The sequence below is a fragment of the Chenopodium album genome, chromosome 3 (assembly GCF_948465745.1).
Source record: "Chenopodium album chromosome 3, dcCheAlbu1.1, whole genome shotgun sequence".
In the NCBI taxonomy this organism is placed as follows: Eukaryota; Viridiplantae; Streptophyta; class Magnoliopsida; order Caryophyllales; family Amaranthaceae; genus Chenopodium; species Chenopodium album.
The window spans coordinates 5,689,949-5,762,037 of NC_137836.1; the positions used below are offsets into that span (position 1 = coordinate 5,689,949).

At 35.7% G+C, this 72,089-nt stretch overlaps 3 protein-coding genes and 4 pseudogenes across 6 annotated transcripts in view; 3 read left to right on the forward strand and 4 right to left on the reverse strand.

The window, feature by feature from the left end:
• Positions 1-16,217: 16,217 nt before the first annotated feature.
• On the forward strand, positions 16,218-18,299 carry LOC145624767 (pentatricopeptide repeat-containing protein At5g04780, mitochondrial pseudogene; annotated as a pseudogene).
• Positions 18,300-18,982: 683 nt separating this feature from the next.
• Positions 18,983-27,355, reverse strand: LOC145623772 (cell division protein FtsZ homolog 2-1, chloroplastic-like). 2 transcript variants are annotated; one of them, XM_081676639.1, is made up of 8 exons: positions 27,167-27,355; positions 26,025-26,787; positions 24,937-25,236; positions 23,489-23,579; positions 22,030-22,154; positions 21,462-21,558; positions 19,536-19,597; positions 18,983-19,407 (listed from the first exon to the last, which is right to left on the reverse strand). In XM_081676639.1, the coding sequence occupies exons 2-8, from the start codon at positions 26,685-26,687 to the stop codon at positions 19,279-19,281; spliced, it is 1,467 nt and encodes a 488-aa protein (XP_081532765.1). In that variant the 5' UTR covers positions 26,688-26,787; positions 27,167-27,355; the 3' UTR covers positions 18,983-19,278. The 2 variants fall into 2 exon arrangements, with proteins under 2 accessions (XP_081532765.1, XP_081532764.1); XM_081676638.1 differs by having other exon boundaries at positions 19,536-19,601; positions 21,466-21,558; positions 27,167-27,353.
• A 12,639-nt stretch (positions 27,356-39,994) lies between these two features.
• On the reverse strand, positions 39,995-43,998 carry LOC145611038 (large ribosomal subunit protein uL6m pseudogene; annotated as a pseudogene). The gene is made up of 3 exons (XR_014106318.1): positions 43,893-43,998; positions 42,900-42,952; positions 39,995-40,469 (listed from the first exon to the last, which is right to left on the reverse strand). The product of XR_014106318.1 is annotated as a large ribosomal subunit protein uL6m pseudogene (transcript).
• Positions 43,999-46,381: 2,383 nt separating this feature from the next.
• On the forward strand, positions 46,382-49,319 carry LOC145611044 (F-box/LRR-repeat protein At1g67190 pseudogene; annotated as a pseudogene). Its single transcript, XR_014106319.1, has 2 exons — positions 46,382-46,491; positions 47,741-49,319. The product of XR_014106319.1 is annotated as an F-box/LRR-repeat protein At1g67190 pseudogene (transcript).
• Positions 49,320-49,773: 454 nt separating this feature from the next.
• On the reverse strand, positions 49,774-56,070 carry LOC145611051 (protein ABSCISIC ACID-INSENSITIVE 5-like). The gene is made up of 5 exons (XM_081666287.1): positions 55,958-56,070; positions 50,975-52,238; positions 50,721-50,792; positions 50,575-50,604; positions 49,774-50,115 (listed from the first exon to the last, which is right to left on the reverse strand). Exons 2-5 carry the CDS (start codon positions 52,121-52,123, stop codon positions 50,017-50,019), a joined length of 1,350 nt encoding a protein of 449 aa, XP_081522413.1. The 5' UTR covers positions 52,124-52,238; positions 55,958-56,070; the 3' UTR covers positions 49,774-50,016.
• A 10,540-nt stretch (positions 56,071-66,610) lies between these two features.
• LOC145611061 (germin-like protein subfamily 3 member 2 pseudogene) lies at positions 66,611-67,418 on the forward strand (annotated as a pseudogene).
• Positions 67,419-71,251: 3,833 nt separating this feature from the next.
• The window catches only part of LOC145623773 (uncharacterized), an 8,904-nt gene continuing 8,066 nt past the window's right edge, over positions 71,252-72,089 (reverse strand). The window contains exon 9 of the mRNA XM_081676640.1: positions 71,252-71,930. Within this exon, the coding sequence (XP_081532766.1) occupies positions 71,634-71,930 (297 nt within the window). The 3' untranslated portion in view covers positions 71,252-71,633. The remainder of the gene's footprint in view (positions 71,931-72,089) is intronic.

Sequence of the window (72,089 nt, forward strand, 5' to 3'; positions counted from 1 at the left end):
CAGAGCTCGAAGCCTCTCAGAAAGGTGATTTCGACTTCATACAGCAATTTCGGGTTCCTTGGTACGCCAGTTAGCCCCTATAAGCAATTTGACATGATTAAGTAGTCAGTTTGATTACAATCACAATAAGGGGTCGACCTGATGAAAGATCGTCTCACTTAGCTTAAAGCGCCTAATCACGGAGACACCGACATACTGGTTTTAGCGAAAGCAAAGTTCAGGCGAGCTTTAGAAATCGACAAACGTTGGTCTTCGGAAATTTTTCTTCAGAACATTATCGCAACAAACATTCAAGCACCGAAGCTCTATTGTTCAGAGACGCGTGAACATTTCCATTAGAAGCTCTTTTGTTCAGAGACGCGTGGACATTTCATTCAAGCTCTTTTGTTCAGAGACGCGTGGACAATCCTTTTCAAGCTCTTTTGCTCCAGAGACGCGTGGGCATATCAATCAAGCTCTTTTGTTCAGAGACGCGTGGACAATCCTTTTCAAGCTCTTTTGCTCAGAGACGCGTGGGCATCCTATTATCAAGCTCTTCGTTCAGAGGCGCGTGAACATATCAAGAAGAAGCTCTTTGTTCAGAGACGAGTGAACATCAAAACAGCAAGGTGGCGTTCCCTGGATTATGGAGAGTTGTCACAAACAGCTGAAGATTGTTTCAAGAGAAGCAATCTTCGATAGTATTCCCTTGGACGCGGAATATTATCAATGCGGATGAGGATTGTTTTGAGAGAAATAATCTTCGATAATGTTCCCTAGGATGTGGAATATTATCATTGCGGAGGAGGATAGTTTCAGGCGAAACAATCTTCTAATTTGGAAGCAGTTACGGGCGTAGCGATTTTCAAGCGGGATGGAATTCTCTAGCTTGTAGGAGGTCATCAGAAAAACAGTAGAGCAGCAACAATCGGTTACTTTCAGAGACGTGTGCTCGACGGTGCAAGATACGCATTTCTTAACTCTTTTATCTGTTTAACTAACGCTAGTTTTGCAGGTATCGGCGTTACAAGAGTGATTTAGGATCGCAGAACGTTCTGAATCATTCTCCGTCCCTATCGATACTTTGACTTTTGTTTTCGAAACTTGCGTTTCTCCAAACTCAGTCAAAGTGGGGGCTTCTGTAGACACCCATTTGTGTCTCCCCAAAACCAAACCCGGTGATGAGTGCCTTTCACGTCGAATCATAATCGAATGAAACGAAAGTGTGGAAAGGTCTAGTGTTGCGGAAAGTTTTATTTCTTTTCTCTTCTCCCTGATTTTGAAAACTTTATTTTAAGAGAACAGCTAATCCAGTTTGTTTGGTCCATGATATGGGTCCAATAATGGTGTAGTTGGATGGGGCTTGCAAAGGCCTTTCCAACGATATATTATAAGCCCAATTCCGATGAATATTGAGGAAGTTATGGCCAATTTACTAAACTGGGCCCGGTTTGAGCTTTATGTACGGCCCAATGATCTAGGGGAGGGCCTAATAGTATTTATCATTCTTAATGCAATTAGGAATGGTTTTAGTCTTCTAGAATCTTCTAGAAGGTTCTTTTCATTCCTAATTCAATTAGCATTGATAAGTTGACTTTGTTGACTTTTCAGAGTTTTAATCAAAATCAAATAGCATTTTCGAAGAAAATATATTATTTTATCTTCCAGTACGGGAAATTTATCAGATTTTCGAAAACGCGTTGAAATCCAGTTTGGCGTCCAACCCCAAGCCTTGGCGCCTGGAACCAGGCTTGGCACCAGACGCTAGCCATTGGCGCCTGGCGCTAGCCACTGGTGCCTGGCGCCAGCTAGCCAGGGTTGGCGCCAATACTGTTTTGTGATCTTCAGACTCTGTTTTGTTAAATTATCTTTTTTGGCTGATTTTCTCTATAAATATCGTATTCAAAACTCCGTTTTCATTCACCAATTCTCCTCATTCTACAATTCATTCATCATCTTTCATCAATTCTCAATAAACATTAATTCTTTTAGCATTCAATTCTTTCTTGTTCTTCATACAAAATTCCGCATTCACAAGATCTAGAAACACCTAGCCATATTCGAAGTTGCCTTCGTCCTAGACGTGAAAGGTTTTAATTTCTGAGGGTTTGGTCCCAAATCTCTATTTTAATTATTTAATTTAATTGTTTTGATTATTATTTTCCTTGAAGTTACTAACGTGTGTATTTTGTAATTAGAAAGAGGTACGAGGCATCCAAGTAAGTACTTTTATTGATTTTATGATGTAGATATCATGTTTATATTGTTATTATGATATTCCTAGTATCATGTCTAGGTTATATTTAATATTAAATATGATTGTTACGATGCCTTTTATTCTCTTCCTAATATTTATGATTGTTAGTATTATGTTAGGGTTAAAGATTTGATTTTTATTGCTTAGTGACATGCTAGGGTTTGTTATTAATCTTGTTAGTATCATGCCTAGGATCTTACTTTTATTATGCTTTAACATGAATATTGTTATAATTATGATTATTAATATTTATGATTGCTATGATTATGATATTCATTATTGTCATGATTTTTTATGATTATTATTTTTATGGTGATTATTTATTATTATGTTGCTTGATTATATTTATTGTTATTGCTTGATCACCTTTATTGCATGTTAAAGGGAATTTTGTACTTGTAATCGCGCTTAATAAGATAATTAATAATCTTGTTAGGGTTAATTGTGATTATAATTCAAGTGATCGACAATAATAGTTTATTTGTGCATTAAATTCAACCAACATAGATTAAACAGGTTTAGGGTTAATCCTATTGATTGCATGTTAATTAGAAAGCGCGCATGAATACAAGCAGAATAAAGTAGAGGCCTATTATTAGGGCAGGTTCAATCTCTTTTAGGTTGGGTTTGTACCTTCATCCTTGAACCCTTATTTGGTTCATGACCTTATGGAGTTGACGATCTCTTGGATCGTTAAGGGGTGTAACCTTCACCTCGTGAATGGTTTACAAGTTCCTTAAAAACTTGTTGGCGACTCTTTTGCTCTATCTTCTTCCCTTTTGGACGGCGCCATACTTTAGTGTATGATCACAGTGGGGTTCAAGCTAGTGGGATTTTAAAGGCTTGAAATTATTCCCTACAGTGCGCCTGCTATTGATTCTACAATTGTTGAGATTGTTGGTGAGAACACTACTCCTCAAACTCAAAGCCAAGGAAAGGAGCAATTGAACACAGGTGGTGGAGTGGGGGTAAAGGCACCAGCTAAGAGAAAGGGTAGGGGTCCGGCAACAAGTTTTAAGAAGCCAACCGGTCCCATGGTGTTGGAGTATGATAAAAGAGGTCGACCTACTGGCCAATGGATTCGGAAATATGCAAACCAAGTTGGCACATGTTCGCGCAAAATCCCCATTACACTTTCTTGGAAGCAAGTACCTCCAGGCTTGATTCAAACATTTTGGGATGATACCAGGGCAAGTGTTTCGTTCAAATGCACATTTACATGTATTACAAATAATTTCACCTAATGTTAGTTTGTAAATGGAAAATAATAATTGCTTGTATTTGTGATTGCAGAAGCTGTTTAGTATTCCTAATGATCCCCAGAAGAGAAGGGTGTTTGATTCTTTACTAGGGGAGAGATTCAGAGGCTTCAAGACCCACTTGACCAGTGGATGGATCTATAATAAAAAGAAACACAAGAAGAAAGCTTCCAAGGGAAATGAAGGTGAAGGTGGAAATGAGGAAGATGTTGAGGAACAAGACCCACCGTGGAAAAAATGGCCAAGCGTGACGGAGGACGAGTGGAAAGACTTTGTTATTCAAAAAACTCGACCCAAAGCAATTGTAAGAACTACTAAATCTAATGAGAATTGTATAACATATTGACTCTTTTTGCAGTAATGATGCTAACATTACTATTTATGTAGGAAATTCGAGAGCAAAACAAGGCAAATTCATTGAAGAAGGAGTACCGCCATCGTACGGGGGCCAAGACATTTGGTGAATGGAGGCAAACGTGGAAGAAGGAGGGTATATACCCCACTTTGACTCAAGGGTCATCCTCAGAACCCTCCAACTCCACGATCACTACGTTGGTTAGTCGTGCTGGCAATTTCATTTGTTCTCTACATTCCTTTGATAAGGACACTGGAAAATGGGTCATCAAGGAACCGGAAAAAAAAAGTGGCGGATAAACTTGTAAGCTATTTGAAACTTTAGCATAACTTTACCATACAAAAACATTTTATGTATTCATGTTAACATTTTTTCTTATGCTACAGCTTGAGTACACTACAGAAGTTGTTGAAGGCAAGCTGGTCCCGACTATAGAGAAAGACCCCTTCACCTTGGCTTTGGGAAAGCCCTACCATCAGGCCGGGTAGTAGGTATGGGAGGGACGTTGCTAGGATGGGAGAAGGTGATGGGTTCAGAATACACAAAAAAGGGAAGATCTCGAGGAAGTGTTAACTCACCGGAAGAATTGGATGCCAAGGTGGCATCCATCAAGGAACAAGTTCGCAATGAGTTAATAGGTGAATTCAATGCTTGGGCGAAGAAAATGAACTTACCCTTGCCGTTCCCCTCGACTACACCGGTCGACTCCAGTAGTCACCCAAAAGGACAAGGAGAAGAGGAGATACATGAGGTAGTTTTCTATCTATTAGTTTTGGCCTAGCTTGTGAGTTACGTGAGATCTAATGTGGCATTATTGATTAATTATTGCAGGTTGTTACTCCCACACATGCGGACTCGAGGGAGGTTGATAATCCAACACCCCATGAATTTCCAGATTTAGAGGTGAATTTAGGATTCGAGGGAGCGTGTTTGGTTTTAACATAGTGAATTTCGTTACATGATCAATTGTGTAGGAAAAGACCCTTTTTGATAATTTCAGTTTTTACAAGTGAATTTCGTTACTGGTGTAGGTAGAGACCGAGTGTACACTTCTAGCCCCGGGGCTATCAAATAGAGGAGAGTTGCAGTTGGTGGCGTATGGTAGTGCACAAGCGACGACTGGTGATACGGTCCATTTCCAATCGCTTAGGCCACAACATTACTCGGTCGGGATCAATTCTTACATTGCTGGGTTTGAAAACATCCCACTACCGGTGCCTATAGTGGATGATGGGATTACTCTTCTTTGGGAAGCAAAGGGTAGCTATGTACAATGGCCACGTGCTTGGGTGAGGTTGATCAACAAGGTAATATTTATTTAGATGTTGTGCAAAATAACAAATCTGCATGCGTACTTATTAGCTTAAACCCCGGCCAAAAATTTTTGAACTCTAATTATCTTTGTTTTGATCAGATTTCGAAAAAAAGTCAACCATCAAAGAGAAGGAAGGTGGTGAAGCCTAAAAGCGTTGATTAACCTACAAAGAAGATGAGTGAACAAGGGTCGAAGAGTGAACAAGTGTCGAAAAAGAATTCTTCGAAAGGTTCAGCCATGCAACCTACTCCACTTGTTGGAGACAATGTCCTTCAATCGCTCACTAAGGATTTAACTTTTCTACACAATCGTTTTAGTCATTTTCCTAGTGACGATCCCATTGAAATTGCACTTCCTAAGGCAATGTTCCATTATGATGAGGATGCAAGTGCATGGTTAAACAAACAAGATGTGAAGGAATTTTTAAGAGGTTCAATGCTTAACATTTCTCTCATTCAAATATTCATGAGGTACGGGCACATGCCACTTAAATTAATTATGTTATTCATATTAGTGTTGTTTATCCTTCATATATATGTCAATTAATTTTTCATTGTACATGCACGTAGAGCACTACGGGAGCACTTAAGTGACACTGATTCCCCTAGTAAAGTTGGGTGGTTATGCCCCGAACAGACATCCGAGACTAGAATCTTACACAACTCCCCCGAGGTGATGTATTATGTTAATCATAATATTCGGGAATCAATGCGTGCGGGAGACAAGTTCATATTCGCCCCATGTTATGAGGAGTACGTTTAACCATGTGTAATTCAATTATTTCTACATTTGAATTATTTGTTGTACCCTAATTATTGATTTGTTTGTGTATTGTGAATTTATGTAGGTTTCATTGGTTCCTCATGGTGATTTGTCCTGCTAATAACACAATCTTTCACCTTGATTCAGCTCGATCAACAAAGAAGTACCTCGTGATGTCTGTACTACAAAAGTAAATATAGCTACCTAATGTTGATTATCTTAACCTAACTCCTTTAGTAGTCAAACTAATAAAATTTGAATTTACTTTCCTATAGTATTATGAAGAAGATACATGGTCGTGCTCCACGGGGTCCTACATGGAAATCACCTATGGTAATGCCACATCATATTGTGATTATCTTAATAAACATTGCTAAAACAATTGTGGGTTTTATGTGACGTTTGATTCATTTGATTTGTTCCTATGCTAGTTCCCACAACAAGATAATGGAGTTGATTGTGGATTATACGTGATGAGATTCATGCTTGACATAGCGACTCATTGTTCCAACACCATACATCTTGATGAGGTACGACCTTAAACTTAGTAAAATGCTCTTTTTCTGTGATTTCAAGGCTTAGCCACCTATAACTAAGTATAATTGACATTTTATGAGAAAGAACTTGGTCATTTGTTTAAAAATGTAGAAAATGGGCAAGTAGAAGTCAAATAGGCCTTATTTTGGCTATTTTGGATGAAAATGCGACCTTAAACTTAGTAAAATGCCCCTTTTCTGTGATTTCAAGGCTTAGCCACCTATAACTAAGTATAATTGACATGTTATGAGAAAGAACTTGGTCATTTGTTTAAAAATGTAGAAAATGGGCAAGTAGAAGTCAAATAGGCCTTATTTTGGCTATTTTGGATGAAAATGCGACCTTAAACTTAGTAAAATGCCCTTTTTCTGTGATTTCAAGGCTTAGCCACCTATAACTAAGTATAATTGACATGTTATGAGAAAGAACTTGGTCATTTGTTTAAAAATGTAGAAAATGGGCAAGTAGAAGTCAAATAGGCCTTATTTTGGCTATTTTGGATGAAAATGCGACCTTAAACTTAGTAAAATGCCCTTTTTCTGTGATTTCAAGGCTTAGCCACCTATAACTAAGTATAATTGACATGTTATTAGAAAGAACTTGGTCATTTGTTTAAAAATGTAGAAAATGGGCAAGTAGAAGTCAAATAGGCCTTATTTTGGCTATTTTGGATGAAAATGCGACCTTAAACTTAGTAAAATGCCCTTTTTCTGTGATTTCAAGGCTTAGCCACCTATAAATAAGTATAATTGACATGTTATGAGAAAGAACTTGTTCATTTGTTTAAAAATGTAGAAAATGGGCAAGTAGAAGTCAAATAGGCCTTATTTTGGCTATTTTGAATGAAAATTCAACTGTTTTTAATTTTCCCAAGTATTTAATTTTTTACATATTAATTTAATTTATTCTAACATAATTTATATATATTCCAAGTTTTGCAAGGTGCAAAAGGGAGATCCGTTAACAAGCAAGGAGCTTAATGAAGTTCGAGACATGTTGGAATCTTTCATCACCTTCAATTTGTAAATGTGGCATCATTTTGAATTTATACTTTGTTAATTATTAACTTTTAAACTACAATATTGACTAGTTATTAGTATTGTTTGTATTTATTTATATATCACACTTTATTTAATTTGTTGTATTGCATTTGGTTTTTAATTATAAAAGTCTAAATATATATTTTTAATTCTTGTTATGATTATTAATAATAATTATATTATGGCAGAATTTATAGCAATAATATGGAAGAATATTATAGCAGGATCAGTTGCAGGAATAATTGCAGGCAAAAAAAAAAAACAAAATTAGATCCTTTTATTGCTACCGGTTTACCGGTTCAAACCGATGGCAATAGTCAGCCTTCAGCAACAAAAAAAAACCGCGCCATTTTTTATTGCCACCGGTTAACCGGTGGCCATAATTATTATTACCACCGGTTAACCGGTGGCCATGAAGACTATTGCCACCGATTTTGAACCGGTGGCCATGCGATGTTTTATTGCCACCCCCCAAATGACCACCGGTTCAAAACCGGTGGCAATGGGGGGTTTTCAACCGGTGGCCATTAGCAATTTTCGCCTAGTGAACCGATCAGTACAATTTCATCCTCATATATAGTTAGTTCAACATATTACAATATACTAACAATTCCACAGAATCATAGGAATCAACACACAAAACAAAAAACAAAACCAGTACATATTACATATTAAAGGCTAGTAACATCATCGAGCACAAATCATCATCAATTTAATTTTCAATCAAAATTCAACGAGAAAACAAACAGCTAAACAATCATTTGAACTATAAAAACAAAATTCAATCAAACATTTATTAGGTTTTATGTGTTCAATCGAACAATAAACATAGACAACAATCGAACATCAAAAAAACCCTAGATCTTCAAATAATCTTCAATACGAAAAAAGATTCAAACAAAAATTCATACAAATAGTTTCAATTAAAGAAAAACAACAATTAGTCAACTCAAAATTGCACAAATCATCATCGAAAACAACACATTATCAATAAAATTGCATGAGAAAATAAAAAACAATCAAAATTGAACGAAATAACAAGAGAACATCGCAAAACCCTAGATCTTCACTACAAAACAAAATTAAAACAAAAATTCATACAAATAGTTTCAATTAAAGAAAAACAACAATTATTCAGCTCAAAATTGCACAAATCATCATCAAGAACAACACATTATCAATAAAATTGAATAAGAAAACAAAAAACAATCAAAATTGAACAAAATAACAATCGAACATCGCAAAACCCTAGATCTTCACTACGAAACAAAATTCAAACAAAAATTCATACAAAAATTCATGCAAATAGTTTCAAAAGAAGAACAACAATTAGCCAGCTGAAAATTGCAGAAATCTAAAGATAAACAAAGATTACCAGAAGGTGGTGGTTCGTCGACTTTTGTAGCCGAAGAACGAAGGTCACGTTATCGTTGAAATATAGCATCTCCTCTAGTTCTCGCCATTGAAGAATTCGAGCTGAAGAGAGAGAAAATGCAAGAAGGGAAGAGAGAGAAAGTGTCAGCTTGTTTGTGAAAATAAAGGAAAGAAATAATCTGGAGCAATTAATTTGTAAGAAGTTAGTTGGGTGAGTAAATAGTCACGTGAGATATTTGGTCCACAATAATGTTATTGTGGACCAAGTTTATTTAAGAAAATTTAGAAAACTGGATTAAGGTGTTACTTCACACCAAAAAAAAAAAAAAAAAAAAAAAAAAAAAAAAAAAAAAAAAAAAAAAAAAAAAATGATTTTAGGTGTTTTTTATAAGAAAATTTTAGGGAAATTCCCTTTGATACACTCCAGGTATTGACTTTTCCCAGTGGTACCACTTTTTTTTTTGGGAAATTCTCTTTGGTAAACCTCTAGTTTTTACTTTTCTTAGTGGTAAATTGCAAAAATTCTTATTATCCTTGGTAAACTTTAATTTGTTATATTTTTTCAATGGTGAACTTAATGAAGCAATTTAGTTAATATTTAACCATGGTTAACATTTTTTTAAAATAAAAAAAATCCTAAAATACCCTCCCTTAACTCATCATCATCATCAAGATCACCAATTCCTCCAACTCTCTGCCACCCCTACCCACGGTCGGCGCCCAACCCACCATCGCCGGTGCGTCGTCCTCCCCCACCTACCTGGCGACGCCCAACCTCCCCCAACCCCAATCGGCGATAGCCTCCCCTGCTCCACCTTCTATCTTTCCCCGCATCTCAAAATGTACCATTTCCCCGACCTCACTAACCACCCAGAAAATCGTCCCTCTTCCCCGACGACCCCTCTCCCTTGTTCGTCGGCCCAGAAATCCTAAACCCCACCCAAAAACACAAAAAGCCCAAACCCATTTAGGGTATTGAATCCAAATTAAACCTAGAAAATGGGTTTGGTTTTCGGGTGGTTTTGGGTGGGGTTAAAGGTTCCTGGGCCGCGCGAAAAGGGGAGGGGAGTCGTTAGAGAAGGAGGTTAGATTTCGGGTTGGTTAGTGTTGCGGTCGGCGGTGGCCGTTAGGTGGTGAAATGGGACGTTTCAAGATGCGGGGAAAGAGAGAAGGTGGGGCGGAGGATGTTGGGCGTCGCCGAATGAGGGTGGGGGAGGTCGGGCGTCGCCGGCCGATTGTGGGGGAGGTCGGGCGACTTTGGCCGAGGCCTGGCCGCCGGCAGGGGGAGGGGCTGCCGGTGGCTAGGTTGGGTGGGGGAAGGGCCGGTTTGATTTTATTATTTTAAAATAAAATATTTTTATAATAATTTAATTATTAAAAAAATAAAAACTAACTATAGTTAAGAATTTTTATTAAAATAACACTTATCAATGGTAACCAATAATTTAGGTTTACCAAAGATAATAAGAATTTTTGCAATTTACCACTGAGAAAAGTAAAAATTAGAGGTTTACCAAAGAGAATTTCCCCTTTTTTTTTTTTACTTCCTGCTGATACACCCAAGGTTTTGACTTACTAACTCATGTACTTAAGTCTGTTAATCAGACGTTAATAACTTGGTAAATTAACATCCTAGGCTTAGTAAAAGATGAAATGACTAATATAACCCTTTTTTAATCCATTCCCTCCAAATTTTCCCCCTTAATTTGTCTGTTATTTCCCTCCAACTTCTCAAACCCTATTCCCTCCCTATAAAACGCCACTTTCCCTCTTCTATTCTCCATTAAAGTTCTCCTCCATTGCTGCAAACTTATATCTTCTCCTTTTTTTTCTATTGTTGTTCTCTTCTCTTCTGACATGGCTGGTTTTGCAGGTAGTAGTTCCTCTTCTGGCAACAGATTTGGGAGGTCCATGCGGGTCAGGCGAATTCAATGCAATTGCAATCCACCAAGACATGCTGATATTAGGGTTTCTGACTCAATTTCAATTCCAGGGAGGACATATTACAAGTGCAGGCATTGTGGTTTGTTCATGTGGGTTTCTGAAGATCAAATTATAAGAAACCTTGATGAATCATCCAATTTGAGATTTTTAAGAGAGGAATTTATTGATTTCACAGACATAGCATATGAGTTTGCAAGCTACGTTTATATGGTTGTTAGGATTGGTCTTGTTATGTATCTGATTTTACTGTTTGTAGCTCTGAAATCCTAAAACTGTGTATTTAGTTGCCATGTACTTCAGAGAGTAAGAGTACTAGGAAGGTTGTAGTTTCTTGGTTTATGAATGGAAATTGATAAATAAAAGGCATAATTAATGTGTTTAATGCTCTTTGATAAGTTACCATTGAATCATCCATTGAGATCAACTAAAATAGACAAATTGACCAAAATGTGGGACCGCTTGAAATAGACAAAATGGCATCAGTTGCCAACATTCATTAATATATCCAAGTTATTTGGGAACATTGCAAAAATCCAACTTTCAATAGTAAATTTGTCTACTAAATTACCAAATAACAACAGCAAAATCATCCAAGATGACAAAAAAACAGAGTTAACTACAAACATTGACTTTCTATCAAATTAGCAAAATGCATATACTACTATACTGCTGAACAGAACACTTAGGAGCTTGGAGAATTTGAGTTTCATTGAGACATAGGCACTGGTTGGCTAGGCAATTGTGAAGCTGTCAGTAATGTTGCTTACTCAGATTAGGGTCCGCCCTTCTTTCCCTTTGCTTGTTTAGATGAAGCTGCAGGTTGAGATGCTGCAGGTTGAGTTGCTGCAGACTGGGATCCAACTCCTTCAGATTTCTTTGCTGCCTTTGCTACATTACTTTGGTCTCTGACCCTAGGATTCTCGATGACAACAGGCTCATTTGACTTCAGTTCTTTCCCAGTTAAGCCTCCCTTACAAGTTGTCTTGTTATGGCCAAAGCAACCACATTTGCTACATTTGACTGTTTTTTACCTTTTCTAGGTTGTTCTTCACCTTCTTCCCTCTTTCTATTCCTAATTGGTCTTCCAATTCCCTTCTTCATCTTAGGAGGCATGATGATTGTACCTGACTCATCTGCAGGCCATTGTTGTGTGTCAGGAATTGGGTTAATGCAGACACTATAAGCTTGCTGTAAGTCTTCACATAATACCAGGAACTGAAAAAGTCATGTGGGTCAAGCTTTGCATCAATGCAGGCCCTAATGGCATGCCTACATGGCACACCTGTCAGTTGCCATGCCCCACAGGAACAAATCTTCTTGTTTAAGCTCGGAGGAAACTGTAATCTTCCCTCATGAATTTCATATTCTCCTGGGCTGGACTTGAAAGCTCTGCATTTTGAGCTATCTTTACCTATCTCTTTCACTAGCTTCACAATTTTAGGAGTAATGTCTACATCTTTCCAAGACCTTGCGTTCTCCACCCTTGTTGCGTTTTCCAAGACCTTGCGTTCTCACCATACAATGCAAACCCTTCTTATTCCTGCATACATTATCTTAATTAGACATATAACCATATAAATTAGAAATGACAATGATAACAAAGCAAGTGGATAGTGAATACCTTCTAGCAAAGTCAAAATAGGCCTACACCTATTCACCCCAAGTGTAGAGTTGAAGCGAGCTCTCAACAAAATTAGATGTATTGGAGTCATTGCAAAAATTAGGGTCAAATGCATGCTTACTCCATTTTTGACTGCTCTCCCAAATCTGCAAACCAGGTCATGGCATCATCACCTCCTGCTTTCAGCAACTTCTCCATAGCTTTCCTGAATGTGAAAGTTGAGCTTGCATTGCAAGCTCTCCAAAATAGAACATACATCATTGGCCCAGGAAAAACTTTCTTGAAATTTCTACTGAGGTGCCTATAGCAAAACCTCCTGTCAGCTTTTGGCCAGATTTGTTCTACTGCAACTTCAACTCCCTGATACAATGATTACACCATAAGCATATGAATATTTACAAATCACAAAAAAAAAAAAAAAAAAAAAAAAAAAAAAAAATCAAACAATTGAAATAATAAGAGGAAGTTACTTGCCTTTTGCCTATCAGAAATAATGGTCTAATGCTCCCTTGATGAATCTTTCACAATATTCAACAAATGTCAGAAAAAGTAGGTCCATGATTGCTTGTCTTCTTGCCCAACTACAACATATGCTATGGGAAAGATCTCATTATTGTCATCTATTCCCACAGCAGAGAGAAATACCCCCCCCCCCCCATGATTCCCTTTGAGATGGGTCTCATCTACACCAATTAACACTTTGTTTGAATAGGAAGAAATGGAAGGAAAAGAAGAGAATAGAAATGGAGGGGGACAAAATCTCTTGTTTGGGTAAAAGATTGGGGGAAGGAAGGGGAAGGAGAGGGAGGGATCTATTTCCCCTCTCTCTATAATAACCATAATCTCTCCAAAATTGGAGAGATTTGGAGGAAAAATGGAGCTCACCTCCCCCTCCCTTTCTTTTCCCTTCCCTTCCTCCATTCTCCCTCCCCTTCTTTTCTTTCCTTCTTTGCTATCCAAACAAAGCGTAAAGGTCTAACACCCCTTAAAAGACCTTTCCATTGTCCAGTGAATGAGATAAAAATGCTTGAAAATTAAAGTTGTTTAGGGATAGACTCAGTTTCATTCCATGCACAAAAAGCTTTGGATTCTGGGTTTGTTTCTATACACATCTTAGCATACATTGGCAGTAGTCTATATGACTCATCATGTCCTCCAAACAACTGCTGAATTACATAACTTTTTAACCTGTACAAGGTTGACTACCTCATGTAGATGCCATATCTCTGAAAAAGAAGTTCATTGAGTGATTTCCCAAGAATGTCTGGGTTAGTTCTAATGTCTTCCATGACTTTTTGTGTTGCCCATTTTACATTGCACATGGGGTTGTATGTCTCTAAGCCCCTGCAAGTGTGTACATTAGGCCAAATTTTCTTAATTGCCCAAGTTCTGTCATCTGACAGTCTACTAGCATGCAATCTCCAATCACAGCATTCAGATTGGCACACTGCACTATATCTTTTGTTGTCAACATACTCTACATTGATGGCAAACCTTTCTTGAACAGCAAAATCCTTCAAAGTATCCTTAAAGTAAGCCTTGTCTATAAAAATCATCCATGGTCTGAGAGATATCTTACCAAAATAAGCATCCTCATACATTTCACCATTCTTGTACAATCTCTGAAAATAATCCTCATCATCTTCATCATCAAAAAAAATCAAAACATTTTGATGGTTTCCAGTTGTCCTTCACTTTTGGAATCCTATTAATCTGCACTTGCTCATCTGCTGGAATAGAACCTTCTGGTGCAACTTCTCCATCAGAGACCTCTTCTTCTTCACCATGATTGTAACCAGGAATGCTCTATGTCTCAGCAGACTCAGAGCTTTGGACAACAAAGTTCATTTTTCTTCTCACACTTGAACCAGATGTGCCCTGCACCTGACCCGCATTCTCCCCAAAATAATTGCCCTGCCTCTGACCCAAATTCACCCCAGAACTACTGCCCTTAGTCAAAGTCACATTCACCCTAGAAGCTGATCCTTGCAGCTGACTCACTGTGTCACCAACACCTAGCATCCTTCTCTCACTCACATTTGAACCTTTCATTAACCCCTTTATTATAGCTGTGGATCTAGGAACCTTTCTTCTAATCTGTGAAGCTTTTGTCAATGGTTCAGCATCAGAAGTGTTAGGTGTATTAGTCACTGCCAAAGGTGAGAATCTAGGACTCGTTCTTAGTACTAAATCCTTGAAAACAGTATTTGGTGACCTAGGAAATGGTGGTTGCATTGGGGTTGTTTTGGTGGCAGCACTCTTCTTAGTCTTTGCAGCCTTAACCTTCCTAGACTTTTCTACCTTCTCCATAGTTTTTTCAAACTCTATTTTACCCTTGGTATACTCAGCAGCAGATTGATTGTTATTTGTTTCATCTTGGGGTGAATCATAACCCTCAGTATACCTAGGTGGAGATGACTCATTATTTAGGGTTATCTCATCAATAGAAGGAATTTGGGAAGGGTCAAATTGGAATGGTTCTGCTTGGGTTGTTTCATTTTGAGTGGGTTGATCTATTTGGAGTGTTTCATTCTGAGGGGGTTGATCATTTGGTGGTGCAGTTTGGGAAGGTTCATCAGTATGGGGTGGTACAGTTTGGGAAGGTGCAGCAATTGGTTGTGCAGATTTGGATTTGTTCCTTAACCTGTTGATCATTCTATTCAAGGCACTTGGTTTCTTGGCAAACCCAACCCAAATGTGATACATCTCACACTCACCTAGGGTATGAATCAACTTAAAAAAAATCAGCATCATCTAGTAAAGGGTGATTCTTTTCATTGCAACCATATCCAAAGGAAGGGTTGATTAAAGGGAACTCAGTGTCTAATGCAGCAGTGTCTTCAAATTCCATAACCAAATCCATCAAATTACATCTATCTAAGTCAACACCAATATCAACATGTTTATCAAAGTAATGAAACCTTAACACCACATCACCCATTCTGCAAAATATTGAAAACAATGTACACACTTACAACATGCAAATAAATTCCAATTCAGATATCCAACAGTCAATGAAACATGATCATGGCATTTCATCCAATTTAATTCCATACTCTAAACAAATAATTGAACAAACATAATCACGCACCTAATATACATGGAAGAACCCTAAAATCGCACAAATATACAACATTTAAATCATGAATTAAACCTAAAATCGCATAGAAAAATAGAACATCAAACAAATGCACCAAATCATGCATAAATGAACAGTAGTAGTGCTAAAGTACCTGGATTATGCAAGATTTCCCTCTAATGGCTTTGTAGACCAACGAAATTAGCGAATTTCCCTTGCAAATCCTAGGATTGCTTCGTGAATTCACCAGAGAGCAGAGGAGAGAGATGAAATTTGAAACTAAATTTTGGTTTAAGTCCAATCGACATAAATGGAAGGGGAAGGGGTTTAATTATGGATGATGGAGGGAAGGATTTAAAAGGGGGCAAATTAGTCTTTTCCTACTTTAGTAACCTAACTCAGCTATTAACCTAAATTTACTAGGTTATTAACGTCTGATTAACAGACTAATCACGTCAATTATAAAGTCAAAACCTTGGGTGTATCAGCAGGAAGTCAAAAAAAAAAATGTGGTGCCACTAGGTAAAGTCAATACTTAGAGTGTACCAATGGGAATTTCCCAAAATTTTATAAGGTGTTTTTTCACAAAAAAAAAGGTGTTATAAAAGGTGGTTTATTGCAATTTTTCATTTTTGTTACCCTGAAATCTGAATTATACAAACAGAATTAACCTCCCGTTTTTTACTTATTCTCTTATGAATAATCAAAAGCAGTGGAAACTGAGTTCTTCAATACTTCATGATCCCAAAACCTTAGCAACTGTTATACAAATTTACACAAAATCCAAGAATCTTAATGCAGGAAAACACCTTCATGCCCAAATCATCCGTTCTGTTTGTAGAGTATGCAAGTATGTCAACAATTATCTCCTCATTCTGTACACGAAATGTGGGCACCTCGACTATGCACAGAAAGTGTTCGACAAAATGCCCAAGAGAAACTTGGTGTCATGGACTGCGTTGATCAGTGCTCTTTCACATAACTCTCTATGCACACAAGCATTACAAGCGTTTTCCCAGATGAGAATAGCCGGGGAAAGTCCGAATGAGTTCACGTTTTCGAGTGTTGTACAGGCTACAACGTTGCTTAAGGATGTCGGTTTTGGGAGGCAAATACATTGTCTCAGTGTAAAATGTGGGTTTAGCCATGAACTTTTTGTGGGTAGTAATCTTGCTGATATGTATTCCAAGTGTGGGGTGATTCGTGATGGGTGTAAGGTCTTTGAGGAGATGCCTTGTAAGGATGAAGTCTCGTGGACCTCGATGATACACGGGTATGCCAAGAATGGTGATTTTAAGGAGGCTTTGTTGGGTTTTAAGACAATGTTGTTTGAGGCAATGGTGATTGATAGTTATACAATTTCGTGTGCTTTAAGTGCTTGTGGGGCAATGAAGGCCTTTACATTTGGGAGATTGGTTCATTCGATGGTTGTGAAATCGGACTTTGAGAGGGATACTGCCATAGGCAATGCACTAGTGGATATGTACTCGAAAGTGGGTGACATGGAAAGTGCGCTGAAAGTGTTTAAGTACAACTCTTGGCGTGTAGATGTTGTGTCATGTACCTCTTTGATTGATGGGTATGTGGAAGCTGGTCAAGTAGAGGAAGCGCTTGAGGTGTTTGTAGAGTTTAGGAGGCAAGGCTTGAAGCCTAATGAATTTACGTTCTCCAGCTTGGTTAAAGCTTGTGCTAACCAAGCTGCGCTTGAGCAAGGATCAATGCTTCATGCTCTAGCAATTAAAATGAATTTTGCAGCAGACCCATATGTCTCATCTACGCTAGTTTTTATGTACGGGAAGTGTGGATTGGTTGAGCATTCAGAACGATTGTTCAACTGTATCAAAAACCCAACTGAATTTGCATGGAATTCATTGTTGGGTGGTTTTTCTCAACATGGCTTCGGGAGAAAAGTCAATAAAGCTTTTAAAAGAATGGTCCGTAGAGGTATGAAGCCGAATGCTATAACCTTTATGATCCTCTTGACAGGTTGCAGCCATTCTGGGTTGGTTGATAAAGGATTGGGCTACTTTAAAGCCATGGAGAGGGACTACGGGGTGACACCTACAGCAGAGCACTATTCATGTATTATTGATCTACTTAGCCGAGCAGGAAAGCTCAAAGAAGCCGATGACTTCATTAGTCAAATGCCTTTTGAGCCAAATGCTTTTGGTTGGTCTTCTTATCTTGGGGCTTGCAGGATTCAAGGTGATAAAGCACGGGCTAAAATCGCAGCAGAGAAGCTAATGAGGCTAGAGCCTGAGAATAGCAGCACACACATTCTGCTCTCTAGCGTTTATGCAAAAGAAAGACAATGGGAAGATGTAAGAAATTTGAGGAAAATGATAAAAGATGGAAACATAAGAAAAGTGCCTGGCTATAGCTGGATCGATGTTGGGAACAAAACCCATGTTTTTGGCGCACATGAATGGTCTCATCCTCAACAAAGAGAGATCTACAATAAGCTCGATAGTCTCATAGAAGAGATAAAGAAAGTTGGATATAAACCCCAAACAGAAGTCGTTCATATTGATATAGATGACGACACAAAGGAAAAGATACTTAAAAATCATAGCGAGAAGCTAGCTGTTGCATTTGCACTCATGACTATGCCGTCTTGGAAGCCTATCATCATAAAAAAGAATCTGAGGATATGCCTGGACTGTCATACTGCATTCAAGTTGATAGCAAGAGTAACTAGAAGGCGTATAATAGTGAGGGATAGTAACAGATTCCATCATTTTTCTAATGGATCTTGTTCCTGTGGAAATTTCTGGTAGTGCTCCAGGAGGTTTATTTCATGATTTCGTCGCTGTTGAGCCAGAAATTGGCCTTAGAGAAGGCAAACAGTGAATGATGTTACTGGACAAATAATCTGTTAGAATACTTGGTGTTTTGGGGTATATTATTCCATGTTGTGTTGCTTCCCAATCAAATAACTGAATCGCGTCTTGCATTTTACACGAGTCTGAAAATTTCCTTTTCGAGAGCATCTCTAGTTTTACTAGATTTCACGAACACTTGTGCCTGATACCCAATTCGCAGTCTGACTTATATCGTGTTGTCTTCAAGGTTACATGACATGAATCGAACTAATTTAAAATCCATATCACTATCATCGATTAGTCGATTATAATAAGTTAGATGACAAGTGACAATGTTCCTAGATTTTACCCAAACTGATCCAATTTACTAATCAGTCATCACTCAAGTACAAGTCAAACCAAACCAACTTGTATGATATTGCAAGTTGATGGGTTAATCAATTGACAAGTCTTGATGGACATAATAGACTAATGGAGGGAAATTGAGTTATTTTTTACTTATTTCTATGACTTGAAGGATTAGACATTCGTCGCGACATGTTGAGCTGCAAAGCACAGCAAAAACTATAACAGGGTATATAATAAAGGCATAAACAGTAAAACCAGTTGTACAAAACTTCAATCAGACACTTAGTATCTACATCAAACAAAAGCACAGCAAAACAATTATGGATACAATATAATCTTAAGAATTCTCTGTATTCATCACATAAAACACAACGTAGTTAACTTTTTCAAGGTATACAGAATAACTTAAGAGCTACTTTTTATTTCAAAAACCTATATTTCAAACAAGGAAATGACTGTTATGTACGCGCTAGAGAGCAGCAAATAAAAAGGCATAAACTTCTACCTACAAAGAGAAACTATATATCCAGGTTAAATAGCAATGCTTCTCAGGGATCACGGATTAAACTTGCTGGAAACAACTGAATTATGCTCTAGGATAACGTGAACGCCCTTTTTTCCTCAGAAATTCAGGGATTTCCACTGAGCTAGCTTCATTGAAAGATGGCCGTCGGTTAATTCCAGGGCCACCATCTCCCTGTGTTTGCTGACTTACCTGCATCCTCAAAGTAAAGTAAAATAATCAGGAACAAGTTTGAGATTCAGTCTAAGTATCAACGTCAGTGTTCCTTTTTTTTACTTTTTACTTGAGGAAGGAGGGATTGAGGAATAAAAAAAAAATACCTGGAGGGGCCTGCTTTCACCTTCTTCTTGACGTTTAAACCCTGTTGCTATTAAAGTAATGGCTACCTGAAATGGAAGGAAGGATTTCTTTTTCAAAAAAAGGTGATCAATAACCAGACAAGACAAAGGTAGAATTTGGTTGTATTTGAGGCAAATTTCTGTATATCAGAGCCAAACGTTCTAGGAGGACTGGGTGACATTCTAAAATAAGATCAAGCTCAAGGTTAATTTAAAGCTCATGTCTAAGGTCCATGTGAATTTCACATTTGGGTATAATGAATAAAGAATACATAAATGTCTGGTGAATGGCTGACACTTTATCAACCTTAATGAGGAAGGCAATATATGCAATTTTTATTGAGACTTAGATAGATCAGCCTTCTTGATAATAGATAAGAGAAGTGGCAGATATAGGAGTTACCCATTCCCTAGCATAGCTAAAGCCTCTATCATTGCTAATTTTATGCTAATGCACTTTAATTTTTTAAAAAAAAAAAAAATTACTATTGGTAGCCTTCTACTTTTGACTTTTATCGTTGGTAGCAAAAACTTTTTTTGATTATCAATGGTAGCCATAATTTTTTTTACAACTTATCAAACGTGGCATCAATGATTTTTTGTTAGAAATTCTGTTATATCTAACTTTTATTGAAAACTAAGGTTTACATTTTCAGCTAACAGAAGGGATTTAAGAAAGAAAAAAAAAAAAATCAAACCCACAAAATCAGCCAACAAATCCATTTTTCTTTCTTCCCTCCCCATCCCCATTCAAACCTCCACTACTAAGCCTTGACTGCCACTTCACCTCCTCGCAGCCACCACTTCCTCCGCAAAATTTTATCAGGTGTCGAATATCTTGAAGAGGTAAAGAGTATTCATTAATCCTAGTAGTATGATTAATGATGATGATAAGGTTGTGTAGCGGGAATTTTAGAAGAACATGATGTGCAGCGTAAAGGAAAGGAGTATATCCTCTATCAGACCAAAAACAAAGAGAGGAAGAAAGAATGAAGAAAATGGTTTAATGGATACTCTGAAAATTCCAAAAATAAAAAAAAAATAAAAAAAAAAAAAAAAACCAAAGGTTTCCTTAATCCCAAAATATTAAATAGTAAAAACCTCTTTGAAAAATAGATGGGTATGTGTAGATTCTAGAACAATGGGTTTGAGCTAGATTTTCGATTTGAGTTAAGACTTTCGAAAGAAGAGAGAGAGAGAGAGACGAGAGTTCGGTGAAGAAGGAGAGAGAAAAAATGGTAGTGGAGGTGGGGATTGGATAGTGTGAAGATGGTGAAGGGTATTAGACAAATGAGATAGATAACCATGGTTAAAATCTGTTAAATAAAGTTAGTTTTAACAAGTCATCATTAATGTCATGTTTGATGACATGTAGTACCGTAGTAGTTTGGGATACCATTAATAACCCAAAAATAAAAATGGCTACCATTGATAAAAGTCAAAGTACAGGATTACCAATGAGAATTTCTTTTAACAAAATCTTGCACAATTTCCAGTTACAGAGTAGAGCTAGAACAATATTAAAATCATATCATGCTGTAAAGTATAATATGATTGTGAAGCAATATGAGTCACTAGAAAGGAATTAGGCAATTAATGACTCTATTTGAGGATTTTAGTTTACCAGAGAAGATCAAGCTTTGTGAGAACAGCTTGCTAGCATACGACTGGTAATTCAAAGACGCAATTCTTAGTTCTAACTATATCTAGAAGCCTAAAAATACTACATATCAAAGCTTAAGAAGTCAAGAGTATTGTCATTAGTAGCACCTCATTCTCTCTGATGCATGACATAGTAGCAACCAAATTGATATGTTCCAACAAAACTCACATAGAGAAGATACAAGTTAATGTAAGATTCTGAGGAGACGATATATTTGTCCATATAATGCATTTTTCATTGCTTACTCACCTGACCACTAAGTGATGGATCTATCACTGCTCCAAATATCAGGTTGGCTGTTGGATCTACAAGATCATAAATAACTTCTGCTGCAGCATTCACCTGTCAAGTTACAATTTTAAGATCCATCACAACAAAAAGGCATTAAGTTGAGTTGTATAAAAAGAGCATCAGGGCTTAACTTTTTTTTTCTACAGAACAAAATGTCCATCTGCCATCACTAAATTTTTTTTCCCCCATACATAATTAAATGCTTACTACACATGATTTTCTATGTTGTTAGAGAGACAGACATATAACATCTGTTCTGCAATTCTAAAATAAGAAGAAAAAAAAAAAAATCAAGTTATAACCCCATTTTTTTTATTTCAATAACTTCTGTTCTACAGGTCTAAAATAAGAATCCTAGTCATGTGACAAATGATTTACTGAACCCACTATTGTGGCTAAAAAAGGTGAACAATACTTAAACATGCAATTGAAAATCAATTAGGTAGACCTTTCATAAGGAAGTGAAGCATCGAACAACAAAATTACACAAATTGTAGAATCTAATTGACAGAATGCAGGTACCTCAAACAAAGTTAAATCACTTCCACCAGTAATATTCCACACAATGCCAGTGGCTCTTTCTATACCAATATCTAGTAAAGGTGACTGGATGGCATTAAGGGCAGCATCTCTTGCTCGGGTCTTACCTGCACAAAAATACACAACATATTGAAAAAAATGTAGCTGCTAAGTGCTGAGACAGGCTTCCATTGATATATTAGTACACTTAAGGTAGGCAGTTGAATTTAAGCAAAGGTAATTAAAAGCAAGCATGAAAACAACAAACCAAGCATGTACACTCTAAGTCCTAGGTATTCAAGATAAGACATAGAAAAACCATGACCCAAAGCTCAACATCAAAACAATTTTGCATACCACACAGAAAGGAGGGAGCTTCAAAACTCAAAACTATTTCATAGAATCAATCAATCAAAGGGTTGGCTACCCAAGTACTTCCTTCCATTAGATATTGGAAACTAGTAAAAACGGGTATTTACTTTGCAAGTTATAAGTGGAGAACCAAGGGGCCACTTCAGCCCGCATATGCTTGTCTAATCAGCATATTGTAAAATCTGTTTGGCAGTATCATGGTTAAACCTAAAGAGAATCATTTCAAGAAATTAAAATTGGCATATCTTCCTTGCTAATTATCGGCTTCAACACTAAACTCCAGAAAATCAAGCAAACAAGAATAAAGATAAACTAATGGTTTCTTACCCCCTAGCCAAATGCCATAGTAATAATAATATGAAAACATCATCAAAAGGCTTATTCTTATTCAGAAAAGACCTTTTTCATGAGTTCATGACAGGCAAACACCTTTCAAAACATCATCTATACATAAGTTATAAGGTCCCACTCCTTCAAATTTAGGTTGTGCTGCAAGGTTAGAATCTCAATTGGGAGAGAGGGGTAGAGATGATGCTCATTGGGTTGGTAGGTTTCATCGTTTCAGCCAAAAGCAGCTCATACGTGAAACCTTTCCCCTGCCCTCCGTCACATCTCCTTAGGCCAAAAAAAAAAGAATTGAACCTAAAGTTTCTTCATTCTTAGAAATCAATCATCTCAGAGAACTTCACATATATTCTAAAAGACAGTTTCAAGTGATATTTTATAAAATTATGGTCATCATGAGTGGAGAACACTGGACAAAAATTATCTCCAAAAAAAAAAAGGAAGGTCATCAGTTTTTGGATTTACTTGCTGCTCGGCAGTTAAGAAACTCAAAGAGATGGTACATAAGCAAAGGTGAGTCTAGCATGCTAGGTAGTCGTTAGATATGTTTTTGTTTGCCTTTTCTGTAAAAACTTTGGAGTAATGAAGGTTGTAATAACTAATAAGTACATAATCAAAAAATTTCATGAATTTCTGGATCATAGCCGCATTATAGACTTCATGAAATGGGCTCACGTCCACTTCAACACATTCTATTTTCATTTTGCTACATTAGAAAAATGGGAAAAAAAAAAACAAAATTTACCAGTAGCAGTTCCTATCCCCATCAAGGAAGAGCCAGCATCTGCCATAATAGCCCGCACATCTGCAAAGTCTACGTTCACAAGACCGGGTATCTGTGAACAATTTAATATTACACATCAGCAACTTAAACAAAAAAATACTTCAGGTCAAAAAATTTAGGAGGGTCAATCTACAAGTAATAAAATAGCCAACAAGCACAACAAAAACACACAACACTCACCATAAATCATCATAGCTCACATTGTGCAAATGATCCCAGCTTCACTGGCTCACAGCACATACCATGATATGTTATAGCAAGGACACATGACCTTTAAGCAACCTTTTGAAAGAATAGCCATTCAGCAAGATTTTGTCGAGTTATATAGTTCAAATGAGTGGCAAATGGCCCAAAACTAATACTGTATATCCCAGATAAAATAATTCCTTGATGTAATTCTAATGTTCTACTGGTAAACTAATATTTTACCATGGCATCCTTGACATAGAAAAATACTTGTAATACATAATACAGCCCACTAGAATGTTTCTACGGAAAATACATTTGTCATAACGCCCGAAATCAAGAAAGCAGCTTCTGAAGGGTGTAATCAATTAAGTTGTGAATTGACAAACATTAAATTTCAACTTTGATACTGCAGTTCAATTGCTTCTCATTTTCTAAATATATTCAGCAACTATAGTCTTGATACTCTTGAAGCTAAACTTTGTAACATTTTCTTTTTGTTTAATAAAAATTGAGAGATTCTAAAAATTTAAGCCGATATTTTGAATTGAGGATTCCTATGTTTAAACTAAAAAAAAAAAAAAAAAAATACCACCCATAAATGCAACTAAATTATGGGTTTGCAATAGCTAAAAATATAATCTAACAGCACATTAGACACAATGGCCCCAAGTTACAAGCCACACATGTAACAACTAACCAGATAGAAAAAAGAAAATTTGACATTAAACTTAGGGTTCCATTATATAATCTCAAACTAATAAGTTCTCATAGGATGTAGTGTAACAAGCTTAGATCAATACTAAGGGCCTGTTCTCATTGACTGAACTCAGCTGAGCTGAACTGAACTGAGCTGAATTGAACTGAATACTGAACTGAAATGAAATGAAATGAATATTTTATAAGAGAAGGAAATTAGGAGCTGAGCTGAGGTGAATTGAATTGAATTGAATTTCAACGTAAGAGAACGGGCCCTAAGCTAACTTACTTGTTTCTGTTAGTATATCTCGGTACTTTATTTCTTAACAGCCACAATTATTGATTACCTAACTAAAAGCTAAGGTCTTTTACGTCAGTTCTATACTTTAATTATGTTTAACTCAAATTTTATATAAACAAGGGCAGAGGACCTACATACAAAAAAGATTGCACAGTGCTTGAATGTTGAGGACTTCTTCATTCACCATACAGAAGGTAAAGATATAAGAAGCCTTAGCACATACCGTGATTATATCTGAGATACCACGAACACCCTGCCGTAGAATATCATCAGCTAGGTTAAATGCTTCGGTAACAGGTGTATTTGGGGAAACTGCAGTCAATAATTTGTCATTTGGAATGACAATGAGAGTGTCAACATTTTCTCTCAAAGCTGCAGTTCCCTCTTGGGCTTGAACTGCCCTCCTCCTACCCTCAAAAGCAAAGGGGGTTGTCACAATGCCAACAGTCAAGATACCCATAGACTTTGCAATCCCTGCAATTATAGGTGCTGCACCAGTCCCAGTGCCACCACCCATTCCAGCCTGCAAAAAAATATATTCCAGTGAAAATGCCAATCAAAGACAGATCCAAAATTCAACCAACTTTGTTTTAGTGAGCATTTACTCTCATGTTTATCATCATCAACCAATTCTCAATAAAATGATGAAGCTCCTTTAGACACAGGAAAACAGACATCCAGAAGCATAAAGAGCTTTTTCAAAGAGAATTCAGGAGGAAGAGGAGACAACTTACAGCAAGAACATAAAAATGATGGTAAATTTCATTTTTCTGTTTTGAGTAGGGTGTTTGTGTATAGGCAAATGATATGATTTATCTCATTGTAAAAGAAGCAAATCAAGATACAAAGAGAGTAAAGGCCATATACATAGTCTTCCCAACACATGGCACATTTTGTGTGAACACAGTTTCTTTAAGAGACGAAATAAGTCATAAGATACAAAGTATTATAAGCACTCTAGAAATAACGGAATAGTTTCTGTGCAACATTTAAAAAAAAAACAATTCTCATTAACATACAATCTTCAGGCTCAAACAATAGGGGACTGAAATGAAATTTCTAGAGTTTATATATTCTATTCATTCATATAGAATAAAACACAAGTGTTAAGCACTGGACATATAATTATGTAAAATTATATTCTATGATAAAAACATAAATAAATAATAACCTATCATATGGACCATTTTAATTGCTGGTGAACGACTACACCTATTGTAGAAATTATAAACGGCCAAGGACTTAAAAATAACTATTTACTTTTCTTTGAAACAATGAAGTTCTGAAAGATTAATGGAGTGCAAAACACACCGTCACAAAGACCATGTCTGAGCCATGAAGGGCCTCTTCTATAGCTTCTCTGCTTTCTTTAGCTGCATTTGATCCTATTTCTGGGTTCCCACCAGCTCCTAAACCTCGTGTGAGTTCTTGACCAATTTGCAAGCGGTTCTCCGGGAAAACAGGAGACATTCTCATGGCTTGAATATCAGTGTTGACAATCCAAAACTCAACACCTTTCATGGCACTCTCTATCATCCGATTGACAGCATTCGAACCACCACCACCTACACCAATAACTTTGATAGTAGCTTCATTAAAATTATCAGCCCTGGAAGGCTCTCTTAAGCTATCTGTCACGCTTCCACTAGGACCTTCATTCCTTGAACTGTTCGTCATGCTGCTCACATCACCCCCTCGAAGCAACGAAACTTCAGGGTGAAGATTGAGAAATGGGTCATTGTTATTAGATCTACTAACACTATGTGAATTCGACGAGCACTTGAACTTAGACGAACATGACACCGCCATTTTGTGCCCGTTAACCCCTGAAACATTCCTTTCATCAAAAAACTTCACGGAAGTAATTCTACCCAATTGATTCTCTATAGGGAACCTTCTTCCAAGTACAGTCAATACCCCCCTCGAGCTTCCAGCATCGGAACACGTAAGGGATTTCAACCCACAACTCGCCATATGAAATTCCTAACAATGCCCACTTAGCCAAATACTGTTCTACTCCAATTCCTCACACAAATACTTTCAAACAGCAAAATTTAAGTCCCTATCTCAAGACCTGCTCCAACAAATCAAATATGGGCATAAATCAAATTCATAATAAAATACCCAAATCGAAAAGTCCCTCATCTTAAACAATCATATAAGCCCCACAATTTTGTTGGAATCACAATCAGTCAAAGACTTGAGCTTGACTAAACACATTATCACTATCAAAGATTCATTAGCACAATAAATATAATGCAACTAAAAGCACATTTCTTAGACATTAATAAATATGAAAAATGCAACCCCAGATAATTCAGCAAAATTGTAAATTGAGCACAAATTCAACATGAAAGAACCCTAAAACCCCATCAAATATTACTGCAAAATTTCAGAAGAAAATGGCGGAAACAAGCAAATGAAAACTGGAAAAAAGAGAGAGAAAAATGCACCTTAGATAATCATAGAGCAATTGAAAGAAGGAAGCATAGGAATCCAGAAGAATTGGAAGGTGGGGTTTAAAAATGAGGCTATTTTTGGGTGAAGGTTTTAGCCTTTCTTTTCTCACACTCTGTTAGTGCATAGTGCCCACCCCTTTGCTTTGTTCTTTTTTGTGTTTTGGGTTTTGGCATTAACCAAGAAATTACAACTAAGAAAATGAAAAGAGAGGAAAATATAACTAGAAATTAAAAATAAAAAATCATAATCAAGCATTTATCACAAATGCAAAAAATGGTTGAAAGCTATTGAATCTAATGCAACCTATGTGGGGTACAATTCAAGATTGCAAAGGAGAAAAGGACTTTAATTTTCTTTGATTGAGTTTTTATTCTTATTTTTTTTCCTTTTTTTGATGTGTTTTATTGGCAAGATTTAATAATTAAGAAAGGAATTTGTCGCCACGAGTGACTTTTAAATTATGAACGTGATTCTTTCGTTCAAAAAATAAATTATGAACGTGATATGCTAATTGGCTAATTATGTACTTGAACTTTTCATAGTTCTTAACATCTTCTTGATTATGTATGTTTTAGTGTAGTATATAATGTACTTTTGACCATTTTATTAAAAAATGTAGTGGTATAATTAATAAAATAAATTATAAATAGAAAAAAAAAAATTAGTTTGGTTAAAAAAAAAAAATCAAAAACTGTGGAGTGTCTAACAAGATTTCACATAAAATATGTTTTTCAGATGTACGGAATATATTACTAATTTACTACGGATAGTGAAAATTTTCTAATTTTCATCTGGCGAATTATTATAAAAAGGAAAATATGTAATAAATGAGAAGTGCATATTTGTGGCTCTCTAAACACCAAAAAAAAAAAAAAAATTGAAATTTGTGGAGAAAATAGGAAGAGAAATTATTTTATGTCATTTCTTACTATTTTTTGCTTTACCCAAAATAACAATCACTTTTTAAGAATTACTAAAAATTCTATTGATAAAAATTGCTTTTTTGAAAACTAAAAGATCAAGACAAAATGACTATGTATTAAAAAATTACTCGTAGACTCCATTTTCAATAGAATCTCTAAAGGTTTTAAATGAGACAATTCAGACAAACAAAAGAAAATAGATAAACTAAAACTATTTCACTATTGGCATAATAATATACTTCATATAACATATGCACAATTACAATTTCAAAAGCCTTTTGTTTCTTTATTTGGCAACGCCCACATCAGCAAAATCAAATTTGAATCTAAAAAAAAATAGTCTTTGAAGAGCAAATTTAGTTGGAGGAAGTCCATGTCAATAATTACTCTCGTCAAATAATAAGTGTTGTTTGGTATTATTAGATCTTTTTTTTGAAACCAAGCTGCGATTTTCATTAAATGAGGTCAATTTCCGCCAAAGTAATCAAGCTTTGGGGGAAAAGGACCTAAAGTTACAAATTCGTCACAACCTCTAGCATCCCAACGAGCTACATTATGCGCTAGGGAATTGCCCGAACGCTTGACATGAGATAGAGCAAAAGAACTAAAACAAGAAGCCAATCTAGAAATATCATCATAGATTAAAAAGATAGGAGAGAAACCCACTGCCATTGATCTGATTGCACCCACCACATTCTCAGCGTCGCTCTCAAAATGCACATGAGTATAGCCCAATCTTCTCGCAAGGACCAACCCGAACCTACAAGCAGCAGCTTCAGCAGCATCAACGTCCCAACCTACACCCACTTTGCGGATAGCAGCAGCAAGAAGAACCCCCTGCTCACTCCTAATCACCACCCCCAACCCGGTTGTAGAACCCACATGAGCGTCGCAATTAATCTTAACCATCCCTGCTTCTGGACAGCTCCAAGAGCCAAGAGATCGACCCACCTGATGAGCTGCAATATTGATTACCTTGGCTACATACTCGTTGCTTTCCTTTACAAAATTAACCCAACCTTTCACAACATCAACCACATTAAAAGATTTTTGCTCGAACACAACCATATTCCTACAATGCCACGCAGCCCATACGAGAGTAGCCATGGTCACAAGTTTTGACTTGGATACATTCTTTGATAGGCAAAGTAGCCATTCAGCAAAGCTACTAGCAGGAATGGGGTTAATGTGACTCCGAAAGGGGTTGGCAGCCCAGATTTCCTTAGCCACAGTACAATTAAACATCGTATGCATAATGGTTTCTTCTTGGGCATTGCAAATTGAACACAACTTCTCAGGAGAAATATGCCGAAAGAAGAGACGCTCCTTTACTGCCAAGAATCCCTTACAAGCTCTCCATAAGAAGTGTTTTAATTTAGGGGGACATACCATGGACCAAACCAACCGCCAAACCTCTGTCATATCCAAGTTATGCTTTGGTGTTGGGTTTCTTTTGCACAACCAATAGCCCGATTTTACAGTATATGCACCGTTTTTAGATGGCCACCAGTACATTCTATCAGGGAGGCAGCTAGAAGACAAAGGGATAGCAAGGATTTTTTTAATGTCATCCTCCTCAAAGGTATTTTGCAGCACATTCATATCCCACATACAACAATTGTGGTCTATTAAATCACTTACCTTCAAAGACATATCACTTGTAGGAGATGGGGATGGTACTATTGCTGAGGAATTGTCAGGTAACCAAGCGTCGCACCACACATTAATAGAGCTCCCGTTCCCCACACGCCACTTCAGCCCATCAAGAAGCAACTCCTTGGCTCCCCACATACTCCTCCAAGCGTAACCTGGATCATAACCCCGACTAGCCTCAAGGACATCACAATTTTTGAAATATTTTGCCTTCAAAATTGAATGAATGATGGTGCCCGGATTGTGATGTAGTCTACATAACTGCTTCGCTAACAACGCTTGGTTGAAACTTTTTAGATCACGAAACCCCATCCCACCAAGAGCCTTTGGACGACATAAAAGCTCCCACCTTTGCCAATGCATTTTACTTGTAGTATCCGAGGAGCCCCACCAAAACCGAGCAAGCAATGAATGAATTCCATCAATAAGCCCCTCGGGGAGCTTAAAAATACTCATCATATATGTCGGAATAGCTTGAGCCACAACTTTAATCATAACTTCCTTCCCCGGCATAGATAGGAGTTTCTCTTTCCAACCCTGCAACTTTTTCCAAATTCTCTCCTTTAGCCCTGCAAAGATCGCTTTTTTTTATCTCCCTATTATGGTCGGCAACCCAAGGTACTTCTCATGTCGTTCAACCTCCCGTACACCCAAGATTTCAATAATCTCTTGCCTCCGATTCACACATACTTTTTTACTAAAGACAACTTCAGTTTTGCTTAGATTGACGTTCTGACCCGAAGCTCTCTCATATTTGCTGATAATATCAGCTATAACCGAGCATTCTTGCACATTTGCTCTAGCAAAAAGTATACTATCGTCTGCAAAAAATAGATGAGAAACCCTTGGAGCACTTCTGCAAATTCTAGCCCCATGAATAAGATTATCATTTGCCGCCTTTGAAATCAGAGTAGAAAAAGCATGCGCACACAGTAGAATATAAGTACGGGGAGATAGGATCACCTTGACGATTAATGTATTGGTACGATTAATGTATCAAAATTATAAGATTTACCTCAATTTTTTTTTTGGTGCACAAGATTTACCTCGATTTAGTTGTTGACTAATTCAAATATTACTATCATGTACCAAGTGCTCTGTAGTTAATATAGTTATGTTAGAATTTATTGAATTTCCAAAGCAGTGTTCTCTTCAATTAAAAATATTAATTATATTAAATATAATTTAATTTAAATAAGTAAAATCATGTTTATAACAATAACATGACCAAATGGGCATTACATTGGAAAATATGAAATTCAATAACATACGGATTAGATAATTCAACCACCCATGTTGACATGTTGTGTAGTGACTTTTTTTTTAACACAACAAGGAAGATATATTAATTAATAGATTATCCTTACATCAATAATATTACAAGAAAATGCGATGTAAGTAACCCCAACAACAGTTCTTAGTACTACATAACAACAGCACGAAATTAAAAACAAGAGACAAGTACACATATTAAGAAAGCAAAGCAACACAAGAGCTACACTGATAGAACATCTAAGCATAAGGAAAAGGAGAGCATCAGATGGCAGCAGCAGGAACGCCCATCTCCCCTTCATACAAATCTTTCACACAATCAGGAACGGAGTAATAGGTCCTATGACCTATAGCCATATCATTCCCCACTTCCGCAAGCTTATGAGCAATAACATTGAGATCTCTACGGATATGTTTAATCTCCACCTCCTCAAGCTTCCTAATGTTGTTGGCGATATCGTTGATAGTGGCAGCAAGGGGATGATGGATGATGGGATTCAAGGTATCAAACATCACCTTGATAGAGATGGCATCAATGAACAGCTCCACCTTCTTCACACCAAAGGAATCTGCCATGGCAAGAGCATCTCTGACAGCATACAACTCGACAACAAGAGCAGTCACAGCATTGTATTTGCTAGAAAATCCCAAAAACCAGGACCCATCTTCATTTCTAATAACACATCCACCAGCAGCCACATTAATCCTCCTCCATGAACCATCGGTATGGATTCTTTTGAATCCTGATGGAGGAGGAACCCAGATCTGATTCAAAGGAGTAGCAATGCTAGTGCTTTTCAAGGACAGGAAGCAGTTGACACCCGAGGTGCCACTCTGAGGAGCAGCAGGAACAGCAATAGAGGCAGCAGATTGGGACGAACCAGCAGTCCCTACAGTAAGGGCAGAAGCCGCATCCTCAACTACACAAGACGAAGCACAGGCCAAACCTTTTCCTTTATCCTACAAAAGCAAGTTAGCGCAGTGATAATCATTGTGAAATCTAGTAAAAATGGCATGGGCATGGAACATCTTTTTTTCAAAGACATTGATGTTCCTATTCCTCCACAAATGCCAAAAGGCAACCACAAATACCATTTTCCAATGAGAATCAAAACCAAGATTGTAATTCAACCAATCAATCCAATCTAAATTCATGAATTGGACAAAATTAAAACCACAAGGAGTATTAATCTTATCAAAGATATCATTCCACAAGATATGAGAAGAGAAACAATCACGAAAAAGATGTATATGGGATTCATCATACATGCCACACCTAGCACAACTTGAGCTAACCAAAGGCAAAAACAAACTGATTTTTTCAGCCACCAGAAGGATAGAATGCATACAATTCCACAACAACATTTTATATTTAGCCGGGGCTTGAATTTTCCAAATACTTTTCCAAGAATTACAGAAGGAGGAAGGAATGCAACTCTCTTTGATTAAGTGATGGTACGCAGATTTAATGCTAAAAACTCCATTATTAGTTAAAGTCCAGGTAATAAAATCATCCATATCACCAAATTTAGAGCAAGGAGTAGCTAGAATCAAATCGAACAAAAAATCAGGAAAAATATGAATAATATCATTGAGAAACCAATTGCCATCCCTAATAATATCACAAACAAACCAATGAGATTTTGCATTGGGAACATCTCTATCCAAATAAAGATAGATAGGTTTGTCACCTACCCAATGATGAAACCAAAGAGAAGTAGTTTTCCCGTTGCCAATACCAACTTTGAGACCCGAGGCAAGAAGATGTCTTCCTTTTAAAATATCTCTCCAAATAGGGGATTTAGAATTATTGGGAATACAATAAAAAAAAAGCAGCATTCTTAAGATATTTATCATTAAAGATCCTAACCCACAATTTATCATGTTTATTAAGCAAAGTCCATCCCAATTTGGCCATGAAAGCTAAATTCCACTCTTTTAGTCTTCTAATTCCCAACCCTCCAATCTCCATAGGTTTGGTAACATGTCCCCATCTAATCCTAGGAGAATAATGAATGTTATCAACTTTATTCCATAAAAATTTTCTACAATGTTTATCAATGGAATCAATAACAGAAATTGGCAGCAAGTTTGTTTGCATATGATACACCGAATAAGAGTTCAAAACAGCCTTAACTAAAGTAGCTCTACCTGCCAGATTTAGAAGTTTGCACTGCCATCCTCTAATTTTGCTCAAAGTTTTATCAAGGAGGGAAAGATAATGCGCACTCTTGAGTCTATTAGGGTTGATCTCTATTCCTAAATATTTACCAAAATTGGTAGAAGCTTTTAAACTAAACTGCTCACTAAGACTGGCCCTAATCAAATAATTCATCTTGGGGGGAAAAATAAGGGAAGACTTAGCAATATTAATTCGAAGCCCATAAAGATCCCCAAACCTATTTAAGATGTCCATCATTTCTTTGATATTGTTGGAAGAAGCATGCCCAAATAAAAAGACATCATCAGCATAAAAAATGTGAGAAATGTTGATGTTCTTAGAAATCTTAATAGGCTTCCACCTTTTCTCATTAACACTAGCAACAATCATACTAGAGAGCCTGTCGAGAAAAAGAACAAAGATATAAGAAGACATAGGATCCCCTTGTCTAATTCCACGGGAAGGAACAAACTCCTTAGTGATTTCACCATTCCAAAGGACAGACATTTTAAGAGTGGTGATACAAGACATAATAAGAGTGATGATAGAGGAGGGGAAGTTAAAAGAAATAAGAGTATCCTCAATAAAACTCCACTCAAGACTATCGTAAACTTTGGAAAGATCAAGCTTTAAGGCAGTAATGTTTTTTCCTTTTTTTGCCTTATTAAAAACATGAGCAATCTCCTTAATGACAATCACATTATCTTCTATACCACGACCCTTAATGAAACTGGATTGTAAAGGATTGATGAGCTTGTTAAGGAAAGGTTTAAGCTTGTCAGAGATGAGCTTGGTAATTAATTTATAAATAGTATTGCAAAGCCCAATCGGCCTAAACTCAGAAAAAAAAAGGGAGGGAGCATCCACCTTAGGAATCAGGGAGATAAAGGAGTGGTTAATACTCGAAGGAACACAACTATCATTAAAGCAGGATTCAACAAAATCAAAAATAAGATTTCCCAAATTATCCCAAAAATGTTGATAAAATTTAGGTTGAATACCATCCGGCCCTGGACACTTCATAGGATCCATACGAAACAGACACTCCTTAACTTCATCAAAAGAGGGAATTTTGCTAATCCTAGAAGCTTCACTATCTGATAGCCGAAAAAAAGGGATGAAGGAGGATTGTTCAATATTATCTAATATCTTAGAGGAAAAGATATCTCTAAAATAATCAGACGCCATATCTTTCAAAATCAAATCATCATTCACCCAATTTCCATCATTATCTTTCAACGCAAAAATTTTTCCTTTAGATTTTTTTATTTTAGCAATAATATGGAAATATTTAGTATTGTGATCACTATATTTACGCCAATTTAAACCCGATTTCTGCACCCAAATTATTCTCTCCTTTCTATAGATATAATCCAAATCCTGGAGCAAATTTTTCTCTAATTTAACAAGAAAACGAGAATAATTTTTAGCTAAAGAAATTTGAATACCATCCAAACGAGCCAAAATTCTTTTCTTTTTAACAGTAAGGCTACCAAAAATATTATGATTCCAAGAATTAATATTTCTACCAAAATTATCAATTCCTTTAAGCAACGAATTATTAGGCTCCTTCCAATTACTGAGAAAAAAATCTCCAAAATTAGGGTGCTCTAACCAAACTTCCTTACAACGCAAAGGGAAAGGACCTAGGGCTTTAGAGTTGCAAACATCAACAAATAAAGGACAATCATCAGAATAAGCACGAGGAAGATGATGTACCTTAGTATGAGGGAAGGCATTAATCCAAGAGAGGTTGCCCGTAGCACGATCAAGCCGTTGTTGAATTAAGTCGATTCCTTCTCTCGCATTAGTCCATGTGAAAGGGTTGCCATGAAACCCTAAATCCACCAAACCCGCATCTTCAGTAAATTCAATGAATTCCCTACACTGACCTTGTTTAAAATCTCGCCCTCCCGACTTTTCTCCTTGATTAGTAACCTTATTGAAGTCACCCAAAAACAACCAGGGAATTTGCTCCGGAGGGATAGATTCTCTCATTTTTCTCCATAATGCATGCCTTGCATTTGGAATAGGGGGAGCATGCATGCCCGAAATCAGAACATCGGGCTTGTCATTCCTAAAATGGAATAAAGCATGAATAGTATGCGCTTCCGAGGAGAACACCAGCAAATCAACGCTTCCTTTCCAAAAAAAAAACCCAAATACCCCCTCTAATACCATTAGCAGCCACGGCCTTATGATCCGAAAACCCAAGCTGAATCATCACTTGCCTAGCACGCATAACAGGAGCTTTAGTTTCTAAAAAAATGAAGATATTAGGATGGTACGTATCCACAATGTGCCTTGCATGCGGCACAATTTCATCCCTCACAGCACCTCTCACATTCCACATGATAATCTTCATATTAAGGTTTGGCAAAGGACGCTGCAAGGTAACCCTCGGATCATCATTCGGGCCCACATTGGGAGGGAGGAAGAAGCTCTCCCAATCCTTCCAATGTTCCATTAGATTCATCGGTCCCAAATCCTCCAACCTTATCGGAGTTAATAACACATGAGCTTGTTGGTAATTCCTTGGAGGATTGAGATAAGTTACACCAATTTGAGTCCCCACTACTTCCTCCTTGGAGAAGAACAGAGCTATACGGCGATTTGGCACCCCTATGTCGAACCCGCGAGTTACGAATTGCAAAGGAGTTACGAACATTTTTTTTGGAATTGGGAATGATTCGAGAATTTCCCGTTTTGGAAGTGATTTCCCTTCCTCTTTCCTCAACAATGCATCGATCAAAGTTCTGGCATTGGGGAACTCCTCCCTGGCAGGGAGGTGCTATCTCAACACCACCGGGGGAGGCAATGCAGGAGACACTAGAGGCTTCTCCGGTAGCAGGTTGAGGGTTGGAGCAGATGGGCTCAGATTCTGACGCCGTGCATCTCTCATCAACGGGGTCGAGATTGCTCCGTAATTCGGCAACCCCAGAGTTACAGGGGATGATGGCGGTGGCGAAGGGAGGGTGTTGTTCGACGGCAGAGACTGTGAAGTCGGAGCTTGGGGTCTCCTCCTGCTGTAAGTTATCAAAGGAGGGGAGCAATGTTCTAGTAAGGATCGAATTACTGAGTGAGGGGGTGAATTTGGATTTTTCTGATTGGTTTGGCTCATTGTTACTTACTGAATTTGAACAAGGAGGAAGAATAGAAGAAGAATTGACAGAGGGAATTTTGGAATGTGAAATAAATGAAGTAGCAGAAGAAGAACATAGGGCTTTATTTGGGTTTTAAAAGGGTATATCAATGGCCATTTCCTCCACGTGTTCTACATCTTCTGTTGCATGGATATCTGAAGGTAAGGGAAAAAGATTTGTTTCTTCAACAAATAGATCAGCAGAGTTATGATTAAAATCCTTGGAAAGGGAAAAGGCATTCTCCTTTTCACAAGAAACATCCACTTGCATTTCCCCTTTATTATTATCCTGATTCTTTTTTTCTTTCCACATTAAACCTTGAGAATTTCTCTTAGATAGAAGGTTAAGAGTATTCCCAGCATTGATATTATCAATGCCATTGTCTAATTTTTTATGTTTGGTATTGTTAATATCAATACCATTGACATTTTTATTTTTTGACACATTGTTATTATCAATGTTTCTGGATTTAGCATTGTTATTATCAATACTAGCCTTCCCAACATTTTTCTTCTGCCTTCTTTTGTTGCAAACCACGGTCCAAGGCCCATAATTATGGTCCTCTTCAACGAGTGGGCTTGGGCCCAAATCAACAGAAGTATCCATATTTAACACTTCAAAAGGATTCTTTTGAATGACAGCATTCTGATCAACTCCCATGATATGATCTGAGCTCTCCCGACTTGGCCCATTTCCAGGATCCACATTATGATGATCCACTACAATTGGATCACTAATACCACTTCCATTCTGATGATCCATTTTCGGTATATTACCCGAATTATTAGAATCCGCCCCGACAACTGCTTTCTGCTCCACCCGAATTCCAGCAATCAAACAATTCTTTTTTTCATGACCTATTCTGCCACAATTGAAACAGAGGCAATCAAGATTCTCATAGATAACATGTTGCCAAGCTCCTCCTACCCAAACCTTCGTAATCAAAGGTTGCTTGAGATCAATTTTGACACAAACGCGAGCATACCGACCTCTTGTCAATCTATCTGTAGCATAATATACACGAATCGGCTTAGCCACAACCTTTGCTATCTCAAACAAAGCAGATTTGTCGTAATATTCCACAAGGAGTTCAGGGAAGCAAATCCAGACCGCCATTTGTTCGAAGGAAGACAGATTTGGTCTAAAATTTGGCTTCCATTTTGAAATCATTAAGTAATGATCAAAGATAAACCAAGGTCCTCCAAAAAGAGCACGTTCATAATCATCTTGCACGGAAAATCGAAATAGAAAAGTGTTCTTTCCCAAATCAATTGTTTCCAATGTTCCTTTTATCTTCCACATAATTCGAGCCCTCTTTGCCATAAAATTCGGCCTCACATTGATGCCCACCGACTTTCCCATAAGGGTAAGACTCCAAGGTTCCCTTAACCTCAAAAGAGTATCCTTGCTGAAACGAATTGAAAGATTACCTTCTGGAGCTAACTCCTCAGAATCCTCCCATTCCATAGCTGTAGCAACAATCTTCCTAGCCTGATCGAACCATTGCGATGAAGAAGCCACCGCCTCCCTAAAACTTAACCTAAGCACACTTCGCTGAGATGAGCCACCCCCTGGTGGAGGTAACTCATCCTCCATGACGAAGAAAACAAGAAACTCACTATTAAAATTAGAGAGAGAAAAGGCTAGAGAGAAGTCGGAGAAAACCAGTAATAATAGTCACATTCAATTATTCATCCACTTATAATGTTGAATAGACCTGTAGTGACTGTAATCTATATCCAAAGAATTACTTTACTGAAATGCTTGCAAGTTAAATTATTTCTCAGTTCAATAATGATGTCAATATGTTCTTTATAAATTGAATTTACTGAAAGAAACTTCAGCTTATTTGTTCAATTACAAATCACCATCAGAAAACTTAGGTGTGATTACGGCTTCTCATGTGGATTGTAACCACAATGCACAATTACTGTACATTCATCGTCATGTAAAACTATCTAATAAAACTATGTCCCTGTTTGGGAGAAAGCTGAAAGCTGAAGCTGATTGAATTAGCTGATTTTGACTAGCTGATTTTATTAACTGATTTGACTAACTTATTTTATTAACTGATTATATAAAAGTGTTTGGTAAATAGCTGATAGCTTAAAGATGATTGAGTGTGTGAAATGACCAATAAGCTAGTTGTGAGGTAGGTAGTTTAGATAGGATTTTAAATTAAATGAGGTTATAAATGTCATTTCACAATAATTAATGAATAAGCTAATTGAAAAAGCTCCTAAAATGAGCTTTTTCAAAAAGAGCTTATTTAGTGGAATAAGCTCTTTCAATAAGCTTACTACCAAACACTTGTATTAACTTGTTTGACTAGTCAATCTAGGGGTGAAAGTTCGGTTTTCGGTTTGGTTTTTTGCCCAAACCGAAACCGAACCACTCTAATTCAGTTTCTGTATTTTTGAAACCACACCGCACCACTTTACTTTAGAAACCGAACCAAACCAAACCATATTTATTTCGGTTTCATAATAAGAAACCGAACCAAACCGACTTTTTTGGGCCTCATTTATTTGGGCCAATAATCTGCAATTTTTTAGGCCTCATTCATCAACAAAGCAGTATTGCAGTAGCATAATATCATTAACAAGTTCTAAAACTTCTAATTCAACAAGTTTCAACTTAACAAAATCAAATCAAACCAATCCACACACATAATTAAACAATTTTTAACAACAAAGTAACAAAATCAAACCAACCAATCCATACAAACAAGTTTTAACAACAGAATTGAACAAGTTTTTAATAAAAAAAAAACGCAGAACAGCAAGAGCAGTCATACACCAAACCCCTATACAACGACCCCTACACAACGGCCCTTACCTCGAATTTGGGTTTCAATGTCTAATTCGACCATGAAAACACTAGATGGTCGAATTTGACATGAAAACCCTTTAGTTGATGCCCTTGATGGAGTTCGAAAATCTTCAAAAGATTCGTCGATGGTGATGCGAATGGAAGGTGGAGAAGTGAGAAGAGAAAAGGAGATAGAGTGAAGGGGGAGAAGTGAGAACTGAGAACTTGAGAAGAGGAAAGGAGAGTGAGTGAGAAGACTGAGAAGATCAGAAGAGGAGAAAGAAGGGTGAAGCGTGGAGCCGCGGAGAAGAGAGAAGAGGAAATGAGAGAATTAGGGTTTTTTTTCATTTATATACTTAGGGTAAATCTGTTGGGCTAGGGTTATTTTTTGGGTTTGGGCCTATATTTCGGTTTGGTTCGGTTTTTTCGGTTTTTCACTTTCTCAAACCGAAACCAAATTATTATTTTTTTCAAAACCGAAACCAAACCACTTTAAAAAAAAACCCGAACCATATTTGTTATTCGGTTTGGTTTTCGGTTCGGTTTGGTTTTAAACCGAATTTGTTTCACCCCTAAGTCAATCAGCTAAAGTTAGTCAAATAAGCTAATATGCCCCCAATAAACTTACTACCAAACAAGGCCTTTAAAAACTCGAGTATCTGATATGCATCAAATCCGATATTGATTTATCCAATCCAATTAATTTAACAGTTCTGTCTGCAAAACATAGAGCACGACCTAAGAGCAAGTCCCTATCAACATCTTAGTATGGCCTCTTATCTTGTACAGGATTTTTTACATCAGCTATAAAAATGCAACATGAAATTCAAGGGACATTATTCAAGTTCATCTCACGGAGATTCAACATAAACAATTTGCTATCCTGAAAAATGCTTGTAAGTCATTAACAGTTTCATACTCTTAACAGAATATAAAATTCGAACTACAAACTTTAAAACTTAGCAATGAGCCGATGCACATTCTGCCACCGCTAATACAAAAATCAAACCTCTTTACTTCAATCTATCCTTCTTTCCAGGCTTCAACTTTATGACTTCGTCCTTGTAACGCATACCTTTTTCTTTGTACGAGTCAGGGGGTTTGACGCTACGAACAGCAGCAGCAAACTGATGCGTTCTTGCCTTATCAATACCAGCACAACAGATTACATCAGGTTTAAAGCAGAAGACACGAACAGTGGGTGGAACTGGCAACTCAACTTCATGACTGTAACCCAGTTTAAGGCACAACAAGCGACCTTCTGCTTCAGCTCTGGCTTTGTATCCTGTTCCTAATAGCCTCAGAATTCGGAAATACTTTGCTTCCATCGGATCTGATTAAATTCAGGATTTATGTATATGTTAGAGGTAAAACAGAACTCCTTCACCAAAAACTGAACAAACACAAGCAGTGCATATTGGCTGAACACAGGTATGGGTCAGATAATCAGATTCCTCCCCCACCAAAGGAAAAAAAAAAACAAAAAGATTATGACATTTTCTGCACGGTAGCTGATCCAAACTAAACACAGACCTTTTCTATTTGACAAAAAATTAGAGAAAAGTTTACTATTTTTTCACTTTTAATTAAACTTTCGTTTCACATATTTGAAAACCTAAAATATGAAATTAGAAAAACAACAATACCAGGCATTATCTTCAACAAGAGTTCGTTTCGGAGAAAGAACATCAAACTAGAACACTCGGAACAGATATATTTTTTCAAAGATTAGAAGCAAAAGGTAACAGATCATGAAAGAGGTAACATACAGATTTTACAATTTTACCACTCTTTATTTCAGCAGCAAACCTTGGCACAGGTTTGGGACCTGGGAGACCCCCTCGTTACTGACTTGAACCAAAAATCACCTAACCTGAACTTGGCATGCCCAACCTATTTCACATTTTGACTTGTCTATGCCGAGCAAACCATCCATCCAACTACTTATGATCACAATTGCACTTCTAGTACTTCATATAATCTTACAGTTTCTCTTTCATCATGACAAGTTCTACAAAATGTATGCCCATTGCCCAATCAGATGGTCATTGCTACAAATATCATCACAATTGCACTTCTAGTACTTCATATAATCTTACAGTTTCTCTTTCATCATGACCAAGTTCTACAAAATGTATGCCCATTGCCCAATCAGATGATCATTGCTACAAATATCATCACAATTGCACTTCTAGTACTCCATATGATCTTACAGTTTCTCTTTCATCATGACAAGTTGTACAATATGTATGCCCATTGCCCAATCAGATGGTCATTGCTACAACCCTGGAACCCCCCCCCCCCCAACAAATCCCCGTCTCTCACACACCCACACACTATAAAAACAAAAGGGGGCTACTATACATAACCATTATAGCTACAAATGATTCTACTAACAATTAAGCCCCACATCTATACCATTATACACTTAATATATCCGTTTGAACACAGTCACCACTATTCTCAGACATATCCAGTTAACTAGAGAGAAGTTCATACTCCCATCAACCAGGTTGCTAGAATATTTTTTCCATCCTCTAAAAAAATCAAAGCTTTCAAACTATACAAGAGGGCATCTAGGGCATAGATTTTGTCTAGAAATCAATAGATATGACCCTTCTAAACTTTTCCACCACCTTTGGACTTTGTGGCTGTAACATAATATCCCGCAACAACTTTAGAACAAACCCCTTCTGGGAAGAATTATATCAAACAACTTATCATTGGAATTAGAACAATCAAAAATTTTGATAGTAACAAAGTTTTCACCTTTTCAGGAAAATAGTCTAGTAATGTAATTTACTGTAATAGTAAAGGCATTGAGCAGATAATATTCTTCTCCTTAGACAATAATCTACTCTATAAGTTACTAACAAAGCCATATATTCCCAACTAACACTACCTTATATATTGGATCGATTACATTCTAACATGTACAACCAACACCACAACCCTAATCAATCAAATCTTTCCAAACAGCATTGTCAAATGGAAAAATGAGGCCGTCACCAAACTTAATTTTGAACTCACCGAAGTAAACATTTCATAAAAACATTGAAAATAGATTCGAAATAATCATTGTGGAGGTTCTTAGCTGATCTACCAAGTTTTAAAAAATCAGCAACAAATGGGAGGTCCATCTAGGAATAATAATGTATAGTTGTATACTTGTACATTATATTGCGATTTCCAAATAAAACGTCGCATACCCTAGATTTGAATTAGTTTTTTAGTAAGATTCCCAAACATAATCCCACTTAATTGGAGTAGTGAAGCGAGGATGAGGAGCTATTGGGACAATGTGACAATCAATTTCGAAGAACAAGTAATATAATTCAAAGAATCATTTTCTAAAACTAGTAGCTTTTCATAAACAAACCCATCAAATCTCCAAATTCCTACTAAGAAATTCATAGTTCTGGCCTACAATACAGATTATAAACAACAGCTTGCAACACATTAACAAAAGGTCCATTAACAACGAAATTTGACTTAATTATCAAATTAAGCTCCAAAAATCACATTAAATTCTTCTCGGTTAAGAATATCAGCGTAAATTGCACATAGCAATATTTTAGAAACAAAATCGATCGTTATAATCATACACAAGTTCAGTAACTATAACCAAATAAAAATAGCTAAATTTTCAATAATCTATCTTAGAAGAACCCTAAATTGACTTTACTGGCGATTAGATTTAACGATAAACCCTAGATTGTGAAATTGATTTACAATTATATAAAAAAGAAATTATTAATTTTACCTCAGAAGTTGCTTCGAGGAGTGGGGAAAGCTCAGAAGCGGCTTCAATGGAGAAGAGTATGCAGTGGCGTATCCAGGAATTGCGAACTGTGGGTTCGGAATTTTTAAAAAAATGATGATCTTATATTAACTAAATATTCAATACATAAGTTCATTTTTTTTTAATTACAAATGGATGGATTTTACGAAAAAAAAAAAAAACCTACAAAAGCATTCTTCGAGTTTTCATAGTTTGAAAGCGTGCTAATACATTACTAGCTACTTCTATAAATCTATATTTCTATTGCAAAAAAATCAATATTACACATAAAAATAAAATATCTCAAGCCCCCAATAAACACAAATTTAACAATGTAAACTTCTTCTAATTATCAATTAAAAGACCAAGTAAAAATTTTAAATTCTAAGTTTCTACAATTCAATTTGTCAACAATTCAAGTATTCAACAATATATCAAAACCAATTAAAAAAATCAGTATGTAATAAACTAATTATCACTAATTTCAATAAAATCAACCATTATATAAAGATTTAAGAATTAAGAGGAGTAGAGGAATAAGAGGTCTCACAAACTCACGAAGAACGGAAGAACTCGAAAAAAAATTACAAAAAAAAAAAATAAAAACATAAAATGAGATTAACCATTAAATAAAGATTTAAGAATTAAGAGGAGTAGAGGAATAAGAGGTGTCACAAACTCACAAAGAACGGAAGGACTCGGAAAAAAATATAAAAAAAAAAAAAAATAATAAAAACATAAAATGAGGGCAACAGGAATCGAACCCAAAACCTAAGGAGGAGGTTCAATGCTTTAACAATCACTCCCTTACCAATGTGCCAGGCTTTAACATTTGGTTATTTATCTCACATAAATTAGTTTTAACCCTTTTTTTCTTTTCTTTTTTTTAAAAAAAAAAATTAAAACTTATAATTTTTTTCCGAAAAATCTGTGGGTTCAATGAACCCCCTTGAACCCCCCCTAGATCCGCCCCTGAGAGTATGTGCTTCAATGGAGGAGAAAGATTAATGGACACGTCGGAGTAGTATCAAATTAGTAACGGTCACGGATTGAAAATAAAGAGTATTTTTAGGGTTAGAAATGGATTTTGGGCCTCTTCTTTTAAACTTAATTTCACTTTAGATTAGTTTCAATCAATTCAATATAATTTTTAATTTTCTTCTCTCATAAATAATTCATTTCAACTCTATTTAGTTCAGTTTAGACCCTCAATCAAACAATTATCATTATCAAATGTTTGATTAGAATGATTGGGTGATAATTACTAGTTCCCTCCGTTTTTTATTTGACACATACGGAGTAATTCCTTTTTTAGGAAGTTTATTTTTAATTGACGTGTTTCTTTTTCGGCTAAGTTTTATAGCTTGCTTTTTTAGTGTACCCCACTTGTTTTATCATTCTCTTTCCTCTTCTTAATATGTGTGTTTAAATTGAACGTATCAACTAAATGAAAACTGAGGAAGTATTACATAAGGGTAATTGTTTCAAGTTTTCCACCCATTCATTACCTATCTACTTCGTATTAGTTAAGGCAACAACTTTCTTTATCATTCTCAAACAAAAATAAAGATAGTTAAGGTTCAAGTGATTCATTCCATGTTTAAACCAAACAAATGAAAAGGTAACGATTAAATGATTCATTTCCTTCTCCTTATTGTTTTCTTTCTACTTCATTTCCAATATCTATACCAAATGCCCTCATAGTGTTACCCTTACTAGTTGTTTGGTATCACTAAGGAAACGTTAAACGATTATAACAATTTGTTTCAACTTGTTTAGCATAGATAACTAGGAAACAAATAGTTTTCCTTTTTTTTTTTTCTTAAAAAAAAAAAGTTTTTCTTTTACTTTTTGTTGTCTTTGCTATTTTTTGCTACACATTATGCAATGTAGAGGTGTATAGCAACAATAACTACCATATGCAATTGATTACAAAAGCATTTAAATTCTTGCATTCTAAAAAAGAAAATAATTCAAAAGCTATTGAAACATTAACCCCAATAATTTAGGACAGAAATTTCTACTTCTTCCTAAGAGATTAATTGCATATTTTTTCTTCATATTAGTTGGTGCTTGATAGAAGATGCGGAGTTTATGTTCTTCCGCCATGAGAATTGTAGCAACCTCTAAAGCTTCATACGGAGAAATGTCATCCAACTTTATCACCTCATCCAAAACCGTGTTCACTTTTTCATCCATTATTTGCTCTCTTTTTTTCGCTTTAGACCATGCACTAGCTATAGTCCAAAGATTAACATTGATATCTTCAAATATCTTCCCAAATTTGTTGAAAACGTTATGAAAGGAGGCCACCAAATCATCATCATTCAAACAAGCTCTTCAAATCTACATGTTCTTTCAATCTTTCCTTTTACCTTAGCCTCGTAGAGAGTTTTCTGGATCGAGTAGTAGAATCACTTGCGAAAGAATGAGTTGTAGAAGCTTTCCCTTTTGCCATTTTGGAAGGAGTTGAATGATCATTCTCTTTCTTCCCGGGGCGTTTTCCGTATTGATTAGTAGAAGAATAAGTGTCCGAATGAGTAGAATTCACATCATCTTCGTCATCACTCTCGACATTCAATGATTGCTTATCAATCTCTTGATCCATATCTTCTATAACATCAACGAACAACTCACTTGCATTTCCGGTAGTTTTGTCTTTTGCGCATAAGTATGCAAGAATTTCATAATATCAATAAATGATTCCAAACTAGTATTGGCAGGGGACGAGATTATACCGTATCAATAAATGATTAATGCGTAAAATTACAGCGAAAGTAGCCGGATATCCGATATTGGTTGTATTTTAAAATGTTTGGTGACTTTTTTTTTTTTTTTAATTGTATTTTGCAAAAATAAACTTTCATACTACCTCCGTTTCTTATTATTTGCAACAAAGGAATATTTTATGTTTCACAAATAATACCCCTATGTTGCAAATAATAAGAAATGAAAGTAGTAATTGTAATTTGAAACCCATAAAAATGAGTATTTTTATTTTTTACCGGTTGTAATTGACAAATTTTCCTAAGAGATAAAGGTCATATTTGGTAATTGGCTTTTTAATGACTTTTTGGCTAGCTTTGGCTTTTGGCTTTTTTAGGTGGTCAAACAGCCAAAAAATGTGTTTGGTAATTGGCTTTTTAGTCAGCAAAAAAATTGGCTTTTAAGCCAAAATAAAAAAGCTGCCTTGAGTAGCTTTTTTGTTGGCTTTTGGCTTGTTGGCCCACAAATTATCTAATAAACAGCCAACAACCAACAATTAATTTACCAAAACTTTTATAAACAACCAGCTTAAAACAGCCAATTTCAAAAGTCATTATAAACAGCCAAACATTCCAGCTGGTCAAACAAGCTAAGTAAACCAGCCGACAGCTATTTGTCAAACAAGGCGAAACTTGTTTTTACTAACAAGTATTTCACTTTTGACGACCATCTTCAAATTAAAGGTGGAAAAATAGGAAGAGCACGCCAATGCGGCACTGCTCCATTTTGTAGCCGCAGCACAAACTACTGAATAGTTGAATTGATTGATATGCACTATACTTCACTGGTTTGACATCTACATCTAACGGTAAGTTCTCTTTCAAATTTCATCTCAAAAGTTTCCTTTTATACTAGTAATTTTGAATTTTTTATATTTATTAAGCTTCAGTTGGGGAACAATTTGATTCAATTGCTTCTAAAATTGCTAAATTGTACCATAATTCTCAGTAATTTCTTCTTTTAGTTACACCCTTTAAGTGATTTTATCAATTTTTCTTTCTGGGTATCTTAAATTTTCAATTTTTTTGCTTTTTGATGGGGCAAATTCAGTGGCGTATCCAGGAATTGCGAACTGTGGGTTCGGAATTTTTAAAAAAATGATGATCTTATATTAACTAAATATTCAATACATAAGTTCATTTTTTTTTAATTACAAATGGATGGATTTTACGAAAAAAAAAAAAAACCTACAAAAGCATTCTTCGAGTTTTCATAGTTTGAAAGCGTGCTAATACATTACTAGCTACTTCTATAAATCTATATTTCTATTGCAAAAAAATCAATATTACACATAAAAATAAAATATCTCAAGCCCCCAATAAACACAAATTTAACAATGTAAACTTCTTCTAATTATCAATTAAAAGACCAAGTAAAAATTTTAAATTCTAAGTTTCTACAATTCAATTTGTCAACAATTCAAGTATTCAACAATATATCAAAACCAATTAAAAAAATCAGTATGTAATAAACTAATTATCACTAATTTCAATAAAATCAACCATTATATAAAGATTTAAGAATTAAGAGGAGTAGAGGAATAAGAGGTCTCACAAACTCACGAAGAACGGAAGAACTCGAAAAAAAATTACAAAAAAAAAAAATAAAAACATAAAATGAGATTAACCATTAAATAAAGATTTAAGAATTAAGAGGAGTAGAGGAATAAGAGGTGTCACAAACTCACAAAGAACGGAAGGACTCGGAAAAAAATATAAAAAAAAAAAAAAATAATAAAAACATAAAATGAGGGCAACAGGAATCGAACCCAAAACCTAAGGAGGAGGTTCAATGCTTTAACAATCACTCCCTTACCAATGTGCCAGGCTTTAACATTTGGTTATTTATCTCACATAAATTAGTTTTAACCCTTTTTTTCTTTTCTTTTTTTTAAAAAAAAAAATTAAAACTTATAATTTTTTTCCGAAAAATCTGTGGGTTCAATGAACCCCCTTGAACCCCCCCTAGATCCGCCCCTGGGCAAATTTGAAACCCTGATTCTCACAAATCCTACACTAGATTTTAAAGCTGTTGGGTTTTTTCGGGTTTTGATTTAGGTTGCACGGAGACAGATTGTATTGAGGTGGGACTTTTGGGTTGTTTTTGTGTATGTATGGATAATCTCCCAGTTGAAGTTATTGGTAACATATTGTCCCAACTTGGGGCTGCTAGAGATGTGGTGATTGCATCTACTTCATGCCGAAAATGGCGTGAGGCTTGGAGGAATCACCTTCATTCTCTCTTGTTCGATTCGAGTGATTGGCCTTTGTACCATGATTTCCCACAATATAGATTGGAAATTTTGATCACTCAAACTATATTCCAAACAAGAGGGCTTCAACGTCTTTCGATCCTTATGGATGATGTCGACGAGTTCTCAGCTGCGCCTGTGGTTGCTTGGCTGTTATATACACGAGACTCTTTGCGCGAGCTATACTATAATGTGAGGACAATTCCTAGTGTGAACATTTTAGAAAAATGTGGACGGCATAAGCTAGAGGTTTTGGCATTAGCTCATAACTCGATCATAGGTGTCGAGCCTAGTTATCAGAGGTTTCCTCAATTGAGGTCTTTGTTATTGACTAGTGTTAGCATCTCAGCACTGGACTTGAGTTTGCTGCTCAATATTTGTCCTAAGCTTGAGGTGTTAAAGCTTATTAATCCTGATATTGCCATATCTGATAATCATACAACGTTGGAGCTCTGTAGTACTTCGTTGAAAGATGTCTATATGGACGCTATAAGCATGGACAAGGTTATATTAGAGGGTGATCATATTGAGAAACTGCATTTGAAGGATTGTACCCTTGAAATGTTTTTGCTTGTAGGGAAAGGTGGGTTGAGGATTCTTAGGATTGACGATGTTAGTGTTTTGCATTTTGATATTGGTGAGAATACTGAAAATCTCGAAGTTGTTGATGCAAGCAACTTCACAATTATGTGGCCAAAGTTTTATCATATAATCTCAAAGTCACCGAGATTGAGATATCTTAGACTCTGGGGCGGAGTGTTTGATGATGAAGATGAAGTTGTGGATTTGGAGGCTGCTTCTGTTTGCTTTCCTCGACTGAAGCATCTCTCTTTAAGCTATGAAAGAGACTCTGTGCTTCAATATGGTTTGCCAGGATCATCTTGTTTGGAGAATGTAGCTGTGTTGGAATTGGGGTGGACGGTCATCAATGATCTCTTCATAGAATGGTTGTCTGGACTTCTAGAAAGATGCCCTAACCTCAAGAAGTTGATTATCTATGGGGCTGTGTCAGGGGCCAAAACACATGACGAGTGCAATGCTCTTGCTCGCTTCACCTCATCCATTGTCCGGCTTATGAGGATTCATTCACAAGTAGAGGTATTATTTGAATTTGAATGACAACTATCCCTTTGTAATTTTGGGTCAAGTTCATTAGAAATGTGGCTTGGTCAGGGACATATGCCACTCTCTTTCCGCCAATCCTCTCAGGATTAAGGCTTCCTAGAGATAGAAATTGCTGTAACATTGCATGTTCATAAGCAATATTAGGAACCCAAATGCTATAAACAAAATTAAATGTTGATCATTGTTTGTGGTTGGGTATGAAGTCCTGCAAATATGGACCAAGATGTGATATTTTTTTTTTTTTTTTTTTGGTCTTGTAAAATCATGTACAAGAGTACAAGGTACAAGCTACCTTTAATATTGTTCACGAGAAAAAAGTAGCTGCTGATAAAAATATTAGCACTCCTAGATAACAATCATGGTTTATGATTAGTGTATTGATACTTTAAGTTTACACAATGGAAGGCAATGCTCTGGATTAGGAGAAATTGAGGCAACATTTGCAGTTGCATCTCGGTTGCCTAAGCTCGTTTAAATCAATTCATGTGGTTTTTTTTTGGTTCCCCCCTGCTAAGTGCTAGCAGAGCTAACATTAGCTCGAATGGTCCTGGTGAATGCTAGTGAAGTGATTCCAAGTTATTCAACTTGCATTTGGTGTCAACCAAAATTGAACTAGACTGATCAATATAAACCTATATACAAAACGCATAATGAGAATTAGCAACTTGTTTCAAAATTTGACTTGAATTTCTATCTGACAGATTCTTTTGTTAAGTTTGCAATACATTAAGGAGAGGATGAAATCCATATACAAATTCTGCAACTAGTTGCTAAAAAGCAGAAAATATTTACAGCATTTTAAAGATGACAACAGAAGAGAAAGGTAGGCTGTTTTGCTTTGTGTATAATATAACCTAAAAGAACAACACTACATTATTGATCTCTGAAGATCAGATTACATAATTACTACTAAATACTACTTGTATATCCGGACTCAGTTTCCTCTTTGAATCTAATCTAAAGGGTGCAGCTCCGACTCCTCCTCATTGTTCTCAGCTTATCTTGAGCTCTCTGTGCCCTGCTCAGTACTGCCTGTAAATTCTGCTCCTCATGATACTGCAAACAACAAGCAAATAAAACACGATGAAATTGTTGTCTAAAGATCAATTTTTGATTGCTCCGAACAATGACCCCTACAATTACATGATCTGAATTATTTGAACCAATCTCAAACAATATCCAAAATTTCATGGCTCGAACAAAAGACCCAACCCGACCTGAAAATTAGTAGGTCTATCATTCATTGACGAATCATAATAAGCTACTTAATGAAAACCGAATATGACCCAGGCCAAAATTAAACCAGGTCAGTAAATCATCAAAATATGCCCCAAAACACTGTGCCTACACTGGAACAGACATGCTTGCCACCTCTATGGCTCTAAATATGGCTTACTAAAGTTGATTCTCATTTATAAAATCATTACTTTCTGTGAGCATTCCAGGTTTAACAACAATCATAACTCATGAGGCCGTCAAAAACTTTTTTCTTAAAGGCAAAGCGAAAAGGATTACCTGCTGTTTCCTTTCTCTCTCAATTTCATCCTGTAATTAAAGCAACAATTGTGAGACAAATTATAGTTGGGAATTTTTTTTGTTTGTAATAATGTGCACTTGAAGAGAAAAACACATTGAATTCAACAGGAAACCAGTATTATTACCAGGGCCTGCTTTAATTGTGCATTCTCCTCCCTTAACTGATTTAATTCTGCTTCCAGTTCTACGGTATACGCCTGTAGAGAATGCAATTCAGTAAGCCATATAGTTGAAGGAACTAGTGCAAGACAAAACCGATCGATTCAAAATAAGTCACTGCATTCTAGAATTGCTCTTCTTTTACAACATAATTTACTCACTGTAATTATTAAGAGTTCTATACTATTTTTTAGCATACTATATGGACAAAGTTATATACCTGTTTCCTGGCTCTAGACCTGGCAGCAGACTCTCTATTCTTGATCATCCTCCTCTGCCTCCTCTCCACCACCTTCTCCACTGGGCCGTCGATTATCCTCTTCCTCCCTCGTAACGCAGCCATGTCCATTCCATACTGGCCACCAGGATTGTCTACCTGGCCTGGTCCACCCATACCCTCCGGCGAAACCGGGCTAACTGGTGCACCAGGTGCGAAAGCTCCACCAGGGCCCCCTCCATTATTCATACGACCTCCATAACAGGCCACTGAGGGCCCCACTACTGGAGCTGTATACCCATTAGTCCTCTTTCCATTCCCTGTGTACCCGGAACTCTCTCCTGCACTTGGCGCCATAGGTTGGTAGGCCCCTCCTGGGGCCATAGCCATCATGGGCCTTGTGACGAAGGTAGGACCCATCTGGGGAGCACTAAAGCCAAATTGGTGGTGAGGCGGGTGCTGAGCTGGAGGTGGAGCGGGTGCTACAGCCAATGGTGTTGGCGCCGTGGGCCCACATTGTTCGCGAACAACACCTGCTTTAATCAGGAAGTCCTCTAGAGTCATCTCTCCAAACGTCGCTTGGCGCTGAGGATCATTGGAATTCACCACCTGTTGTTGCTGCTGATCATTTTGCTGTTGTTCATCATCCTCAGGCTGTTGGATCCTCTGAATCTCAGTCCAAACTTCATCAACTGTCTTCCTGCACAGTGGTGCTGGGAGGGTGAGGGAGCCTTGCCTCGCCAAGCTCGGCTGCTTAGCTATAGCCCCCTTACTACTCGAAGAAGCTGCAACACTAACAGAAGGCAGCTGAACATTATTAGGATGCTCATGATGGTGGCCATGATGAGCTTGATTCTCCTCAGCAGTCCAAATACTGTTTAGGAACTCGTCCATATTCATCGACCCAAAATTCTTTCCGTTCTCACTAAGAGTATGCTGAAACTCATCCAAGGTAAGAGAGTAGATTGAAGACTGGCGCCCCAAGGCTGGGAACGCGTAGTTGTTGTTATTATTGTTGGTCCCGCCGTTGCCATGGTTAAGATTATGGTCTGTGTGATTGTTTTTGGGGTTGTGATGAGGATCTATGGTTGCTGTCATTGCTGGTGAATTAACCTCTGCTTGTGCCATTATTTCCAACTCAGCCGCTACCATTTGTAAATTCACCGCCACCGCTGTTCGTTCCTCCAAATATAGATAACCTTTCGGACCTCCGATTGAACTCTTCGATTTAAATCTGTTGTAGGAAGCTGTATTTTGGAGTATGAAGCTGCAGTAGAGCAAAGCAGAGTAGTGTTAGCATAACCATCACACTAGAGGTAGATCATAGATAAAGAAAGTGGAAGAAATAAAAGAGATACCAAGAAATAAATTCTTCCCTTTTTTGTCCACACCCCAAATTCCAAATAAAAAAGAACAAAAAAAAGTACTAAAACTGTTTGATATTTTAGTCATTTTTTACTTTGATTTTTTCCTTTTTCTTTTCTTAAAGTTTTCCTAGCTTCCTAACTCACAAACGGTAGAACCTTATTTTCAGCAATGGTTTTGCATATTGAAATGGACCAATACACACAAAATTTGTACTTTGTATTAAGGAATAATTAACAGGAATAATATGTGCAAATTGACCATTTAATATAATAAAATCGTAAATTGATTTTTTAACCTCTCGTCATTATAACATTGTCAGAGTAATTCCAATGGTCAATTTTGAGTTGTCCTCTTTACTAAAATGAACTGTCAAGAAACTTTTTTCACATTTTTGGAATAAATCTCCACTGAAACGAATTCATATTTGATTATCTTGGCAACAATTAACAAAACAAGAAAACCTATGTAGCAAAGGGAGTATGATTCAATTCCATTCTTTTTGAGTACGCCTTACAACAAACAATAGTAACAACTAACAAATAAGAATGAGTGAATATCAGCTCACTTATTATTCCTAGTGTACAAATTCAAGATAAAATGTTCCTAAATACACTCAAAATTGTGAAAAATATACCAAGAAATACTAATTGTTGAAGAAAAATGACCGTATAGTTTAATTTCAAAACTCATGAGATACGGTCATACGGATCCTAGGTTCAATTATTTGCACTCGAGAAGGGTTGAATCAGGGGAGGTAATGCCCTCTCAAAAGGCATAGGAATAGCGACGAGCCAAGGATTATAGGAATACCATTCGCATGCTCTTAGAGTCCTAGACAGCTAGCAGTATTAAAAAGAAGCAAAGAAAGTGAAATGGCGATACGTAACCATACTATGGTTGCAAATTTGATGCAAAAGCCCTTTTAAATTTTAGGCAACCTCTCAACAAAGCCAATGAAAGCAAAGGCAAAATGCTGTTTCTGTTGGTAAAAGACAACCTTCTTTGTTGTACAGCTTGTACTATGATTCTTGATTCCTTTACTCACCCTTTCTTATCTTATCTACTGTCCATTATGTTCATTTTTTTTTTTTAATTCTGTCAGTTATTATCTTGGAAGTTTTGAACAAAGGTTAGTCATACAAAAAATATGTTGATTGTTGTATAATCGATCGAAATTTATTTAGGAAAATAAATAAATAAATAAAGCTAAACAAGTACTTTTCGTCACAATCTGCCTAGTGAATTTTGTGATGGTTACATGTTTGAAAAACAATTTGATAGCAACAAAGAAATTGAAGACTTGCCAGCTTTGAATTATAAGATGCTTATACACACGCCAAAGTGTAGGGAAAGAACAGCATACAAGTATTTAATTAATTTTCCGAAATTATTATTAGGTAATAGTTTAAAATACATGACAAAATTATGTGTTGATTGATGTACTTACTGTTTAAGTTAGCTAAAAATTTTCACTTTTAGCCCTTGTATACTATACTAAGAACTGAAAACTTGATATATGTATAGCACAAAATCACAATAATGTACTTATTACTCAAATTTATGTTAGATTAATCAGGATTTTAAAACTTCAAATAAAAAAAATATATCTAATTATATGCACATCATTAATTGAGATCTATTTTGAGTGGCACATGAAACCATAAGCGTAACCCCCTCATGCTTACAAGGCTACACCGATACAATCTTCCTCAAAGTAGTGGTATGATGTGGCCACCAAAATTCAAACTTGAGAATTAAGTGGGAATCGGTTGGTAAAAATGTAAATCTCACATCTTACCCACACGAGGTAGAATTGATATATATGTCGCTTTCTAAATTTAGTATGTTAAATTATTGATGCTTTCATATTGCTCTTAATAATAACATTAATTAAGTATTCTTAGATCAATTACTTTATGTCATGATTGAGATGTATAACTTTTATTTATGTTTTAACTCGTTCTTTTAAAAAGAGATCGAGAAAGTATAACACTGGACCACAATTTTAATATACTACCTGTCGTTAACTATTATTATGTGCAACAAATGGGTATTATTTGTGAGACATAAAATATTTCTTTGTTGCACATATTAATTAACGAAGGTAGTATATACACTTAAAAGGTAGAAATCTCTCCTCTCCTCTTCCGTTCCTTCACCCCCATTTAACTTAGTACTTCCTCTATCTCTATTTACTTGACAACATTATGGAGCGTGTTTAATCAAACTATTTCAAATAAATATAAGAACATCAACAGAGATACGAAATAGGATCTTGTTGACTCGTGTGTGGTTCCGATCCAAAAATTGGTCTCCTTACCATGTTAGAAAATAAATATCTTCGACAGCCGTTCACAATAGAAGAAAAAAATAGCTCACTTTTAGGAATTATAATTGGACCACCTAACGTCACTGATACCAAAAACGGGTATAATTAGTGCGTAAGCCCAAAGACTAGGATCAACCTCTTTTTAGGCATTTTTCTTAATTAAACTTTTTTTTTTCTTTTAATGAAACACTAAACATATTTTTAATCAATTTTTGCCAATTAATAAACACTAAACTTTTTATCTAAACTTCACTTCACTTCAAGGACTTGGGAGTTAGGACTGGATAGTTCTCCTAGAAGATATACATAAATAATCATAAAGATTAATAAAGATAAATTAAATAATCAGATATTTCCACTAGCATTTGTTTAGTGGACTTAAAAGCATAATCTTTTTTTCTTTATATAAAAAAATGAAATACGTATGCGGTGTGCTACAAGCCTAACAACATAGCGTCATGAAAGGGAAAGAAGGATACTTGATAGTTGATACTACCCAATTCGGAAATGGTGCACATATGTTCCCTCACAGCTAAGGTTACAACCGGATCGCCTATCTATTAGATTTTTAACAGTTTTGTTGCACAATACATCATTAGTTAATGTAACCGACTAACTATTCGATATTTAACAGTTTTTTCAGTTTCCTAATACCATGTTGGTGGTGGACCATCTCAATCAAAAGCTTAACATGAAATCTAGGAATATGTTTAATACTCTTATTAGTAGGTAATCCATTAATCTACCCATTATGTTAAACAATTAGTTTTTCACGGTTAAAGTGAAATGTGCCAACTTTATGTAATAAATATAAATATCTACCACATCAGATGGATGAATAATCTACTTTCTTTGTCACTTTCATTGATTATGATTATTTTTATTATTAACACTTACATCCAATAATAATTTTTTTTATTTTTATTTTTGTTTTATAAATTTAGAATACCACAATACTGAGAGTTTGTGATTCAGACACTTACAAGTGGATCAATTTAAAACCAAGAAAAATGGCAATTAGTAGTAAAAACTTAAAACTATGTCCAAAACTCCCAAAAGTATATGTATGTTTTAATGGGGGTACTTAAAAATGCAGTAGTAAAATCCACAGCTCTCTCATATCCCTCTTTCCTTTCAAAAACGCTACGATATCGGTCGTCTTATTACGAGTATAAATTACACTATCAACGCGACTATTAATTAATCCCGAACCAATTCAAGATCATAATCAATGACAAGGAAGCAATGAATTATATTGACAAAAAGCAAAAACAAAAAGCTCAAATAACCTGATTTGATGAAATAGTAGAAATTCAATCCAATTTCTTCAAATCTGAGACATCCAAGTTTCTGCTGGAAAACCCATCAAAAAATGTGGAGAAAGAGATTTTTTTTTTTTTTTTTTTGGGTGTGTAAAATCAATAAGAGTACTGGAAAAATTGGGGTGTAAAGGAGGAGAAATAGACAAGGGTAGCCCTTAAAATGTGGGGTATCCTTTTCTTTTTAGGGGGCCCAATTAATTTTTTGGGCCGTCACACAGGACGGTAGTATTGAGAGAAGGTTTATCTGGGGACCACTGAAATAATTTATTTTTTTAAATAAAAGTTTTTTATTTCATTTTTAAAAATTTTGAGTACTATGAATATATATTGAATTGGATTTTATAAAATTTCATAAGGAAAGTGAGATTGTTAGATTTGATGGAGGTGTTAGCACGTGTGCAACAGGTGGATTCATGCGTGTATCCCTCGTTTGACGCGTGTCTTACTCATTTTTATTGTTGCAAGAATTTGCAATGTGACCCGATGCGATAATTCGATTCGAACTTAGTATAAAAATATCGGGCTTCGATTGAGATTTATATACAGTATATGGGTTATAAATCTTATAATTCAATCACGGAGTAACACGTTTTTATATTGATACTTCATGCGGGAGTGAGATATTAGCTCAAGTGGTTAGAGACTTTCTTCCAATTATAGGAATTCAGGAATGGTACTGCATTCGTTTTTTTTAATATTTTTGACAGTTACTATTAGTAATGATGATCCTATATATAAAGTGAAAGGATTTTGGGTGATAAATTTCACTTTCTCAAATACCCCTCTTAATTTTGTTTATCAAAAAAAAAAAAAAAAAAAAAAAAAAAAAAAAAAGGACCACCTAAAAAAGCTACCATATGAAGAAGAAAAAAAAAACCTTCCATCTCAAAAGAAAAACAGAGAATCAAGCATGATATATTTACACACACGAATTTTCAGGGCATGCTATAATCGGAGATCGATAAAGTGTATTAATTGTCCAACAATGAAACTAAGTTAAGTCATATATTCAAATCATACAAGCGGATAAGTTGCGGTGGGTTAAATGAGCGTGAAATCATAAAAGTTTCTTGTTATGAGGTAAATTTATAAAGAACTAGCCTTCTGACCCGTGCAATGCATGGGATGTTTATAAGGGGTACAATAGTAACTTTTGTTTTATAATATGTTTTAATTGGAAAATGAATAGTTTATAAAGGAGAAGAAGGGGTGATAATTATTGAATGTAATTGTAGAGATATTAAGTTGGGGAAAAATGAATAAAATAACATTCATATATGTATTTTTTTTTTTTTTTTTTGAAGTTTTGAAGGGAACATTCACATGTATTGAATTAAAGCTAGTTCTTTTTTAAAATAATAAGAAAGGGGATTAATTAATGAAGGGAGGTGACATGTGGCATTGGTGAAAAATAAATTTTAATTACATGTGGCATGATGGGGATGATGGTTTGTGTTTTTAAATACTAATAAAGTATAGATATTACGAATTTGACCTGTGATAAATAGTAAGAACATTTAGAAATGAATAGAATGAAAAAGTAAAGGTTATCCCGAAAAAAAAAAAAAAAAAAAAAGCCCCAAATCAAATACCATTAATCCAATCCTATTAAACTTTAAAACAAAAGGATTAGGGTTTGTTCTCATACGTTGGAATTCAATTCAGTTTAGTTCAGTTCAGCTCAGTTCAGTTTAGTTCAGATAACTCCTAATTTCCTTCTCTTATAAAATATTCAGTTCTGTTCAGTTCAGCTCAGTCAGTTCAGCTCAGCTATTTTTTTTATATGTACCTAAAACTACTACCTACCCTCATGAGGCCTAACCGCCTAATCCTCGATTTATTTTGAAAGGTGTATATCAAAGTCAAACCATTACTTACGGTGAATTTCATTCTTACCAAGCTTTACATGCATACATTAAGAGATTTATTATAGATTTGTAGATGATACAATTAATTTTAATGGATAACAATCAACCTATCAATTTGAATTAAAACTTTGACGGATTAAATAAATTCTTTGCTCAAAGTAAAAGAAAATTAAGTAATTTTGTTTCTTGCACACGTTTAGAAGTCCACCAAACATAAAAGCTGCCTCTATTTTTCTATCTTATAGGTCAAGGTTTGAATCTCTGGTCCATAATTCATCAATTTTCTCTTCATATGTAAGCAACTTTAGCTTCGCCTCCTTTTCCTCCGACCTCCTAACTAGAATATACTACTTCGTGTAAAAATTAACATGAACAATCCAAATTCATGTTACATTAATTTATTTTCGTAACAAGTTAGGCATGTTATGGTGTTTCTTATGGACTTATGGTTAGGCAGATTCACTTATAGTTTGACTTGTCAAAGTAACAATTCCAATTAAACTACACTACTTTTTAACAACAATATATTCTCTAATTATGAGATCGATCGATACATTTAATACAAGCATGCAATATTTAAAGTAGTGCCTTTGGATGGTTAAATTATACAACTAAAGTGTTAGTGTGGTACTACATTATATGTCTATATTTGTAGTTAAGGGTGCTTAGGATGCGAGTCGAGCTCGAGTTTGAGGTAGCTCGACTCGACTCGTTAACATATCGAGTTGACTTTTGACCGAATTTTGACCGAGTCGAGCGCGAGTAGCTTGATATTTGATTCGTCTTAGTAGAAACCCCTGTTTAATGTAACATCTCTTCGTTCTCTTTATATCTGTACTTTTGAGAAATATACAAATGATGATAGAAGTACATATATGTTGTATTTTTGTTAGTTAGTAAAAAAAAAAAATATATCAATTTTTTTTATTAAATATAATACTGCATACAGGAATTTGAGTTTCTCACGATCTTTTGAGTCCAGTATTGAGCTATTCGACTCGACTCAATAACATTTCGAGTTAAACTCGAGCCCTACTAGCCCACAAGTTGTCTTGTCTCATAAACACCCTTATTGTGGTGGTACATTGGCACCAAAGACTTAGGCAATGTTTGGTTGCAACAGGAAGTCATTTTCCATAGAAATTTGTAATGTATGGGAAATTAATTACCTCATGTAATTCCTAGAAATTAGCTAATCAGCCAAAAGTTGTTTGATCGCCCTGACGAAGACCGCATTAAAGTTGAATAGAAGGAAAAGGACTTCCATTAACCAGCACCTCATAAGAGACTGTAGAAGCACATTGCTGAATAATAAATCCAATATGCTGGGAAATCGAAAAACTGCAACACATGAAACAAGAAATTCCATCGAACCCGGTCATAAGCCTTATTCATGTCAAGCTTCAAAGAAGCATTAAAAACGGTTATGATCTTTAAAACCATTCATGAAAAAAAGAATCTCGTGAGCTACCAGTCCATTATCGGACAACAGACAACCAGGGATAAAAGCATTATGAAAATTGGAAACCAAAGATGGAGAAACCAGCCTAAGGCGACCCCACTTAGCTATGCGCTTATAAAGAACATTGCAAAGGCCTATGCATGGTTTGAAACTAAGAAACAGACTCTGGACTATCCACTTTAGGAAGAAGGACCAGGAAAGTACGATTCCAATCCTTCAATAAATAACCATGAGCGAAGAAATGCTGAACCGCATGAATCACCAAAGTGCCCACCACTTGCCAGTGGGTCTTGAAAAATGTCGAAGTGAACCCATCCAGACTAGGGGACTTATTATCATCTATATTAACCATATCAACCTTCATATTCCCTATTAGAAAAAGGAACCATTAGTTGTTGTTGCAGCTCTAGGGTAAGACACGGAAGATGCAGTTGATCAAAACAAGTGGACTCAGAAACTAGAAGAGAAGCTCGTGCTGAGTATATATAAATCCTTGTAAAAAGAGAGAACGGTGAAAAGGATTACGCATGTGCTAGCAAGTTCCTGATTAACGACAATAACAATAATCGAAGAACGAAACAATAAAGTAAAACAAAGAACAAGAACGAATTTACCCTGGGAACCCGAGTGTCGCGAATCCACCAATCCACTATGGAGTAACTTGATGATGATGATTACAAGCTCTTAATACACCATGAAAGCTCACACCTTACTTAATTCACTCTCTTAAACCCTAAGAAGATGAACTAATTTCAAGAGGCTTTTTCTCTCTCTTAATTCTAACATCATAACCTAATAAATGACATACATGAGTATATAATCTAAGAGTAGTATAAAATACAATCCAAGGGCTAAGCTTAAAACGCAGCAAACATCGAGCAAATTATTGGCTGGAACAAAGCGCAGGGAGTTTGACCGAACGTACCCTGAGTTCGATCGAACTTAGGGTGGTGTAGTCGAACTTCTTGGAGGTGTGACCAAACCTGTTCAAGAATTGAAATTGCTGCAAGTTCTACCATTTCTACTTGGTTCGACCGAACATTTCACAAGTTTGGTTGAACCTCGACGGCAAAACAACTTCTTTGCAATTCACCTTATGCCTCCATACTCTTGAACCACTCTCCACACATTACAAAACCCAACAATTCATCACTCCTGGGCTCTTTCCCTTCCCCTTCTTTTTAATCTTGGGGCAACTTCTCTTCACATGCCCCTCACCGCCACATCCCGAACACAACACATTGGCATTCGACCTTTCCGGCCCTCTACTCTTTGACCTCCCATGATGACTAACACTCCCACCTTGTTGTCTTCCCCTTCCCCTACTCTCAAACGCATATGCCTCACTGAATGACTCTCCAGATTATCTTCTTTGAGTGCTCTTACTCAAAATCAAATCCCTTACATCATAACTCTTTAGCTTCGTCTTCCCCGAAGAGTTTCTAATAGCGGCCACCACAGTTTCCCATGAGGTAGGTTAGGAGGCCAACAAAATCAACGCCTTCACCTCATCATCAAACTTAATCACCACCGAAGACAATTGGCTCAATATCGAATTAAACTCATTTCATGTGTTCCGCGGCTGAGCTACCATCGCTCATCTTCAAATCAAACAATCGGCGCATCAAGTAAACCTTGTTCACCGCCGAGGGCTTTCCATACATACTTTATAAGTTGATAGAGTTTTGATGAAACCCTCCATTGTCTTCTCATCCTTGACATTGTAGGCAACATTCCTAGGCAATGACAATCTCACCACTCCAAGTGCATTGCGATCCAAGACCTTCCAATCCTCCTACTTTATACCGAAGGGTTTCTGACAGGGTAAAGTCGTATCCCTTAATCAAAAATAATTCCTAAGTCCTCTAACTAAAGCAGATAGGGAAGTAGGGTCGATCTCCACAAGGAAACAAGTCTTTCTATTTCTAATTAACTAAAATAATCTAGATTATGAAGTAACCAATATTTATATTTGAATAAGAAACTAAACTACTAAGATTGAGAATAGGAAGAAAACAATATATATGAAAGGATCTAGGGTATAGGTTCACCAATAAATAATACTCCAGGGTAAAACATAGTAATCAATCATTGACATTGCATAAATAACATGATTAACAGGCTCTCGCAATTTATTAATCAAAATAGATCTAACAGGCTCTCGCAATTTACTAGATCTAAGTTCTTATTGAAAATAGCCTTTAATATCAAACCAACATCTGCTCGATTCATCAATTTAATATTGCCATACTTTTACAAGCCGCAATTGTAAAACGTTAAAACAATTCAATAAGAAATTATCATGCAATACCAATAATCAATAATAGTCAATCATCAATTAACCAGATTGTAAAGGGCTTTCGCTACGTATTACAATCACACAATTAATTTACCGGTATTAAATCTCATCTCTCGAATCTCGACTTAACCATTTATAAATTAACCTGCCTATTGAAACTAGACCTAAACATCAATTCTCATCTGTCGAATCTCGAATCAATATTGTCAAACTCATGCATAAAAGATAGGCCTAATCTAGTTACAGAGCATTAAATCAATCAATAGGAAATTAATCTAGCATTGATAATCAACAACAATAAATTACCCCTTCATATTATTTATGGATCCCCATAAACCCTAGAAATAAAACTACTCACACATAATTAAATTTAAACTAATCAAAGTAATAAGGCAAGACATGATAAAAAGAATAAAGTAAATAACTAAGATTAAGAGAAGAGAAATCGTTACCAAAATAAATCTGGAATTAAGAGTAGAATCAAGAACAAAGGTTTAAGAGAAAAGAAATCTAAGAGAATAATTAAGAGAGTAAAGAAAGAGTAAGAAAAGAGAAGATGAGATTTCTAAAAACGTATTACGGAGGAGTATTTATACCCCGTACAAAATCCTAAACTAAAACAAATTAAAACGACGTTAAGCGTCCACTAATAAATACACGCGCCCAATCGGGCGCGCCTTTTTTTTGCTCCCTAATACTAAACTTGCGCCCGGCCGGGCGCGTCACCGGGCGCCAGCCTAAGCTTCTCCCGCCTGGCCGGGCGCGCCTCCGGGCGCCAGCCTCTTTGGCCGGGCGGCTCATTTGGGCCACTATTTGGACTACGATTAGGCTCAAATTCTTCGGGTCAATCTGGGTTTCCTCTTCCGGTCTTGAATACTCGGTCCAAACGCCCCGGTATCACCTATACCGAGCCCTTAATCACCGGTTCGATGGCTCTAACTGGCCCTGGGCTATAAAATCTGGTCGTGCTTCTCCAATGCTCGTGATTGCTCTAAAATATCTCGGGAAAATACTCCAAAAGCATAAATCCCTGCAAAAGTCAACCAAATCTACGAAAACACTAGAAAACACCAATTAGTAATAAAAGTGGCTCTAAAGAGCCAAAAACACTACTAATTATGACCAAGGGACGGGGGTAAAATACTATATAAAATAGACACATTAGTTTCGTTCCTCAAGAGGTTCATAAAGATCCCTTTGGTGCAAATAATCCTCTATTTGCATTTTCCAAAACTCAAAATCTTTTCATCAAACTTCTCAATCCTTTATTTCCCGTCTTCCCATTGTTAATCAATCTCAAAATTCAAGATTTCAAATTTCAATAACAAACAATTGAAATTCCAACAAGCCACTCAAATTTTGAACACCCACAACACAAAAAAAAAATTAAAGCTTTAACACCGCCAAAAGATTCAAATTTTGGATTTTCAATCACAAACAGCAAGCAATTCCACACAAAACAAATCCAAAATAGCACCAAATTAACCTTGGCTCTGATACTAATTGAAAAGGATTATGTATAACAAAGAACAAGAACGAATTTACCATGGGAACCTAAGTGCCGCAAGGAAACCCACCAATCCACTATGGAGTAAATTGATGATGATGATTACAAGCTCTCAATACACCATGAAAGCTCACACCTCACATAATTCACTCTCTTAAACCCTAAGAAGATGAACTAATTTCAAGAGGCTTTTTCTCTCTCTTTAATTTAACATCATAACCTAATAAACGATATACATAAGTATATAAAGTCTAAGAGTATAAAATACAATCCAAGGGCTAAGATTAAAAATGTAGAAAACATCGAACAAATCAGCGGGTGGAACAGAGCGCAAAGAGTTCAACCGAACGCACCTTGAGTTAGGTTGAACTTGGGGCTGTGTGGTCGAACTTCTTGGAGGTGTGACCACACCTGCTCTAGAAATGAAACTTCTCTTTTACCTAGCTTGACCGAACATTTCACAAGTTCGATCAAACCTCGACGGCAAAATAACTTTTTTGCAATTTACCTTATGCCTCCATACTCTTGAACCACTCTCGACACATTAAAAAACCAAACAAACGATAGTTTGTATGTCTATTGATTATTGAATCATGAACCCAACAATCGATTCTGTCTTTCAAACTATGAATTGTGTTACACCTGATTGATTTTAGTTTATAATATACAATTTAAAAGGTTCTAAAATTATTGATTTTCACCTTCAACATGTTGATTTTTTTTTATATATTATAAACTACTCCCTCCGTCCTAGAATAAGTAAGATGCTGGACTTTTTTTTTCACTATTCATATATTAACTTTGACTATAATTTTTTTTTACTAACATAATAAAAATATATTTTATTATAAAATATGTTAGATAGATATATTAATAAAAATTTTCATAATATAATTTTATTTTTGTAATTTTCATTAAAATTTAATTATATAAAAATAAGGTCAATCATATCAACTACATCGGCATATGACAAACAGATGGAGTATATTATAACAATCTTTTGAAAAATAAAGCATAAATTTTTTTAAAAATATCTTTTCTTTTTATTTTATTAATTTTTGTATAAATATATAAACATAAAACTGGATGTTCTTTACAAAACAACTATATGTTCTTTGTATCCTCCCCCTTTTGTTTAGTCTGTACCAAGAATGGTACATTCGTGTATACCATAAAATTTCACTTTATTAGTTTTGTAGGGGTTACTCGATCATTATTATAGGAGTTACTCAGGTCATTCAGGTCGGGTCCGGGTTGGGTCAATTCAGGTCGGGTCAAGTTTGGGTCAGCAATTGTTCGGGTCGGGTTCTGGTCGAGTCGGGTCGATTCGGGTTTCGGGTTAAAATCGGGTCAACACTTCGGGTCAAGTTCGGGTCGGGTCAAGTTCGGGTCAGGTCAAGTTCGGGGTCGTGTAAATTCGGGTCGAGTCTGTTCGGGTCGGGTCAATTTTTAAGATCAATTTCGGGTCGGGTCAAATTCGGATCGAGTCAATTTGGGTCGGGTCTATTCGGGTTAAGTTTGTGTCGGGTCACCAAAATAAATTCACTTTTAAAAAATAGTTGGAAAAATAAAGTAAAATCGTTAAAAAAATAATAAAAAATAAAATCATGAGTGCCTATTACGTAGGAAATAAAGAAGCCCTAAACTAAGTAATTCACTATTTTACCATATTCACTTAGGATTCGGGTCACTACAGGTCGGGTCGATTTGGTTCAATCAATTTGGGTTAAAATTGGGTCAGGTCACTTCGGGTTTTGGGTCATTTCGGGTCGGGTCAAGTTCGGGTTTCGGGTCAATTTCGGGTCAGGTCATTCGGGTCGGGTCACTTCGGGTCATGTTCAGGTCAACTCTATTTCAGGTCGGGTTCGGGTTAGTTCGGGTTCGGGTCATTTTCAGGTCAACTTTCGGGTTACGAGTCGGGTCATTTGGGTCGGGTCAATCAGTTCGGGTCAGAATTGCCATGTCTACTGTTATAGGGATTATTTTGTTAATTTAGAAGTGGCCACATAGTGTGGCCAGCCGCACATAAGACGCACTACTTTATATTGATTTAATTTTGTGCATATGACACATAGTTGTAGGAATTGAGTTACACTCCGTAGTAGGGTATATTTAATTAAAGTTGGATATAAAAGGATGGCGGTGAGAATGAATAATCTACCGATTATTCTTTATAGGAGTTCTAGAAGAAATTATGGTGGGGTTTATGAGTGTTATTGATTTAAAACTTGAGTGAATAGAATAGAATTAGTCAATATGTGGATCCATCAAAGGGCTTGTTCTTTTCAGCTTAATTTTAGTTCAGTTCAACTTCAATTAATTCAGTTTTCAATTTCCTTTTCTCATAAACAATTCATTTCACTTCAGTTCCAATCTGTAAAGGAGAACAGACCCCAAATAAGATTTGACTTTTTTTTAAAAAACTGTCATATACTTTGGAAGAACTGAAGAAGTAAAAGCTATATATTATTTAGAAATAGAGCGAGTCTTATAATTTATTTATTATCTCTTTTTACACGGTAAGATACAGGGTTGCCCCTCTTATCACAGAAAGGGTGAGGTGAGGTGAGGATCGAACCCAAGTCACTCCTAAGGGAAATGGAGGGATAAACCGTCCCTCAACTCCATGATCCTCAAGTGAGTCTTATATTTGGATTATTGACACTTACTACTTTTATACAGAACAAACTTCTTTTCCAAACTGCTTTTTTTTTTATTTTTTTTTTTATTTTTTTTATTTTATTTTTTTATTTTTTTATTTTTTATTTATTTTATTTTATTTATTTTTTATTATGGTCTTCATTTTTTTTTTTTTTTTTTGGTGCAATTATTATGGTCTTCATGCACTAGTTAGAAAATGAATATCTTTAACTGTGCATTTTAAAAATTTTAAAATTTAAAATTCTGAAAATATATATTGCACTGAGACACTTATAACACAATTACAGTTGACTCTATTTTTTTTTTTACAAAGTATAATTATGATATAACACAATTTCACTGGAAAGTAAAAAAAATTTGAGCATGTTTTAGATATTTCCTAATCTTGTAAGTATATGGATTAACTATGAACATTGGTTTAAAACAACATGCAATGAGTAAGTTAATTTAACAAACGTGCATTTTTAGGACAAGATCAAACTCATTGGATTTGTAATGTGTTTTTGTTGATGAGAAAATGAGAATCACTAAAACTTGGCTAACTATCATTATCTCTTTATCATAATTATTTGCGACATTATTACATTGTCTTTAAATTTCAAAGGAGCAAGACAAAGCATGTAAAAAGTATACATAAATAAAACAAAAAGATATATCATATTATTATTGTAGTTTATTGAATCTCAATGATGTTGTTTTGGCGTGGTATTTAGTTATAGCAAAAGAAATTAAAGTATATTGCCTACAATTAAATCCCCAAAATACCCATTGTAGAAATCACACCTATAAATTCTTTCCTAGTAATCCCTAAGAAGTTGTACAAGGAGAAAATTCCCTAAAAATATGGCTCAAATAAAGGTAGTTTTATTAGTTATATGTTCTTTGTATATTTTCCTAGCAAATGCTTCTGATCCTGACCCTATCCAAGATTTTTGTATACCTAGCAACAATTCCATACCCTTAAGAGCTACAACTTCCCCTCACTTTCATATCCTCCCATGCAAACCCTTGGCCGAGGTAACCCCTGAAGATTTTATATTTTCCGGGATTAAACATCCTGGAAACTTTTCTGAAATAGGTTTCGCAGGAATATCAGTAACACCCTTAAATTTTCCAAGCCTAAACACCCTTGGAATGTCATTTGCTAGGGCCGATCTTAGGGTTGGGGGTGTTAACGTGCCCCATTTGCACCCTAGAGCCACGGAGATTGCGTACGTGGTAAGTGGGAGTGTTTACTCCGGATTTGTTGACTCGACGAATAGGATTTTTGCTAAGGTGATCGAGGCAGGGGAGGTTATGGTTTACCCTAGAGGATTAGTGCACTTTCAAATGAATGTTGGGAAATCTCCTGCAAAGATTATTGGAAGTTTTAATAGCCAAAATCCTGGGATCATTAGAATCCCAAATGTATTGTTTGGTGCTGGAGTTAATGATGAATTGCTTGAAAAAGCTTTTGGTATGACACTAGATCAGATTAGCACCATTAGGAAGAAATTTTTTCCCAAAAAATTCACTTAATTAGTAAGTTATTTTTTGTCCTTTTTGTGTTTTCCTTTCTCTTAAGCTTTTAGCCTTCTATTGAACGATTGTCAAAGTGTTTATGGTAAACAATTAGGTGATTTAATTATCAAGAGCTTTTTATGTGAGTTTTTGACTAAGTGATGGAATTTGAGTATCCTTGAAAGTTAGATGTTGTTTTGGATATCAAACATTCCTAAATTTGGGTAAAATACAAATCTCAAAACAACTGTAATTCATGCATTTGTTTGATAAAAACAAAAAACAATGAGTAATTATTGCATGGAACAGTTGTATGATAACATAAATGTAATACCATATAAATTGGATTGTAGATTATAAATTAATAATGATGGGGTGATTGTTCCGTCCATGACATGAAACCGTCTCATACTAATCCTGTCGGTGAGATTTTAATACGCACTTTGAATAGGGTCCCGAAAAAAAAGATTTATACAATGTATGTGGGTAATTATAGTAAATAGTGAATACAAATGAAAATAATTTGTGCCACAAGTGTAATGATAACCAAGTGTGCTACAAGCTAGGCCCTTAGATAGTTGATTTCAACAAAAGGGCTATGCATTGGGCTGGGGCCGATGTTCTTGATTGCAAAACATCCCTCCAAACAATGACTTTTGAGAAAGTTGTATATATATTCACATACCAAAACCATTAACTAAATTTTGCTTCTTTATTACACCTAGAGAGAAGAAGGTGATCTATCATCTATATGGTGTTATATTAACAAAAGTGCCCGCTACTTATTTAGCTCTTAAAAGACCCAACAAACTAATGTAATTAATTAATTAAGTTAAATTGTTAAAGGCTATGTTTGGTGAATGACTTATCTTAGATTATTTATTGACTTTTAGCTTGTTAGTGCGATCAAATAATTAAATTGTGAGTTTAATATCTCGTAATTGACTATTTTCTTGGCTAACAAGTCAGTTTTTTCACCAAAATTCAAAATCTAATAAGACTATTTTTCCATATTGGTTTTTGGCTTTTCATCATCTTAATTATCTTTCTATTCCTTATTACAAAGATATAAAATATATCAATGTCCTTAAAGGTCATTTTGTATGAAACAATTGACAATCAACCACAAACATTGAAAGGAGCCGCAAACAACCGGTTAAACTAGCCAAAAGATATAGCAAACAACTGATTGTCAAACAAATCCAAAATGTTTTTTTTTTTTTTGATCAAAGTCAATAATAGTTAATTTCAAATAAGTCATATGGTTAAATCTTTGAAGGTAAACTTCTAATCTTGGATCAAATTTCACCAAGATAACTAGCTATATATAATTATAACTTTTGGTCTTTTCGATTATCAAAGTCAGATATAATTGATTTTAGATGATTTAATAGATTTAGTATTTGCAGATGAACCTATGGTTTAGGATCAAATCTCGTCAAAATCATGGTCTGGCTATGGAACGCATTACACATCATTCCGGGCCTATGGCAATGTAATTGGATAAACTTTAAACTGCCAATTAAGTAAAGCAGTGAAAAAGGCTCCAAAGCCACGCTTGTACTGGGTCATGCCATCATCCTCTCCCAATTTCACTTAATTACTTGTTGTCTGACTAATTACGTACAAAACCCTTTGTTTAGTGGAGCCTAATTATATGATGAATGACATGATCTTTAATTAGGCCAGGTTAAAAGTCTAGAGCAACAGCTTATTATGTAATGAAAAAGAAGTTATAATATCTTAAACATTCTAGTATTCCTTTAATTATGTTTACAAACTTACCTTGCATGCTTGATGCCGTTGATGGTGTTTAACTTATCAATTGATCATTTGGAGGTTAATTATTGGAGATTTAAAGGAACAAAAACAACAAAAAATATAGATAAAACCGAAGGTTGCATTTAATCAATGGAACATAACAAAAGTGTTTCATTAAGCAAGGTTTTATACTGATCAAGATTTAATTACCACCTTCTTTTCACATTATATGTGCAACAATTGAATTTATTATCTCTCACAAAAATACCCAACTGTATGTTGCACATAATATGACATAGAAACAGTGTTAAACAATAATTTAGTTGCATTATGTTTTGTGTTTATGGGTCTGTTCACATTTACTGAATTGAGCTGAATTGAACTGATTGGAGCTGAGCTGAACTTAACTGAACTAATTGGAGCTGAAATGAATATTTTATGAGAGAGGGAAATTAAGAGCTGAACTGAACTGATTGAAGCTGAATTGAATTGAAATTAAGTAAATGTGAACAGGCCCTATGTTTGAAAGCAAATGGTGCCACGTTTTAGGTGGCAGGGTTTAATTGGGCGAAAGTTAAAATTATATGCGAAAAAGGGGATCTGCAGCCCCGGGATCCGCGAAAGTCAATAATACTCAACCGTTAATTGGAGGTAGTATTTCACAATAATTTATTTGCATTATTTCACATATTTCCTCTATTTTGTAATAATTGCAACACTTTTCTTTTACATTTGTTTTATAATAATTTGGTAAAGATCCACTATTTTATTATATTTTCCTCCCACTAACCCCATATATAAAATATTTTATTTTCTCTCTTTCTTACTGATCCCGCTTATAGTACTCTTTTTTCTTTTTTTTTTTTTTAAATTTTTTTTATTTTTCTCTCTTACTAGCAATTAAACTACCTATACTAACAATTAAACTAACTATACTTTTTATTATAATATTCACCCTATGATCCCTATCTATAAATTTTCTAAAACTTTGTATAAAGGCTAATATTGTAATTATTACGAAACGTAGGGAGTTGTAATTCAAAGATTTCAAACGACTAAAACTAAATAGGCTCATATCTTCGCCCATTTTCCACTAGTTCTATATGCACATGACACGTGTGGTGCATATATCTCACTAGCCCCATATATTGCTCAAAATTCTTCCTAACCCCAAAAAAATGTCCCAATAAACTACAAAATAATGTTTGCCTATGAATTACTTCTATAGTTTGAGTAGTTTGCCCAGGCTACTCTCCGAAATTACATCAGTTTATCTGATCTCAAAAATTTAAACATTCATTTCCATACTACTTTATTAAAAAACTTTATCTTAAAAAATAAAAGGAAAACATCAAATTGTGTGAGTTGACATATTTGCAAATAACTTGGATTTTCTCATAGTTTGAGTTCTAATCATAGAAGATGTTTCCAGATTGGTAAACCAAGAATCCAAGACTCTCACTAAAGCATAAATGGGTTTAAGGTCCTGAAAAAGTGAAAAGTGGGCTAAAGCGAAATTTTGGTTCAACATATGTTTCAATCACAATATAAGGAAGCAAATGTTTTATTGTTTATTTTTATTTTATTTATTTTTTTTAGGTAGCTCGAGCATTTATTAGAATAAATCAATTTCCTCTAAAGACGCTTGTACATTGCATGAGTTAACTTCGATAAATCCAAAAGTCTCAAAATTTCAATTTTCATCCTCATTTACTACGTATATGAAATATCTATGGATGATTAGTTAGTTTCGTTAGTTAAAGACTTAAAATTATGGTAGTGTTCAAAATCCGTGATCAAATCGCAAACTCTTGGATAATCTTTTTTGATTTATGCAAATGTAAAAATGAAGGTTTGAGTTTACCTTTTCCTTATCTTTTCAGTCACAATGCAATAAGAAGAAGTATAATTTCAGACAAAATAATTTTTGACACACTCACAAATAAATTGTGATACAATGAAAAATAAGTTCAAAATATATGATCAAATCATTATACTCCGTATAAATTAAGTTCATATAATGTAATTTTAGATAAAATTAATCGAACCAAATATCTATATACGTGTTTAAAATTTTAGCCATGTACCTCCTCAAATTAAATGGTCTCAATAATGACAATGTGCATTACTTATATGACATAATCCAAAAACAGAGGTTGCAAAAGTGGATCAATAATTGTACAAGCCTAACAAAATAAAGAGGTAAGCTATCAAATCTCAATAAAGTGAAGGATCACTCCAAAATCAAGACATTATTTTCAACATGGGTGACACCATGTATTATAAAGAGCACTACAAGACATCTATACCTAACAACTAACAACCAAAACTTACAAAAAAAACAATGAAAAAGAAGCAAAATGATAAATCCAAGCCTGTTTAGATGTTTGGATTAACAAAACAATAATGAGTTCTATGATTTATGTTTAGGTCTCTAGTATGGACTACAACCCTTGCACCGCCATTAACGATTACAATGGTTAAATTAAAACAAAAGCCGGTACATAAATAGCTATGGAAAACTATAATGGTGTATCAGGTTTAATAGCTCACCTGCAGTATATGGTGTATCTGTGTCAACTGTGCTAGTTTTCAACAGAAAGTTGTGCCTTAATAATTGCATCACTCATGCCTTTGGCGTAAGGGAACATGTGTCCAGCACCTGGAATTTCATGGTAGTGAATCCAAGGGAGCTTTTCAACTATGTAACGCTGCAATGTGACAGGCACGAGTATATCTTCATCTCCTTGCCAGAGGTGGACACTCCCCTCGTTGTTAGGGAATGGATTTGTCAGTTCAGTTGGGTCAAATTCCCATTTTCCGAACCCCACAGCCAAGTCTCGGTGGATGGATTGATGTTCTCCTTGCTGTCTTACGGGAGACTGATAACCGGCCATTAAAACAATGATGACAACAGTTAGGATCCAGAGGAGTAACAATAGAATGATGATTGAATGAAATAATTGAAGGTATCAGATGCTACTTGCTGACATATGAACCCTATTAACAGACTGCATGCTTTTTAATCCCAATTTTTTTCA

Coding starts and splice junctions, on each gene's coding strand:
- LOC145623772 (XM_081676639.1), bottom strand. CDS start 26,687: ATGGCGAGTTGTGGGTTGAAATCCCTTACGTGTTCCGATGCTGGAAGC. Junction 23,580..24,936: donor GTATCTCAGATATAATCACG/GTATGTGCTAAG, acceptor AATTGTTCACAG/ATACCCGGTCTTGTGAACGT. Junction 22,155..23,488: donor GGGGATAGGAACTGCTACTG/GTAAATTTTGTT, acceptor ATTTTTGTGCAG/GTAAGACCCGAGCAAGAGAT.
- LOC145611051 (XM_081666287.1), bottom strand. CDS start 52,123: ATGGTAGCGGCTGAGTTGGAAATAATGGCACAAGCAGAGGTTAATTCA. Junction 50,793..50,974: donor GGTCTAGAGCCAGGAAACAG/GTATATAACTTT, acceptor CATTCTCTACAG/GCGTATACCGTAGAACTGGA. Junction 50,116..50,574: donor AGAGAGAAAGGAAACAGCAG/GTAATCCTTTTC, acceptor TGTTGTTTGCAG/TATCATGAGGAGCAGAATTT.